Below are 70,744 nucleotides of genomic sequence, written 5' to 3'. Positions count from 1 at the left end.
ATCTTGACTCAAACTTAAACATGGAGCTGCTACCAACATACATGCAGCCACAGAGCTATTAATTTCCATGCACAGAAACTTTTGAAGGCACAACAGCAGCTGCTTAAATATGTCTATAATTATTCACGCATTAACACCTACTGGATTAGCAGCATTAGCACCTACTGAATCATCTTGTGCACGTTTAAATTCGGATTCAGTCTCTCTCGCCCCGCAGAACGTTTTTCCTGTGGTTACGGATGCAGAGCTGCTTGACCCTAACGCTACTGAGCGAGCTGCCAGGCCTGGAAAGCGGGTGAAAGACATTACAAATGCCTTTTTTTAAAAGCGCGCCCTCTAATCCGAGGCGATGGTGTAACCCATCAGAGGACAGCAGCTGCCGCTAGAACTTACTCCCTCCGATCGCTTTTGTTCTAACTGAGGCAGATTCTTGCTGCCTTCTTTTTTTTCCTGCTTTCTTTTTAGCAGGCCCCATTAAGAAACTCACATTTCTCCATCTGTCTCAAAGCTTATTTTATGTGGAAATATTTCAAAACTCATGCAGCTCTTGTTCAGCCCCATGCAATTGAAAGGAGAAGTTCAAAGTTGGGCAGGGCACCAAGTCAGCAGACATTAATAATGTTACCTTGTAACCATTCAAGACCTGTCATTTGTTAAGTCTGCCCCTCTCTCATTCCAGTAGGCATAAATCATGTGTATAAATGAGCTCCTACCCACAAAGGAGAGTTGATTTTAACATCTAAGGCTCAGTTGTCACCATGAGGAATTCTTGGTTTTTTCACTGTTTTTATTTTCGAGCCCCAAACCAGAAGGGAGGCGACTCCAATTGAATATGCCCCAGGAACATTCTGGGAGAAGGAGGAAAGCAGCTTTTGCATCAAAACCTCTGTCCCTCCAGTTTTTGACACAAATCTCCCCGCCACGTCCAGCACAGCAGACGCTTCCTCAGCATCCTGCCATATGCTCTGGTTTTTCCCGGAGATGTTAGCTAGCGACTCTCCAGTGGTCTCCAAGGAGCTGAGGACTGCAGCAGAGTCCTGCTGTGGGCAAGGCAGGTTGTTCCTTCCTCCGGAGAAGGTGCTGCCCAAAGGAGGCCAGCGCATGCAAATGCTGTTGAAGGGACAACGTACCTGTGGACCGACCTTCCCCCCAGGGGCCTTTTCTTCTCTTGGCTCATGCACCAGTCATCAGGGAACGCCGTTTGGACAGTGACTGGTTTTTTATAACCAAAATGTATGCGTCTGTCACTGATGTCTGCAAAAAAAAGACTTGAGAAATCAGAGGAGAAAAAAAATATCACACTACACTGGGCTGAGTACTGGGGATGTTGAGAGAGGCTCGCTTCAGCCTTCCTCTCCCACCTGTGAGGCAACCCCTCAGCCTTTCCATGTTGGTCAGACATCTGTGCCCTTGCACTTCCCCAGCTGGCACCAGCCCACTGCTCCTCAGGAGATGAACTCCCAAGTGCTGTGGAGTGACTCCCGGAGACTCTCGGACACCCTATTCCCTACTCCGTGCTCCCTCCTCAAATGCAACATTTCTTGTCTGGTCCAAACGTTCTCACTGTGGCCAGAAAATGGACTTTATAGTCTTGGGAGGGGGTATGCCACCATGTCAGGAGCACCTGCAAAACTGCAGATCATGGGAAGAGAGGAGACATCCTTTCCTTCCCAAGCGTTTGCATATACAGCCAATTCCTAGCTCACTTCTGGTGCTTGCAATGAGAGCCTGGACAAGGCATGGGAAGGACCTTGTGCCAAGGGCTGCGCACAGCCACAAATCTACAGCCACCGTTTCTCCCACAGCCTCCAAGCAGTGCATGTGATTCCAGACGATCACGGCAAGGGCTGTCCTATCCACGGACTTCCAGCCAAAGAAATGGTGAAAATACTTAATGGGACAAACCATTGCAAAGCATTTCTTTAGGGCCCACTCCAGTTTAGTCTTTAATATGTGGGTAGGTCTGAATCACTCTGGCTGTCTTGCTGCTTGAAAGCCACTTCAAAATACCTTTTTTGTTCATACTCTCAGCCACAAATTTGGGAAGCTGAATTTGAACTAATCTGAATAAATATCTGAGGATGACTTTTCCTTTGGCATATTTTTTATGCCACTGGAGCTAGGCAAACTGACTCTTCAGAGCTCTAGATAATGAGCAAGTTAAGAAAATGCTAAAAAAATCTTTTATTTTATCTCAGTAAAATCCAGGTACTATTTGACCACCATGACTTCCAGTGTCCTTCTCAGAGGACCTTGCACCTTTTAGAGTCCTCACTCCAATTCGTCTCTGCTGACAGGTTCCAAACGAGTTACAACTGTCTTGGTCTCCTTCAATACAGTGGAAAATTACCTGTGGACTATGATAATCAGGTTACCAAGAACCTGAGCAAAGCCTTTGCAGACTAAAAAATGATGCAGTTGGGTAGCTTCCCAAAGGGGGCAAACACTTTGTAGATGCTCCCCTTAACAATGATTTCCTCTTTATCTAAGGCTCCTCCCTTAGCCTTTTTGAGAAACTTCCAGATGTTTCTCTCATTTTCTGCAAAGCCTCCAGCACTTGCTTTATGTCCTGTTTTAATTGCTTTTCTGAAATCTGCAGCTGCTTGAAGTCTTAATTCCCACTGCAAAGTCTGCAGATCTTGTTTTAGGTCTTGCTATAATTTCTTTAGGTCTTATTCTAATTCCACTCAGACCATTTTGATTTCTCCCTTATTTGGTTCTTCTTGGTTCGACAAGACCATCAGCTCATGATCCCTCTTCTAGGATCACTTTTGTGCCTGACTCCAGGATTTGACCCAAGCAGAACAGGAACTTCTCTTTTTTTTTTCTGTTAAGAAAAGTAAATGGCAGAGTCAGGGATTTCTTTGATGTGATAACATTTAGTTACCAAAAAAAAAAAAAAAAAAAAAAAAAAAAAAAAAAAAGGGAGAAATGTGTTCTACAAACACCTTTGGAATCAAAGTAGCAAGATATGATTTCTTAACTATTTCTGGCCTCCATTTCCAGAGAGTAGCCCACTCAGACCTCTTTCTCAGGATCACATTACAAATGCTTCCCTCTGGCTGTCTTTAGCCTTATGCTGCCTTTTTTCTCTACTTCTCCAGTGATCTGGCTTCATTTTTCATGTCATGGTTCTGCCATAGGTAGCACCTGCAGCTTGTTAGCTGCCCCCGGTGAGACCTCTCTACCTGCACAGCTTCCCTCCTGCCAGTCCTGCCTGTTGTCCTTGATCTCATCAATGGATATTCTTATTTTGTTTGTCCTATACCTTAGACAAGCTTCACTGTTCCTCAGAATTAATCTACAGGATAATTTGTGTTGTCTTGTGTTATGGGTAAGCCTGGAGGTTTTGCACTCCTAGGAAATGCCACTGTGTAAACAGTACCTTTGCCAACATAGAGCTGTACCCAACTGTCCCCCTTTCCCATCACATCCAAAATGGAGTACGGGGAAATTTTTCTTATACTAGCTGGGGGAAAAGCTGTCGCTCTGGGTTTTCCTGCAGCTATATCATGAATGAAAAGGATGGGCATATGGATACACATTTCCACAATGGAATATGGTTTCTGCAGTCTGAAAACTGAGGTCAGTGGTGCCTGCTACTCTGAAGGTTTAACATGCACCAGGCTTGAGAGGCTCTGGGCTAGACTTCTGGCCAGCAAAAGGTCCAACAGTCCCCTTCTTACTTTAAATGTAATATTGGTCTATGTGGAGATGAATCAGGGCATAAAACCTTACCATGGAGTATTAACAAACATCTGTCCCCTGAGTGTCCGCTTACTCTCAGTTATCTTTGGCTAGGTTATTCAGGATCCTCTAATTACAAGATATTTGTAAAAATATTTGGAGCTCACAGTTGGATGGACACAGAAGTCTTGGGGTTTCCCTTAATTTAAAAAATGTGTCCCAAGTCTCATTGTCTTTTCTCAGCTATCCTGTCTAAGTTTCCACCCTCTTCTTTTCTGAAGCTCTCAGGTCCAAGAAACTAAAATAATCTGTGACAATAAGCAACTGGGAAGAGGGATGGAGATACAGAAGAGGGGAGGGATAAGGATGAATTCACCATTCTTTGTTTGCGATGTCCATGCTAGCTTTCAAGGAAATCTTATATCCTGGCCTTTGCACCCACCGGCTGTGTTTGGACAGTCTGGATCTAGCCAGCCATGAGGAACGGCCAGGTCAGGAAGTGCAATGGAGGTGGCTCTCAGTTACCGGTGGGCAGATTATCAGGTTACCGTGGCCTGCTTCCATGATAAACCACTTATGCTAAGCCACTCTGTGCCCACCCCCATCAAGGGCTGCCTGTTGTGGCTCCTCCCCGCGACCTGCGGCAGAGGTTTGGTTTGCTGGGCTCTGCCGCAGGTGGGCAGCGCCGGTGCCTAGCTCCCCGTGTCGTCTGCGTGCACCTCCCACCTTCTCAAACCAGGCACCTTCCTCCCCATCCTCTGACTGCCTCCCCCCACAGTAGGATCCCAAATCCACGTTCTACACTTTTGCCATCCTCTCCCCCTCACCACCACCCCTCAAAGGTGGGAACCCATCTTCTCAAACCACCTGCACCGCTCACCGCCTGACTGCTGCTCTTCTTCCTTCAGCTCCTGAACTCAGCCCGTCCTTCTCAGGCTGATGCACACACACTTGCAAAGGTTCAGGCAGCAGCCCCAGCTCTGGACTCTGCTAAGACACCGGCTTTCACTGAAGACCAAAGACGCCTCCCCACAGTGTCTGTATAGCCAATATAGAGCTGGGAGCATCCACTGCCACTAGCTGTAGATATGCTGCTTTGAAGTGTTTTGGGGCCAGTTAGAGACCAGTTTGGGACCCTCTGCTTTTCTGTTGTAAACTTATTTGCAAGTTTTTCAAAGATAAATTTATTCCCATAGGCAAATGTATGTAACTTTTACAATGGCTGCATTTTTGCTTTACACTACTTCCTCCTCCTACAGTCCCAGAAAATTAGAAGTTGCCTGCTACTGTCCTGGAAAATTAAAATCTGACTGCAGACCAGTTAGAACCTAAATTTTGTTTTCTTCCAAGCCATTAATAACAACACAATGGGTTTTGCATGGATACATGAATACCAGAAAAGCAGTCTTGGATGCATCTAGGTCTTAAACGCCCCTCTTCCACCTACCCCCTGCCTGTCCCCTCTCTCTCCCCCCTGCACAGAGCAAACAGCAAGTGGAACAATAAAAAATGTTGTAGGAATATTTATTTTAAAATAGAAGCTATAGGTCAGCCCCACACGTACTTATGGGACAGTCACCTGTGGCGCTTCTCTGCAGGGGCCTGTGAAACATTGCCTGCAGCCGCCGAGCAGACTGATAAAATCCTGGCTGTTTCTGCAGGTTTGGAAGGACTCAACACCGCACTTGCAGCCAGCCAGCATCACTGCTCCGTATTGACATTGGCAGCACTGTGCGGGTCCGTCAGAGGGAAACTGATGACATCATGCAGCCTTCATCCTTCCATGGTGACCCACATCAAAGGTAATTTAATCACTGCCCAGAGGAATGGACATTCTGTAACACACAATGAATCACATTTTGAAGTCCTTGGAGGTCAGACGCAGCTCCTGGCAAACCCAGAGGAGGAAGATGATGTGAATGACAACTCTTTATGACTGACCCAGAGAGACTGTAACTCTGATGGTTCCTATGAACTAGCACCCTCAGAGGGGTAGCCATCATAGCCTGTAATGACTGGCTAATGTGATGGTATCGGTAGCTCTGCAGGGACACTGATACACGCATCACAGTTACCCCTACTGTTAACATAGCTCAAAAAAGAAAATCCTGCTGCAAAAAATTCTAGGTCATGAATGATTAGGATAGTTAAATCAGTCGAAGATCCCAGTTACTTGGTTCAGCTGAGCACAGCTTGGTACCAAAAGAGTATGGGGCAGATGGTGCCCTGGGCTACCTTTCCAGCCCTATGAATCTAGGGCTGCTGGGCAAAAGGCTGGTCCTTTAGCCTCACTTTTGACTGACAGGCAGCTCCCCCTGCTCTCAGTGCTTCAACGGTGCTTCTGCACTGGCAAGGGAGTGATGGAGGACCACCACCTCCCTGCTCCCATCCCACTGCACGGACGAGACCTGGCATGCTCTATGCTGCAGTGACTGCATAGGCACACTTGTATCAGTCTCTTGCTGCAAGCACACTGGGCAAGGCCAGAAGATTTGGCCTAACAGCTTTAGAACAGAAGTGAGGAAACTGAAGACTATCAACCAGATACATCCACAAAAGCTCATCATTTTTTCATATATTTTTTAATAAAGAACATGTGTCTGAAAGGCTAGCACTCATCAAGTTAAAGGTTCCTCTACCCCTGCTCTAGAAGAACTGTATAATGTCTCACTGTATTTCAAGGCTAACTCTTGAAGTTAGAAATGGTCATTTGAATACTGTTAGTTTTTGATCACTTTTACATATACTATTTTTATTTTTTACTTATATACTTAGGCACACTTACACACACTCACGTACACACATACATCAAAATAATGTATTCTTTAAGGCTGGATATCACAAAACTACAAAATAACATGTTGTGAGAGTGCCTTGTATTTCTAGATAATCAATAAATTAATAAAAAAATTCATAAAATATGATGTTCAAAATATACAGCACTGGCAAAAGATGTGTAGTACCCCTGGAGTTCAGTCTTACCATGCACTGCTAGTTAGGCCTGTCAAGAAAACCAGAACTCCATTTCATAAGAAACATGAAGGTTATCATATTTCATTTCTCTGTAGAATGAAATCAAAATACGACCTCCTTCATGGAAATTTTCATGGAAAAACAGAGTCACAAAACAGCTGGTGGCCCAGTGGGGTGACCAGTCTCTCTAGTATGACTGAGGAATTTGAATCTTGGTCTCTGATGTCCTAGGCTTTCTCCAAGGAAAAGGAGAATACCCCCTTCCTTGTTTTGACCAGGAATTCTTTTGGATCTGAGAAACTTACTCAACAGCTTCATCTAGGTACTGCTGTGTTTCAGAAAAATGTTCCACGGTGATATTTTCTACTTCTGTGATGCATTTCACATTAAAAGTCTTGTTTAGATGGATAGCAAATGCTTTGTTCAGTTCTTTAGATGAACTCCTGGGAGACAAGCCTTTTTCATCCATGGGTACCACCTCCACCTCCACCTTAGTATGTCTCTGGAAAGGAATGTCATAAACACAGGAGAGAGACAGTGGGAATTTCTGGACATCTGAAACCAATCGAACTTGATGGAGATCTGCTGAGAATCCAAGTGGATCTGCCCACCGGAGCAACTCCCCATTCAGTTCGACGGTCTGCAAGGCTGTGTAGATGTGTCATTTGCCATATACCTCCACTGTGGGCCTCCGTGCTCCACAAGCTGGAGGCTGTCTGGATTCTCAACAGCTGACAAAACATTACTTGCAGGTACTTTAACATATTAAACATGGAAAAGAGCAGGAGATTTGTGAACAGCTGTTTGGGGAACAGAGGTGAGTGGAGACCTTTGCTTTTTTTATGGTTGTATTGCAGCTGCTGGCAGGTCTCTGTTCATAGTTGACAAAGGAGCAGAGGAAAACAGAGGTTGTTGCTTACAGAGGGAGGAGGTCTGTGTCTGCATCTGCAGGGGATTGGGAACCAACGATTATTCACTGCAGCTGCAAGCTTCATCATGGGCAACCTCAGCAGAAAGAGTTTTCTTACTTGCCAAAAAGATCATCTCAGAGTGTTTAGTTGTCCCTAGCTGTCCTGAATGAAGCAGAAATGTCATGATTTCTTTGATCGTCAGTTCAAAGGAGCTCTCAAAGTGCTGAGGTTGTTTGCACACTCATTTTCAGCTGAATCTAAAAAAGGTAAGCACAGCACTTGTTCAGAACCGATAGAGTTACCCTGTGGCGATCTGCTCTCCTAACAAGTTTCCAGACAGAAATGTGAGGATTTCCTCTAAGAACCTGCCAAGTGACAGCTCCCCTGAGTCAAGTGAGAGAGTTGCCGTTTGTATAAACCTTTTTGGAAGGTCTTCTATGTGTGAAAAGATGTTTTTTCTGTCTGAATCTGACCAAATCAGAATTTGCAATTGCTTAGCAGACTCCCACAAATTCCTCTGGCCACCTCAACAGCAAAGCTGTTGGTTTGGGAGGAGCTAGGGACAGATTTCCCATCAACATCACCTTCCCAGCTGTGACAGGAAACCAGGATGTCTTTATTGTTCAGGTGCTTTCTGCAGTCAGAGCAGTCAGTAATAAAAAGTCATGACTCTGTGTACACATCTCAAAACAAAATCCAGTGATACGCAATTCTGTGCAGTCCTCAGGCTCTGTCCATGTGCTGCTGTCAAAACTGCGCAGGTGCAACTGTTGCGCAATTCTAAAATGTATCTTTTTTCTGTGGAATATAATTGCCAGAGGCTTTTCCTGAAACTGGCAAGATTTCTCCTATTTACTGTAGGGTTGGCCTATCCAAACACTTCCATAGCAAGTGAGGATTACTAAACAAGAATCCAGGATTTCATTTATTATGCTGCCTCCCAGGGACTCTAAATTGCACCTACCTGTGGTACATTGCTGCCGTCGCTGAAATAGCTTGTCAGAGCTCATGTCTTTCATTACCACTTCCAGTGGAAATCCTCCCAGCCTTTCTTCTTTGCTATGTGTTTCAGCTAGCTTTTCTAAAAAGACAGGGTTTGCAAGAAGTTGCGCTTCTGAGGGCATATTCACACTCCTGGTTAGATCTAGACCCAGGCCTAAGGCCTGCAGAGAGTTATGTCCGTATTGCAAAGTTAACTTGGGTCTGGTCTGAGGGCGTAAACAACCAGCCCCACCACACATCTATCACTAATCCCCTTGGTGAAGCCTTAGGCAGCAATTATCACTGCACTAGGAAGCCCTCTCCAGCCCTGGAAAATAGCCTGAGCTGTTTTTGAGAGCTGTTGGAGGACACAGTCTCCCATAAACCCTGTCTTATAACCACCAGCCAGTCTTGGTATCTCGGGACATCTCAAATGTCACTAGACACCTATGGCTGGGCAATTGCATTGAGCTGGTTGGTGGCTTCAAGAGGAAGCTCCCAGGGGAAATTAGACCACACAGCTAAATGCCTAGGTAGAGACTTGCAACTTAATGCTTGGTCACACATTTTCTAAAATGATTTGGAAGGGATTTGGTTGTCTGACAGTTTCTAAACACAGACAGCAGCAAGCACATCTACTTACATATGTAAATGTTTGAATTTTTCTGTGTGTGTGTGTCTGGCAGTGAATGTGTGCATATCAGATCTAACACATAGGCAACATTCAACAAGCAGCAAAAAGAGGTGGAGATAGTACAGGTCCAGGCTTGGACCTACATCTAAATCTTAACTCCTGCGGAGAGAGGAGGTGTTGGGATCTGAGGTTTTGTGGAGACAGAGGCCTTCAGACCTCTGTCTCACCTGCTCCCTTCTCCTGCCTCCCACCATGGTGCAGCAGAGGAAAGCAGGGAAAAGTGACTTTGCCAATTGGGCGCAACCATATGCTAAGGGAAAAATTCCATCCTGATCCCTGCAGGGGACCTGGCGTGTCCTCTGGCGCAAGAGGTCTACTTACCTCGATCTTTGCTTGCCCAGTTCCAAGGGTAATTAGCTGACATAAAATTACCAGCCATTTTTCAAATCCTGACCCATTATTTGAGCCAGTGACCTCCTGTAGTACCAAATTCCACAGGTTGACTACATACTGTGTGAAGTAATATTTCTATCCATTTACTAGTCATTAATTTCTGGCCTTTGGGAAATCTGAAATATGTATGATCATGTGAAGGATCTCGAGCCATTCATAGCTGTGTGTTGTGTGAAACACATTTGCTCATTTAACTAACTCCCAAGCTCGAAGGCCCTGACGTGAGCACCAGGCAAGACAAATCAGTCCAGAAAGCAAGAGGAACAGCAAGAAGCAAGCTGCCAGCTGTTAGATGAGCAAACAGGGAGCTACAGAGATTCCCAGAGCCAAATTCTCATCTTATTTATGCTAGCATAAATCTGAAGTAACTGCACTGAATTATCCCGGATTTACTCTTCTGTAAAAGAAATCAGAATCTGACGCTCACTTTGGAAACCTTCTCCCTCTGATTTCCATTTTTGCTAGAAAGAGAATCAGACACTGTTGTTCCACAGCTTTTTCAAATGTTTCTTTATAGGAAAGACTCAAATACCCAGCAGTTCTGGGTGGAAAAAAAAAATCCCAAGCTAAACATTGACAAATCAATGAAAATCTCACAACATTACAAATCCAGAGTTTGCAAGGCAATAAGAACTAGTCAGAGTTAACTTCTTTAGGTGTCCAGTGTCTCTCTGTCTGGCTCATGCAAATATCTTCCATAAAGTCCAGTTGTGAGTCTCAGCCTATCCTAGCAGTAGAGATGGATTTGAGGAGTGGGAAATGCAAAGTAGAAAAGGAGATGTCACAAATGAAAGGAAGTTGCAAGCTGGTTTTAGGGTACACTACAAATGCAAATGCTTACTAGTTCTTTGCTTTATCTTTTTTCTTTTCTAATCAATCCTGTATCATCAGGTTGCTGTGAGAGAAAAGAGAAACACAAATGATGCAAAAGAAATATATAGCAGGCTGTAACTGCTGAGTTATGTAATAATGTGTTGTTACAAACCAGACTGTCCTGAAAAGAGTATTACTGCTTCCCTCATTTCTAATAAAGTCCCCAGCTCCATTTTTCTAGCACATACTATTTTATTGCCAGTGAGTTTTATGCAAGACGTGCCTGATTTGCAAAAGTAGTTCTGAAAAGTTTCTTAAACAATTACCTTGGAAAACATTCTGGGACATTTAATTGAAATGGCATCACCCTGTTTTAAAACATTGTAGTGTTAAACAAACTTGACCTGTTGCACCAAAGCGCTCATTTTTCTCCAGCTACGTCACACCATTGAAATGCATATGTACGTATATAACACCCTGACTTCTCTAGCTGAAAGACAAATGCAAGCCCCCATTTAAAAATAATGAGGCTCCCACCTTTCCCCTTGTCATGGAGACTAATGGACGAAGAGGCTCTAAGAAAGAAGTTGCTCAGTCTTAATTACTGATGGAAAATGAGATTGAATGAGACAGATATTTTGAGCATATGCTCACCCTGCAAATCCAGCTCCCAGTGCTGCAGCTCCAGTGCTGTGCTCGGCGGCAGCAGCCTGGGCACAATTCAGCTCTGGGTTTTCATGTGCGTTTTGGGGGGAGGATGGGCAGGAGCAGGGCTGAGGGCCAGGCCTGGGGAGTTCTGGGCATCCCTGCGTAACACAGACTGGCCCGAGGCGGGGGCCGGGACAGCATGGGGCAAGGGCCCTTGCATCTGTCCCTCCCTCAGTGCACTTCTCTTGGTCAGAAATAAAATAAAATTATGAAAAAAAAAAAAAAAAGAGGAAGACCCAGCTTGGCAAAGCTACCAAAATCACAGAGCCATGCTGTGAGGACCAATAAAACTATTAGCTGCTGGCATCGAGCCAAGAATCCATTAATGACAGACTGGTATCTCTCCAGGAATGTAAAATGTTTTGCTAAATAAACATTAAAGCAGGAAGCATTCAACTTCTGTCACTGGGTAGAGCTCCAGTGTGATTCTATCCTAAAGAGGAATAGCCAGGAGGTGAGTAAGAAAACTGCATTTCACTGATAAAAAAACTATTTAGTACCAGGAGGAGCCAGTGAGAGATATTTTATAGTGCCTTACAAAGCGTGATGTATGTGGCTCAATATTTTCATGGGATCAAGTCACTGACGATACAGAAGGGAAAGGAAGACGGCAGTCTGTACAGCGGGCAGAGCTCCATCAGGCGGGATGATACTTGGAAATTAACTTGCAGTATTTTCCCCCCTTTTTCTGGCCACAAAAGCAGAAACTGAGCACAGAAGTAGAAAGTTTAACAGTTTTTTCTTCTCTCTTTTTTTTGGGGGGGTCACAGTAGTGTGCTTGAACTATTACACATGGGAAATTTTATGGAAAAAATGTACAAGTTAACATTCCCTTCCCTCAGCACATGAAATGTTCAGTATTGGATGGTCTGTATCAAGGTCCTCCTAGTTCGAATGTGCTAGATCTCCATGGTGTGTGTGTGGGAGGGTGGGGAGTAGCTCTCCGCTTTGGGCCCCAGAGAGGGTCCATGCCAAAGGCAGGGCACTGTGGCTTCACTGCACTCTTATTTGAGGTTTTCCAGTGAAAAAGACCTGAAAGTTGGAAGTAAGGACATTTAAATTCCTATAATCTGCAAGGAGGCAACTTTCACATAGCTGAGTCACAAAAGAAATGTCTCTCTCAGTGAGGAGTCAGGAGGAAAAGAGAAAATGTGGCTAAATAGCTAGTTCCTAAAGGTTATGCTGTGGAAATGATTATGGTCGGCAGCAGGCAGAAAGCACAATGGATTAAGAAGGCTGAGGGGAGACTTGGATGGCAGGCAGCCGAAGAGAAAAACGTGCAACAGGCGATTTTGAGGACTATCAGAGACACTTGCAAGAAAACCTGTGGCTCCTCCAAACTCACACAGAACAAAAAGAACATTTAAAAGCCAAGGTTGTCACAGGGAAGTTGAAAATATGTATATGCTGCCAGCCTGTTGCACAGAGGTAAATAAGAGAGCTGAACCAAGCCTAGACACCTGAAGTGTGGTCACTGTGGCACCCAGGATGAGCTAATATCTTCCTTCTTGGAAACAGCATCAGATTCCCCACAGAAACTTTCTGCAGTGGCTAAACAGAGCCCAGCCCCAGAGCCAGTGGAGAGCTAGCTCTGATGTTCCCACACTGCTTTCCCTAAGCAACTCTGTCTCCAGAGAGCTCACAGAGCAGATTTGCTCTTGTCCTGACAGCCTGGGAGACCACCTGGCCACTAGACAACTGGTGCCCAAATGTGCACAGCCTTGGGAACACATCGCTGCGATGAACTCAGGGTTTGGAGCCCCAAACTCCTAGATTCTCAGCCCAGAGCTGAAACCATTCCTGTGGCCTTGACACTTCTTCCCGTGTCTCTGGTTCCTGTCCTCTGCAGAAGAAAACTTTTCTAAATCAGCTTTTTCAAAGCCAAAATGAGAGGCAGCAGGTTGTGTGTGACAGCTCCCTGCGGGACACTTCCACTCAGCCCCGGAGCCACATCGAGGGGCTGCTTGAGCAGCAGACAGGCACACAGAGCTGGCCCTGGGGGAGAAACCCAGGCCCAGAGGTTGCTGCTAGAGAGGAGCTGCCATTTGCGGGGGGTGAGAGGTAGCGGCTTGTAGGGCTCATAGGGCTCTTTGCAAGCAGAGGAGAGGAAAAGGACTCAGGGGGAAGCAGCACACAGAATCTAGATCAAGCCCGTGGCTGTTGAGATTGGACCTTCTGAGCTATTAGGTGCAGAGCACTTTGGTGCAGTGGGCTAGAGGAAGTGACTAGCTGAATGATTATATTCATCGCTTTAAATTTTACTACCCCATTTCCTATCTGTTAGATTTTACATAGGATGCCCATCCATGGCAGCACAAATGTACCAATGGGCTTGACTACGGCTACGTCTATCCAAGAAAACAGTTGGAGACAGATCCTCAGCTGCAGTAAATCAGGCAGCTGTGGACCCAGGCCAACAGAGACCATGCATGAGATCTCCCAGTTTCTCCTCTCAAACTGTTTTATTAAACTAAACATAAGATTCAGTAGCTCCCTATCTTGCCTTGTTTTTGCACTCTGACATTTTGTCGGAATTCACGTGCCAGGATAAATACAAGAAAGATGATCACACCATTTTTGCATTCAATTGTCAGTGACTCACCCGCTTAGAAACTCGCTTTGTAAGAAAGTATAGTTTTTATGGGTATAGTTTTCACCTCTCACTGATTTAGGAAAGCAGAGGCATAATCCATGCAGCCTTGCACATATACCCTCCCTGGAAGAACATCGCTGTAACTCTAGAGAGCAAAAGAAAGCAAGCTGGGTTATGGAGGGAAAAATTCTTGGTCCACGATGCAGTGTATTGTTTTTCTGTTGCATACGCAGCATAAAACAGAACACAAAACCGCACTGTGTTAGACTCGAGCGTGGTGGGTCTAAGAGCTGATCCTTCAGCAATAACGGGCTCTGGGCAGATGTGCCCTGCCCAGGAGCCATCTGCGTTGAATCCCAGCAGCGAGGAGTTGGCGCTGTCCCTTAGGATGCTGCCTGCAGTGGGACCGGCTCACAGCAGGAGTGGGAAAGCCGCAGTACAGCATCCCCCACTCGCTGGGGCTGCTGCGGGACAGGTCAGCTCTCCACGTAATCCAGAGCCATCTGAAGGCTGCTGTAACTTAGGCTGTCACTTTTCCAGAGCTGCAAGGGACCGGCAGGAGGGAGCCTTGCCTCTGCCCTTCTTTGCATGTTTGTAGGCTCTGTGAGGAGCTGTTACACAGATCGTTTCAGCAACACAAAAGGATTCCCTTGCACTGAGGGCATCTTCCAGTGGTCAGGTAAGCCAAATTTAAAGCTGCCTTGTGTAAGCAGACATAAGGATAAACTAGCCTTAACAGGTCTCATAGCTGGGAATCAGAGAGGAGCCATGAGCTAAGGAAACCTGTTTCCCTTCAAATTTCTCTTTATCCCTTGCTCTTTATCCCTCACCTCCCTTGAGTTCCTCACCATGATCCTCCTGACCTCTTCTCACATTGCCAGCGTTGCCATTTCCAGGTGCTCGAGCCGCTCCTTCCTTCTCTTACCTGTTGGGCCGGGCAAGCGTCAGTATGTTCAGGTGGCAGAGCGACAGCGAGATCTGGGGCAGGCCACAGCCGGCCCCACAGTGACACCCAAGAGGAGGAAACACTACAGGCCCCCGTCGTGCGCTGTGCCCAGGAGGGCACCTGCACCCAAGCCGGCACCTGAGAGCGCGCGCAGCAGCAGAGCGATTGCCAGGTCCCTCTCCCACATATCCCAGCGCGTGCCCCACATGCAGCGTCCCTGCTCTTTGATGCAGAAACTGGGCTGGGGGCTTCACACCAGTGGCATCCTCTGCATCCTGCACGTTCCTCCGGACCTCATTAAATGGGCTTTTATGCCCTTTTTTTGCAAGCTCTGAAGTGTATTGCATTATAAAGACTGCAACCAAGACAAAATCCAAGCCTTGCAATTTTAACTGGGGTAATACCTTCCTCCCCACTGTTTTCTAATGCTCAGAGCCAGAATGAGGCTTTTTGTCTCACATTCCTTCTGGACCCCTCTTTCAATGAAGAAGGGTTTAGAGATGAAGAAGAAAAGGATCCTGGTTTTGTTCCTCAGACAGTTTACAGATGATACAGAAGCATGTATTGGCCTGGACTTAGTAATTGCATAGAAATAATTACTAGATGTAGCCGATCTAACAAACAAATGAATAATAGCTTTAAAATCTAAAGGTGACCTAGTGGCTTGCTACTCCACAGCACTAATAAAGTCTCTTTGGTTTTCACATCTGGGCCAAGCTGTTACATTTGTGTGACCTTTCAAAATCAGTGGAACTTTTTGTGAAATACACAGGCAGCCAAATATTTAGGTCTGCAGAGTTACTGTGGGCCATTAAGTATTATTTACTTATCACAAACACATGGCCCAAGAGAGGCAGAGCTGTCCAAAGTTTGGATTGCATGTCAGCTTTTCACATTAATGTACTTTGTCTATCATTGAAGACGAATACTATTTTTCTCCAAGAGCTTAGACAGAGCCCGTTTCTGGTGGGAATAAATCCTCAGCTCTGTGAGTCCCAGGTATTGATCAGGGTTCTCCTGCATTCCCCAGGACAGCAATATCTACATGCTCTAATTTCAGATTCACTTTAAAAAGCGTGTCTTCCCCCCTCTCACAATATCGCTATGCAATATTCCTCTGTAAGGGTTAGGAAACCTAAAGCTTACACTGCTTTTCCAGATTAATAGTAGTGCATTTCATCCACTCGCTGCAATCACTGCCCCAGCAGCGCAGGTGACATTAACCCCTCCTGCACCATGAAGACTAGGCCACATGAAGGCTGGTCACCAACCGAACCTCGCGAAAATCCCCAAAACAAGCCTTGCCTGCTGGCCCTCAGCAAAACCATGTGTCTCACCTCCTGGGAACCTCCTCTGGACCGACTCTTTCACATGTGGGGCTTTAAGATTAAAATTTTTTAAGATGTCTTAGTTTTGTTAACTCCCATGAACCACTCTAACACCAGGTGTTGCTGGTTGATATTTGGGAAGCCTAATTTGGGAGATGGTAAGGGAGCTTGACACACAAAATGTTCTGAGCATCAAAGCTGCTAAAAATCAAGATTTTTTTAAGTCTATTTCAGGCTGAGAACACAGAAGCTGGAGACCCTAAAATCCCTTTTGCGTCTCAGCTGTTCTGGGCTGTGCACAGCTGCGAGCGTTGGGAGTTAACTCCTTCCTTTGGACGTCCTTCAGCAGCCGCTGTATGCCCAGGGTCACTCCACTGCCATGCCAGGATAATCCGTACATCACGCTTTCTGACGGAGGCACTGCTCTTCCTCTTTGGTTGCTGTCCTCACATCGAAGCAGAAGCTATTCAGTGAGCTTGTCCTTTGCTCCTGTGGTGCATGGAGCCACCACCTTCGTGGGGAACATTTGCCATTCTCCGAGCACTGACACTTTGGATGTGGCAGCATCCTTCTAATGGATGGGGAAACCCAGGCAGAAATGTTATCCAGGATACTACCAGGTGTTAAAGACTAGGCATTTGGCTTCCAGTTGGAGAAGGGCTCTTTGGACAAGAGCTGATGCCACGGCTGAAACGCCATTTGATGTGAAGCTGAGACTCTTCTGGCCACAGGCAGCAGCTGAGAGCAAGCTGTCCCTGAAGGATCAAGGGACCAGAGAGGTCTGGGGAAAGGGATGTAGCAAGGGCTCCATCAGCCTGGGCAAGAGCAGCTCATGGAGATCAGACATGCAGCATCTGGAAACCGCAGAGCTATGGCCACCTCCGCTGCTGGCCCCAGCACCTCTGCTGAGACAGCGCAAGCATTGTCCAGGTGCACGTTGAATCAAGACCTACAGATTGCTCATCACCTTTAATTGACAAATATTGTGCCTATCTTTTTCACTTAGTGTTTATGAGCAGCTGTTTACTCCCTCACACACATTTGACCAGCAGCACTGCCTTTGCGCTTTGAGTTCATCACAAGCATTCAGAACGGCACTGTGCTGCTGGGTTACTGTGCTCAGACGAGTGACATGACAGTATTTCTCCTTCCTGATTCATGGAAAACACAATTGCTCTCTGCACAACAGTCAGGAAATCCAAAGCAGAAGAACCCTGGAATCCGCTTTCTACGTGGTTTTGATATTTTTTTAATTTTGCATTTAATGTTGTTTAAAACAATGAAAATTTTAAAATTTAATGTTGCTGTTGCCTGTTGAACCCAAACTTTGCAGTACTTGCACACAAAGGGAAGAGGAGTGTAACAACATCGAATTTGTTACAAATTTCAACATCTAATGACAGAAAATGTGTTGCAATTTCCATATGCTCCATGGTGGGTAAGGTTTGTCTTTGTGCAACTATTTTCATTCTTTACTGTAGCATGTAAAAAACATTTTAGAAATACTGTGCGTAATTATAGTATTTGCTGCATCAACCTGCATCGCAGGCTATCTGCAACAGAGAAATACCAAGCTACTTCAGAGATCTCTGACGACGGAGCCACCTATACCTGCCCTCAGGTCACACACATATTTCTCCACTTTCTGCGAGGAATCTCTTTGAATTTGGGAAAACAAGGGATCAGTTGCACTGTGCAAGTTGTGTCAGGTTAGGTCAAGTAGGAGCCAATGCAGCATTCAGGACAAGACTGTGTGGCCAAGTGCTGCCCTTGGGTTTATCCGTTCCGACGTGCCCAGAAGGGGTGCTCGGTGCGAGGAACGGGCCCAGGGGCCCAGGTCAGCAGCTTGTCCCAGCAAGTGGCCCATGGAGTCACTGGGAGTGCTGGGGACACGCACGTCTGCCAGCGCCTGTTCTCTGCCGTGCTCATAGCACCAGGTCTCAGCTTCTCCCAGCTGTAGCTCCTGCTGCACATTGGGGCGGTCTCTTATTTTTCAAAAAATAAAAACTTACTGGGCTGAGAAAGTCTTCTAACTGGTTGCTTTTTAAACAGAATAAAAATGCTCATTATGTTTGTAAAAAAGTAACTTCAAATGTTTAGATTTTAGTCTTTTCTCATTTTGGCTGGCCCTTGGCTTTGAGAAAGTGCAGAAGGCAGAGACAAAAAGTGACAGAAAAATGGTTTTTTACTTCAATCCTTGAAAAATCTTTTTTTTAATACCAACAGTGAAAATTTTCCAATGATACTTTTCCCACAAAAAGATCCCTTTTGCTCTTGTTAGAAATCCCAGTTTTCCAGGGGCAAAAGAGAGCTACTCATCATAAAAAAGTAGCCATTTTTATACAAAAATGAAAAAACATAACATGCACTAGGGAAAACAGATTTTTAACATGCGGAGTCCCCCCTACCTTTGCTATCGCTTTCCCAGGTTAGTGCTGTGGGGGAGGAATCGGACTAGCTGGGTTTCAAGGGCACAGTGCTCCTGAACAAAACACACCTTTAGGAGCTATGAGACTGAGAGATTTGGGATCTGGTGTGGTAGGAAGGGGTGGCTAACATGGAAATAGCCACAGCTGGGAGCAGGAGAGAAAGAGGAACTAGAAAAGGGCATCATGTCCAAGAGGGCTGAGGGAGGGTGCCCTAAGAAACCACACGATACTGACTGGAAAGGAACAGCAGAAAATCTTGAAAACATTTTAATCTTAAGTGTGCTTAATTAAGTGCAATAGTAACAGCGTCCACACAAGAAAAAACACGGGGCAGGTTGTGCAAGGGGAGGGTGGCTAGCCTGAGTGAAGGATGGGGCTGGTTATCTCCTTGTGTGCCTGGCTGGGACGGAGAGGAACAGCGGGAGAGTCCAGCAGGGCACGAGGAGGGAGAGCGGGCGATCAGCAGGCAGGGAACGACAGTGCTGAAAAGGATGGATCACTCCAGGGCAATGGTTTATACTTGCTCCATTATTTAAAAGTAGGCTGAGGCAGGTAATTACTCATAAGTCTGACCACGAGGTATTTAGCAGTTGAACCACAGAAGAAACTGCACGCACAGCCTACCTTGCCTGGCAGGAGGCATAAATTGATGATTAATACAGCTTAAGTCACTTGACAGTTCACCTCTCCGAGGGCCTGATTTCCTTGAGGAATAGGCCTGCCGCGTACAGACTGGCTCCTGCCGGCCTCACATCACCAGCTGGAAAGGAGCCAGCAGACCTGCAGCCCCTCCGCCCAAAGAAACCCAGGGCTCCTGTCCCCACCACTCACTGCAGTGTCCTGGCCATGAGTGGGCTTAGGGTGGTGGGTGCCGCGCTGCTGAAAAGAGTGGGGTGATTTGGGGTGATTTCGGGGATCCCCTGAGCCGGGAGTCAGGGGCTGTGCCTGCAAGAAGCACTGCGCCTGGAGGCAGCGTGTGCTTCGCTCCCCGTGGCGAGAGGGAGGAGGAGACCTGGGGATGCCAGCCCGGCGTCACCACACATGCAGAGCCGTCCAGCCTGTTTGCACGTGTCAGCCTCCCAGTGTGCACGCGGGGGTGAAAGGCTCGGGAAAAGCTTTTTAGGTTGTGCTTTGCCTGTTGCGACAGCAGGAGCAAATGAAGCAATTCTGAACAGCCCTACGAAACCAGTGAGGTAGATGTAAATATTAGCTGGTACTCCATACCAGAAATGACCTGTCTTTTACGTCCTCTCACTGTTCTGGTAGAAGCCTACTAGAATGCAGAACACATGTTTTCCAACTCAATAGCAGGTATCCAACTGGAGAAATGTGTTTCCTTGAATTATGGCCATATGCTATATATCCCACTTCAACATATCATATCATGTTCCATCTCCATGGAATCTGATACTGCATAAAACAATCTGCTCTGAATTTGCCTGCATATAGTTCCTCACACAACCCCCCCCCCCTTTCTAGAATAGAGATGGATCTACGTGCCCTGGAGTTTCTGCTGAAACTTATGCCACAAGCAGAAAAGACCAGAACCAAAGGAGAAAGGAAGCAAAGGCATCATTCAGGTATACCAACTAAAACAAGTTCCACCGTCGCCCTGATGAATCTGGTGGTTGCCAAGAGCGGGCAGAGCAGACCCCAGAACTAGTGATGCAAGCAGACACGTTAGAAATATCAAGCTATAAGAAGCATGATATGTAAGAGTATATTTGTTTAGGCCTTCTCTGAGCTACTTTAGCTCTTTCAAATCTTGTAACAATGCAATACTTAAAAGACAGCTGGGGTAGATGTCCCCGCAAATTCTAGTACTCAGCAATATGGAAAAATTCAGAAATTTTTCATGTGTCGTGAAGACAGTCCATTACACAGACAACTCTTATGACTAGTCAACAGGGCCAAGAGAAAATTCCACAGGAAATATAGAAAGAATTTTGTTTTTTTTCAAGAAAAGGTCAACATTTTCAAATTGTTTGGTACACTTCTAATGGCCGCAGGGTGATCCCATCTGGTTTAGCCCTTCTCAGAGCATTCTCCACCTCCCAAAGATGTCCATTCCTCCTTAGGAAGAAATTTAAAGTCAGAAATACTCGAGAAGTCCTTAAATGATGAACAATTCTTCTTTATTTCCTCTATCTCTCCCCAAACCTTTCAGCCAGACTTGCTGTAGCTGTTTTATGTTTGACGGCTCTGCTGCCTGGTTTGTCAGTGATGAATTTGTTTGCACTGTCTCCCAGCAGAGCCGTCTTTGGCAGAGGTACATCCCAGGTTAAATAGGTTTGTGGAACTCTGGTCTACAAGAACAAAAAGAAAGATCAGTTGAATGATAGATAGTAGGAGCAGTATAACATCAGCACTGTGAATGAAAATAGTCTGCTTACAGGGCTTGGTGTTAGATATTGGCAAAGAGGAACAGGAGGATGTTTTATAGAGTTCCAGTTCCGGGTGACAGCAGTAATTTATTTCACTCCAAAATAACAGAACAAAGCAACGAACATTTGGGAGCCTGTGACATACTCAATGCTGATCTTACTCAGTAGTGAAACAGATATATGAATAGGCTGACTAGGAAGATTCAGTTCACTGCTGTTCAGAGGTCCTGACACAAACACATTCAAGACCTGATTTCTCTCAAGTTTGCAGGACTTCTGGCACATGATGGACCAGAGCTTTCTGTGTGCTTTTACCTGGCCAGTAATATGATCCAGATCTGTGGCTTTTACCTGGTCACAATAAGATCCAAATCTCCTCTGCAGAGTTCATCACACGAACCAATATGAATAGTAAATGACAAACAGAACAACAGAAATTCCAGACTGACATGTTTGAGGACAGAGAACAGTCTCTGAAAAGTATTTGCAAGTCCACTGTAGTACACGAGCAGGGTCGGGTGCACAATATGCACTGGAAAGTTGAGACAACGGGGGGGGGGGGGGTGAGGAAGTTGGGGTTTGGGGTTTTTTTGGTCTCATTGGAACACATCAAGCATCAAAAACAGCTTGAGTCTGGTAAATTCACAGAAGCCCATCAAAATAGCACATTGCTGTCATGCCATAAACCATTGTTTGTTTTATGATAGCAACAAGAGGCTCTAACCAAGTACAGGACTCTGCTGGAGTAGGACTGAACAAAAGGTCTTATTCTCAAGCATTCAGCTGGCTGTATTAAAAAGAAAGCCTTATATAAAGCTATGGGAGACCTTTATTCCACTCTGCTCAGTACTAATGACATCTCCGCAGGAGTACTGTCCAGTTTAGGTGCCACAATAGGCATTGCAATAAATCCCCTTATTCCCACTTTAAGAGGAAAATTTAGGCCTGTATTTCTCAAGGGAGTTAATTGAAGAAGAGTACATAAGGGAATTTTTAGGAGTGCCATGGTATCCAAATCTCCTTGTTCTCAGGCAGTTAACGACGAAAAGACCTTATGAGCTGCAATGCTGTGGAGAGTGCTCTGTGCACGGAGGGCCTGGGAGCCACACTGCTCCCTCTTCCGATGAACCGAGCAAGGCCCATCCTGGCAGTCATTTCTCAAAATACCTCTCAGAGCACAGAAAGAGAGAAGCCAAAGCACGCCCGGTTTGTGGACTCTAGCACAACCCAGGCATGAACTGCCCAGTCTTACATATGTACCTGTCATGCCTGATACACTTAATCACCAGGCAGTGTTACTCAGTCTGTGATCGGCAGACCACCAATGGTCCAGAAGACATCAGAAAATGATCTTCATACGTCCTGGAACAGGGCAACAGCATTGTTTTGTTAACTCATATGCAGATTTTTATTCCACTATAAAGACCAGATTCTTTCCTGCAGAAGCATTATTTAGCCAAATTCTCCATTGTGCATCTCATGCATAAGATTATCCCTCCTTAAGTGTAACATTTTGCACTTGTTACTATTACATTTCATTGTACATATCCCAAACCACTTCTTTAATGTAGCAAGCTAATTTGGAACTCCCTCTTCTTAAGTGCTTGAGTTTCACTTCACCTTTATCAAAGAAGAAAATGAGACTAGCTGGATATGATTTGTTCTGTACAAATTCATGTTGGATGTCTTTATCATGTTATTATTCTGCGATTGCTATTTTATCGAGCATTTAATTTTTTTCAGTATTTTTCAAAGTATTTGAGGCAAGTTGGCTAATGTGTAACTTCTGGGTACTTCATCATTCTTCTGTGTGTTCTTAAAGATAATTCTTAGTATTTCAGAAGTGGCTGTGCTTATTTCTTTGCTTATGCCAGAGTAAATGTCATTGGGGCATCCTGCTTTGAATGTTTTATTCAGATATTCTTTCACCTTTCTTTCCCTGATCTGGCCTGGCTTTCAATTCTCTTGCTAGCCCTAATTGTGTTAGACCTCTGGTACCAGGTATGCCTTATGTCCAAAGAATAAGGTGCTCCACACTTTGCTGTCTGTCATTTGTCCTTTGTTCACCATTCCAGTGAAGTGATAATCCTTTTCTTTCTTTTCTTCTTATTCCTATTTCTAGTGCCTTTAACATTCTTTAGATTTTAGCCTTCCTCTTATCCTAGTGCAGCATCTTCTTTCACTTTTTGTGAGTTGCCTCCTTGTTTTCAGATGACCAGGCAGCTCTTGACTCAGTCTCCCTGACGTCTTACTATGCTGCCCCAGAAGGACGGCTTCTTATGGAGCCTTTAATACAGGGCCTTTTTCCAGCTTGCCTTTCAACTCCTTTCTCCTTCCAGTTCCTCCCTGCAGAACCTTCTCTATCAGTTCCCTGAAATTATGGAAATCTGCTTTATAGGAATCACTTAGTGTTGCTCTCCTCCTCTCAATCCTTTTCCACAGACACATGAGCTCCAATCACCTTCTAGCAAGTTGCTCTTTATTAGTCATATCTATCATAGCCTTATCTGGCCATGTCTCCTGTAACTGCCTCCGCTGTTTGAAACAAAAAGTTGTCCCAACACATTCCAAAAACTTGAGAAACTGTCTGTGTTCTGCTGGGTTTTTTTCTTCCAGAAAATATCTGGCTAGATAAAGTCCTTGATTACCACTACCTCGTATCCTCTGGACACTCCCAGTAGTTGCTCGAAAAATGTTACATTGACCTCCTCCTCCTCCTCATTAAGTAATCGTTAGGAGAGCTTTACAGTTCCTCTCCATTTTATCTTCAACAAGTCTGTCCCTCCCCTCTTTCTGGCCTTACACACATTCCTAATATACCAGATAATATGCTTCCCTTTTTTTCTGCCTGTCCTTCCTACACAAATTATACTCTCTGCTAATATTCAAGTGCAGCAATTTATTCCGCTGAGTCTGTGTGATGCTGATTAAACTGTAGCCTTTGTTGTGTCCCAAGACTTCTAGTTCTTCCTGTTTATTCTCCATACTCTTAGCATTAGTGTAAAGACATCTCAGATGTTTGGCAGTTTGCCCTTATGTTATCCCTTTTGTTCTTCTACGGCCCTCCTGCAATTTCCCACTTCCACCCTAGAAATGAATTGTCAGCTAAACCACCAATTTTCTTCTTCACCTGAGCTCCTTCTCAGCCACCCAGTTCAAAGCTCTCGTTGTTAGATTGGCATGTTGGTACCCTGGGATTCTTCTCACTTATTCTACCCTAGTACTCTCCTAAGTATTAAGTGTACTAAAATCCTTACATTCAGAAAAATAACCATCTTCCACAGATTAAACAATGGTCTGCAGGATGAAACTTCTCCAAAAAGTCTTTGAAAAAAAAAATGGGGCAGAAAGCTATTAGCAGGAAAAGTGGCCTTATGGGATAAAAGTCCCCACCCTGATTTTAGACTTCTCAGTTCCAGGAAAAGGGTTGTCTGCTCACCTAGTTAAAACCAATTCTAGTTCTGTGACAGACTGAGGTGGCCAAAATGACAACACATGGTTGAATATAGCATCCCATACACTGCTCCAGGCTGATGCAGTGCAAAATTAGCTCAGGTTAAATCACTGGGAGAACCCGTTTTAATTCTCAGCAATATAATGTGCTAAATAATAATGCATGTTAACTAATATTGCTTGGACAAGTGTTACTTTTCAGGGCTGTAGTCGTGAAGAAATAGGCAGACGATGAGCACAGTAGTGGTACTATGTTGACTCTCCTCTCTCACAATAATGAACAGCTGGAACATCCACAGTTTACAACCAGTCTGACATTGTAAAGAAACAAGAGCAAATATTTGGAAATCTAATCGTATAATAGAGCTGAATGCTGACAAGAGAACCCCATTCTAAAGTAGTGTACTCCTTTACAGTACATGGGCCTCTGTATAGCTGAACAAACTATATGCTATTGAAACCCACTGTTTTGCTGCCTAGACTCTGGATGATTGACAAGTATAAATTTCAGTCATTTGACTTCCTCAAGGCTTCAGATGGGCTTTTGAAGCAAAGATTAAGAGATTATAAAGAAACATGTTCTACACAATATGATCAACTCTGTCCCCCAACTAACATTTGAGGTACTTCTGGTCTCACATCTGTGTAAAAACAAGCATGCTTATTTTACACATTTCAGTAAACTGACCTCTCACCAACATGGAGCTAGTGAGGAAGAAGATTGGTCAAGGAGGGCATTCCACTATTTTCCCACACATATCATTTGCAAAATTATGAGAGCCCCCATAAGTCAATGTAAGAGGGAGTTTGGGGTCTAAAAAGGAGGAGCAGCACTTACAAAGGAAGGGCTTAAGCCCTATTCTATTTTTTTCATGCAAATACTCTCTATTTAGTTGTTCTGTTCCATACCTATATTTCAAGGAAGTGTCAGTGGTTTTCTTGTGTTTGAGCAACACAGTCAATGAGATCAATGAATTGCAAAACGTCTGCTGATACACATCACACAATCAAACGGACTCACTTCAGCTGTCTTTTATTTGCTGCTATCTATTCCCATTACATAATAGATTCTGCTCCCTCTTCTGGCCGGCAACATAATAAAAGAAATTATTTCCCCTTTTTGAATATGATTTTGAGCATGGGGAGTTGAGAAATGGAAAAGAAAATTCGTATTACTTTGGCAGGACAGAGAGATCTGAGCTACACTTCCGCCAAATTAACGTATTTGGATTGCTCTGTAACAAAAGCTTTCAGTATTTGTGGTAAAAGCTGAAAAAATAATCACCGGTATTTTTTGTTCAGTTCACTGATGAGCACTTGGGGGGTGGGCAGGAGAGAGGGAGAGAGAAAGGGAGGTGCAAGGAAGGAAAGACAATCAATCAGCTTTGCTATATCTTTACATATCTCCTTTTCAAAATCATACTGCTCCTTCTCAGTTTTGTACAAAAGAATATTGCAGAACTAAAAAAGGAAATGAACAGAGATCCCATCTTTAGGAACAGCAGACTTGCCAAAATAGGCTTAGCTAACGTTATATTAACTATAGCATCCAAAAGACATGCTCAAAAAGGCCAGCGTTTCCTCTCTTCTAATAGTAAAATCCAAAAGGTTTGTCTCCAAAATAGATGCTCCAGATTCTGACCATATTTGTGCCTTTTCAGGTCCTCTTACTTGCCTGGAGGTCAACAAGCACAGCCACTTGGGAAGAAGTGGGACACACGTGGGCTTTCAAACCTTTTCTGGCCATCAAAGATGTTCCCCAAAAATCAGCTAACGTAGGAGATGGTACAAATAGCTCTGCAATGTACATCCAAGACAGCAAAATCTTCCATGCTGCTGCTTTGAAGAGCTCCTCTAAGGAGAGATTTCTCAGGCCTCTCAGAGGTGTATTTTGTCTGACGAAGCTCCCCAGTACAACTTCTGAGGTGTATCAGGAAAGACAGCTCAGTGATAACACAGCTTGCTAGTAAGCCTGTGATGGAAGAGCTAGTAATAGAAACAATAGTGTTTTTATACTAAAAGGGACTTGCATTGAAAAACACAGTGTATTATTTTAGCTGAAGCAATGTCTATACATCTGATGCTTCACTTGCTCACTGGACAGTGAAATCAAGCAACACTTCATTCAGCCTTTAAATGCTTTGCTATCTGTGAATTTTGTAAAATTTCAGATTTTTACATCATGGTCATTTCCAGTTTATGGCGTCTTACCTGTCTTGATTGCCTTTCTTTCTAGAGTGTATTCCAGCTTGCTGGGACGCAGATTTTCTTTGTGCCATTTTTCCATTGCCTTCGGTTACAATGAGAGCGGACGCTCGCTCCACAGTACAACCCTGCGCAGAAAACCAGTCAGGTCGGAGCAGCAATGAACGTTCGCAACAGCCAGTGTGCCGCTAGCTGCAAACACACAGGGAACTGGGCTTTAAAACTACAGCTCTTTTTAAAGCGGCTATTTCCAAACTTACTTTTAGTCACAAACTTGAAACGGTATTAAATACTGGGCAGAAGTATTCCTCTGGAAGTTGCACGCAGACTAAGGCTGGACCCTCGCAGTGGTCCCTCAGCTGCCGGTATTCAAAATCCCGGGTGCGATTCCGGAATCCTTTGTTCAAGTCCGAGTCCGAGGGAGGGAGCGTTTGCCAGAGAAAAACGTGTGAGATCAGATCTTGTGATCTGGTAAAAATTCCACTTGCCATGAAAAGAACCTTGTTTTCAAACACATTCCACAGCTCCTACCAGGTGAGCGGTTCTTTCAGCCCTCGTGCATTTGAGATGAACCTTTCTCCTAAGAGACTCCAGCTACGAGCCCCCTCACCGCCTGCGCTCGCAGAGCACCGGGGCCTCTGCACACACTGCTACGAGAGAGGACTGCAATTCTTCTCTTAGTGAAACAGCCACTCATTGAATAGTTCTTCATTAGCTAAGAGATAACCAGGAAATATTTAATAAATATATTACCCATTGCATCAAAAATAAATATCATTTATAAAACATTCATTATCTTTCGCTTGTCATCATAATACAGTGTATATAAATGTGCCCGGTACAGATGATATTTACAAATGTTTGCCTGAAATTTTTCCACGTAATGCATTCCCCCAATTACATTAACAAAAATCACCACATAAAATGCATAAAATCATAATGCAATGTCTTGCATATTTATGCCACCAGCATATACTAAAGAGGAAACTAAAGATGTTATGAGCGTACAAAAAGTCTTCAGAAAGGAAGAATGGCTTTAGGTAAGTCTTAAAGTGGCACTTACTCCAACTTAACTCGACAGCATTTGACAACTGGAGGCAATGTTTACTTGAGAACTCATAATTACTTAATCAAATAATAGAACGTATAAAAGCAAGTTGACTTTTTGAAAAAAAAAAGTTTAATAATACAGTAATAGTTGTAGTATCGTCCAGTAAAGGTGTATTGTAAAAATGTTCTGAATATTAATTTACCTCAGATAACTTTAGAGTTGTAAATACTTGCATTATAGTGAGGTAGACAGTAAAAAAACTTCTTTTTTCTCCATTATTAGCACAGAATTTAAATCTTGCAATAATATCTTAAGGAAATGATAATGTTAAGTAAGAATGAAATATTTGATTAATGCTTAATTCTGTACAACTCAAATATAAACTTTTAAAAATATTAGAAATTATAACATTTTGAGTGCATATAATGTTTTGTACATTAAAAAAAGAAATGCATGTTGTTCATCTCCATTTTGCACTTTTCAGTCTGTTTAAATAAACAAATATTTACAACTTTTATATGAACAACAGTGCATCCAAAGCAAAATGTGCATTTTAAATTATTGCTCCTGGTCGAGTCTTTTTATTATCATTTTATATTATTATTCTCTTCTCTCTTTTTTTTTTTCCACCAGTTTGTAGCTCTGCAAAACCAGATAAGCTAACAACTCTAGACATCAGTGGGGGAAAGCCTGAAACTACAAACAACATAGTTACACTAAGAAAGGGCTAGGCATGCTTCGAAGTGCGCCTTCCCCAGGTGAAGCCGTAGCTGAGACCGCAGGTGGGACAGGAACAGAAGCTTTACAGAAATGCCCTTCCCGGCCCCACGCTGGCACGTAACGCTGCTGCGCCCCTCCGGGCTCCGCGGAGCCTCCGTTCCCACCGCCCCCGGCCGCGCTTTCTGCCACACTTCGCTCTTTTAACAGTTTTTCATTACTGTCTTAAAACATAACCTAACCGGTAATTACAATCTCGAACAACTCTTTTTTTTTTTTTCCTTTTGTCTTTTTCTCTCCTCGGAGGGAGGGGGTGGCCGTAGGCTATTTCTGGCCGGTAATCTTGCAGGAATGTGAGAGAGAGAGGGCAGAAATGAAGCAGCCCTTTTCGGAGGAACTTCAGAGCCGGGGTCCGGCCGCTGCCGCTCCCCCCGGCCGCTCCCGCGGCCCGGGGCATTGCCGCCCCCTCGGCCCGGGGCATTGCCGCCCCCTCGGCGGGAGGGACGCGCCGCCCGACACACGCGGCCCAGGCGCCGCGGGGCCCCCCCGCCCCGCTCGCTCCGCCCGGGAGGCCCCGCGGCCGCAGGTGCCCGCCTCGGCCCCGCGCCCGCCCCTCACCGCGGCGCCGCGGCCGCTCGCTCCCCGCCGCCGCCGCCGCTGCCGGCCCGGCCCGGCTCGGCCCGGCCCGGAGGGCGGGCGGGGGGAGGCGGCCGCCGCCGCCGCCGCGGCCCCGCGCTGCCGCCCGCCCCGTCGCGGGGCGCCGGGCCGCGGGCGCCGCTCGCCTCGGCGCGACGGCGCTGCCGGCGGGCGGCCCTCGCCCGCCGCCGCTCGGCCGCAGGGAGCCCGGCTCCCGCCGGGGCCGCCGGCTACCTGCAGCCGCAGGACTCCACCACCATGTCCTCGTACTGCTTGTACACCACGTTGTTGCCGGCGTCGATGTAGAGGATGCTGATGGGCGTCAGCTTGGTGGGCACGCAGCAGCTGGGCGGCGTGGCGCCGGGGTCCATGGAGTTCATGAGCGTCTGGATGATGGCGTGGTTGGTGGGCTCCAGGTGGGAGCGCAGCGGGAAGTCGCAGACGCCCTCGCAGTGGTAGGCCTCGTACTCGAGCGGCGCGATGATCCAGTCGTCCCAGCCCAGCTCCTTGAAGTTGACGTGCAGCGGCTTCCTGCCGCAGCGCAGCCGCGCCTTCTTGCCGTGCCGCTTGCCGTGGCGGCTGGCGAAGGCGGCGCGGCGCTGGCGGCGCGCCGAGAGGCGCAGGGCGGCGGGCGGCGGGCGCGGCGCGGCGCGCAGCTCCGCGGGCAGGGCGCCGCGCCGCGAGCGCGTGAACACCACGAGCAGCGCCCGCTCCTGCGGCGCCCGCGGCCGCGGCGCGAAGCCCAGGCCGCGCAGGTCCAGCCAGCGCCGCGCCGGCGCCGCGCCGCCCGCCGAGGCGCGCAGCTCCAGGCACAGCTGCGGCCCGCGCCGCGGCCCGCGCAGGCCCTGCCGCACGTCGAAGACCTCCCAGGCGGCGGCGGGCGCCGCCCGCAGGTCCAGGGGGCGGGAGGCGAGCGGCCGCGGCGAGAGGCAGGGGAAGAGCTGCACGTGCGGGAGGGCGGCGGGCGGCGGGCGGCCGCCGGGGGCGCGGCGGAAGAGCCGCAGCTCGGCCCCCACCAGCTCCTCCGTGTCTGAGAGAGTCGATACATCAAACAGATACTTCTGTCGCCTTAAAGGAGTGGGCGAGAGATCGTCTGCGGGATAAAAAATAATTACAGTCAGTTGCGCTCGAGGGGATCTGCCGAGCGCTCCCGCGGGGGGAGGCGGCGGGGCCGCGGGTGCCGGCCGGGGCGGCCCCGACCTCCGCCCGGCCCGGCCGCGGCTCCCTCCGGGCCGGCGGCGCGGGGAGGAGGGGAGAGGGAGCGAGGGAGGCTTGGAAAGACCCGCGGCCGCCCCGGCGGAGCCCCCGCTGCGCGCACGGCCGCGGGGCGGGGCGGCCATGCCCCGCGGCCCGCCGTGCGCACGCTGCTGCGGGAGGGAGACCTGGACTTCTTTTTTGACACATTCGTGCACCAAGTGCAGCGCAGAAAGCAAACCAGAATCCCCTGAGCTGCTTTCCAATAAAAAGTTTACAACCCAGCAAATACAAAAATTCCCAAAGCCCCTGGGTTTCCCCAGAAGCTAGTAAAGCTTGCGTATATTTCGATAGTAAAAGTGTCACTGAAGCCTCTGTTCAGCAGCCCCTCGCCGCTTTTCCGAGCTCAGCCTACTCCAGAGGTAGAAACGGAGACTAAAGAAATGCACAGCTCCCTGTTATTTATTGATTTCAAAGGTCACTGCTATTTCTAATCAGTGTATTTCACAACTTCAGGTCTCCCTGACGGCTCTGGGGGAGCCTGCTCAGGGGCAGAAGGGGCAGCTGGATGATTTATGCAAACCGAGACCTTCAGACATGCCAAAGCAATGTACAAATCAGCGCGGATTAACATACAGTTAATCAATGCGGATTAACGTGCTCGAAAGCCGCCCTGCGCCACTGCCTGCTCCCGCAGGCGCGACCGCGGCGTGGGGTTCAGCGGGAGCCGCCGGGGAGGAAACGCGCCGCCGCCGCGGGGCCGGGAGGGACGGCAGCGGTGCCCGGGGCCGGGCGCAGCGCTTCCCTCCTCCTCCTCCTCCTCCTCGGCCGAGCCGCCTGGGGGCCCCGCTCCCGGCCCTTTCGGCGTCCCCCGGCTGCGGGGCTCGGCGCTTCGGCCCGGCAGGCGCTGGCACCTCCCCTGCTGGGACCCCCCCGCCCCGTCCCCAGCCTGCAGCGGGTCGCAGGGCGGTTTGGGGCGCTTTTGCCCCTGCACACGGGTCGGCTCCTCCCGCGGGCGGGGGCGGGGGGCGCCCTGCCGCTCCCCCGGGCCGCAGCGGGGCGGCTCCGCCGTCGGGGCGCCGGTCCGGCCCGGCCCGGCCCGGGCCCTGCGCAGGGCGCTGCCGCGGGCCGGCGGCCGCGGGACGAGGGGGCCGGCAGCTCTGGGGCGCCCCGGGGCCACCTCCCCTCTCCGAGGGGTCCCGGGCTGGGCGGGGAGTTTCGGCCAGAAGGGGATGTGCATTCCTCGAGCAAGAATGTGCAGGGCTCGAGCAGTGCCCTGCCTCCCTCCCCCTCCTCCTCCTCGCATTTCACTTTCACTGCGCCCAGCGCTGCCTTCAGCCGCAGAGGAGGGGGCACCTGAGACGGCGGGGGCAGACCTGCCCCGGCGGAGCTTTAGCAGTGCTCTCCGCCCCCGCCTTTCCCCACTCCAGGGACCCTCGAGGGAGCCAGAAGAGCCCCTTTCCCAGCTCGCCCGGCTTTCGGGGGTGGGCAGAGCCGGGCTTGGGCACAGCTCCGCTGTCGAGGCATCTTTCTGCCGGGGGGGGGGGGGGGCAGCCCCTCTGCGGGGGGGCGCGCAGGTGGGAGCGCGGCCCCGGGCGCCTCCGCGCAGGCGGGCGGCACCGTCGGGGCGGCCTCCAGGCTCGGGGTTAGGCGGGGGGGAGCGGGCGAGGGCGGGTTTCCCCGCGGTCCCTGTCGCTGGAGGCGGCACGTCCGGGGTTGTACAGGCTCCGCAGACTCTCGCTTGGCGGGGCAGGGGACAAGCCAGCCCCGATGCTGCGATCATCGGGGGCTTTTTGGAGGGCGCATGTAAAACCTACTTTCAAACAGCAGTTTCTTGTAGCGATGCGGTGCTTGAACGATTTTCGTTCCCGCTCGGCATCGTTTGGCACGGCACGGCACGGCACGCTGCGGGCACGGCGGGAAGCGAGGGAAATGTGCCCCGGGGCAGGCAGCTCGCAAAGCCAGGTTTAGGTAACACCGACCCTTCGGTCAGAAACTCCCAGCAATTCCTACAGTTCCCGTCACTCGCTCCTTTATCAAAAAGGGGCAGGAATCTCGATTATTTCCAATAAGCAGCTTTGAATCCGATCAGATAAACACTATTTATTCCCTCTTGTAACCTAATAATTGCAGATGAATACATAATCCTAAACTATTACTGGCTCGTTCCCAGCGCGGTCCAGAGGGTGGGAAAAGCGGAGGGGGAGGGCAGAGAAAGCAGCACCCCGGAGCGCGGCGGGACGCGGTTCTCGGCAGCTTCGCGGCGGGGCTGCTGCCGGCCGGCGCCCCAGGGGAGCAGCTCCCTCCCTTTGCGCGGGGTCACACGTGTATTGGGGCGTCCCGATTTTTTTCCTTCAAACCGAAGAAGTGGCCGGAGTGAAATGCGTGCTTTCAAACAGCCAGTTCCAGACCTGCCTTTTTCTCCGGCCGGCTGAGGTTGTTATTATCGTTATTGCTGTTACTGAAATATTTGGGGAGAACAGCAAAGGCATCTCTCATCCAGCCAGGCAGGGGAGAAATTGCAGAATATGCACTGAAGGGATGTGTTGATATTTGTAAAGTTAATTTAGACGAATGTTAGTTACGTAATAAGTATTATTATTATTTCGACTCTCCACTGTTTATTTTTTCGGGCGAAGATAAAATATTGGGGGCGGGGATGGGGTAGGAGAAGGGGCTAGATCTAGCTGGAATTAAAGCGTGTGTCACTGGTGGGGGAAGAAAGCAGCCCCACGACGATCCGCCCTCCCCAGGCGCCCCGGAGCAGGCACGCCGCGGTGCATGGGGGCGGGCAGGGGAAGGGCCGCGCCGCCGGGGGCCGCGCCGGCCCCCGCCCGCCTCTCCCGCGGGTTTCCTCGCTTCGCGGTGGCGGCGGTTTTGTCGTCTCCAAGGTTAAATTCATTATTGGGCTGAGACGTTTCCTTTAACTCCGTGTGCGAACTGTGTCCGGCTTCCCAGCTTCGCTTTCTAGCAGACAGCCGGGACTTCGAGGCAAGCCGGGGGTTAACGAAGGCTACACAAAGTTTCCCTTTTCATGGCAGATCAGGTACTGGGCTCCCAGCCAATTCATCAGGGCTCAGATCTTAACTTTACATCACTGCAAATTATACCCAAACCACATTCAAGAAGAATTTTCCCATTCCCAAATTCTCTTTCAAGCCATATTTAAACTCGCAAACCAAAAGCACATTTGCAGTTTAAAGACCCTTCGCAGACGCGCACTCAACGATAATCTGGAAATTAAAACCTATCTCCCCGTAATTGTGACGGGCTGCCGGCACCTCGCCTGCAGAGCCACAGCGCGGACAGGTATTGCTCCCGGAGCATTGCCCTGGCTGCGGACACAGGAGGCTGCCTCTCCCTGTGTGGTATTTCGCCGAGTCTGAATCCCACGTCTCGCAGCGCCTGCCTCGCCGCGGTTTTTTATTACATCGGGTGATTAGATTTAAACGTTTCGTTCGCCTCGCTATCAAGTAACCGGGAGAGACCACACCTTCCTAGAACGAGTGCCTAATCCTGCCAAAATCTGAGCGAACGAACGCAGGGCCGTTCCCATTTTTTCCCCGAGCGGGGCGGCACAGGGCTGCAATGTACCTTTGGTCACCGCTTTGCTCCGGCTGCCCCGGCAGCGCTGCCTTCGTTCTCCGGCGGCGTCCTCGGCCACCCGCTCCCCTCCACAGCCGCCTCCTATCTCGTTTCGAAATCCCACCAGCAAACTCGAGCCTCCAGCTGCAGCCGCCCCGCGGCCACGGACCGGCCGTGGCCCTGCACCCGCGGGGCCGGGCACCCCCGCGCCGGCGGCCCCTCTCCGCCGGCTGCCGCCCCGCTCCGCGGAGGCGGAGAGCGGCGCCCCGGGAGGGTTTCTGCCCGCCGCGACAGGCGTTAACCGACCCCCCGTCCCCACCCCCGTTTGCGACCACTGCGCTACCCGAAATACTTCCAGCGACGAGAAATCGTGTTCTCCTGCACCCCCCTCGGCCGCCCCCCAAATTATTCGCGCTGCAAAAATCGGACTGAATGTTTCCGGCTCTCAGAGCTAAGGGAAGGAGAAAGCGGACGCTTTGGGGGATATTTCTGAGCGATAAATCCGGAAGCGCCGCGAAGCATCAACACAACACACAGATCTGGCCACAGCCAGCGAGGACCGAAACGTCCCCCCCCGCTCAGAGACCGGGTTTCAGGCGCGCGAGGACTCCCACCCGCCCCGCTCCGCCGCGCAACCGGCAGCGCGGCGAGCGCAGAGAAACGAGCGTTTCCCCGGTCAGCTTATTTCCTCCTAAAGGACCGCGAAGGGAGGAGGAAGATGAGGGAAGCGAGGCGCCCGGCCGCCCTGCCCAGCCCCGGGCCGCCCCGGTCCCCCCGGCTCCCCGCGCCGGCAGCGCCCCGCGGGCGGCGGGAGAGAAACCCGCGCGGAGCCAGGCGCTCCAGCCTCCCGGCCCCCCAGATAAATGCGGCCTCCCGGCACGCCCCGCCGAGGGTTTTCCTAGGTAACAAATAAATAAATGATATCGTAGGATCGAGTCCGAAACCAGCCATCGGAACTGCGCGACCCGTGTCCAGTGCCCCCCTCCGGTCCGTGCCACGGTCCCGCCCGCCCCGCGGAGCTACCTGCGCCCCGGCGCGGCCGCGGCAGCTGCGTGTCCCCCCGCGGAGGACGGGGCTGGCGCCGCCGGGCCGCGGCGGGCTCTGCTTTCGCGCAGACCGCCCTCCCCGGCCCTTTCGCTTCTCTGCCCAAGTCCCCGCGCCTCCGCTCGCGGAGGCTTCGCGGAAGAAACCGAATCGAACCGAAGCGAAGCGAAGCAAAGCAAAGCAAACCAGGAGGCTCCTACAGGACAAAAGGGAGGGAAGAGCCGCCCGGCAATTGCTTTGGAAGCGGCAGCGCCGAGCCCTGGGCACCCTCCGTCTCCCTCCCTCGCCCCCCAAAACCCAAAACCCCGCAGGCGAAGCCCCGCGGGCAGGGCGGCCGGGGCCGCTGCGCGGCTCGGGGGCTCCGCGGGCGCGGAGGAGCGGCAGCGCCGCACGCTCGCTCCTTCCCCGGGCGCAGGCGGCTGCTCGGCCGCGCTCCGGCCGTCTGGTCCGCATTAGTGTTTTTATAAGGGGCTCAAACAAATCGAATACAAGGTCACCAAATAATTAACAGTTGCGAATTCCCTCCTTCCCCATTAAAATACTTCCCTGCTTATATTTCATTTTCCTTCTGCCAACGACAACACTGCCTGGGCAAAGGCGCTGCGCGGATTACACTATATTGCAGCTTTCGGTCCACCCAGAAACCCGCTGTTTTGCATAAACATGTTGCATTAGATGAACTTCAAGTGGGATTTACGCTCTTTTCTTCTGCCACATGAACAGCTGGGCCATTTCCAGCTTCTGCACGTGGGATCTCCCCTTCCTCCTCCTCCTGCTCCCTCTCCTCGCCCCCTTCGTGCCCTAACGGCAACAGCGAAATAACGATCGTCGGACCCCTGCCCATCTGAATAAACTGCCTCTCAAGAGGAACACGAAACTGCAGAAAGAGAAGCCTGTGTGGGGAGAAAGGAGACGGTCTCGACCAATCTCGGTTTCCGCCGCTTACACGCAGAGCTCGGCTTTTCGTGTGCGAAGCAACCCCCGCGGCGGCGCGGCGTCGGGAAAGTTCGCAGGCACGGAAGGGGAACGCGGGCCGAGCCGCGGCCGCCTGCCCCCGCCGGCCTTGCCTGCCCCCGCGGGCCTTGCCTGTCCCCGCCGGCCTTGCCTGCCCCCGCGGGCCTTGCCTGCCCCGGGAGAGCCCCCCGCAACCCGCGCTCCCCCGCGCCGCCGTCGCCTGTGTTTTGTTTGCGCTTCGCGCCGAGCCGCGCCGCGCTCCGCGCCGCTCGCGGGCTCCTTGTTTACAGCTCCCTTCCGCGGCTCGCTCCCGCTCCCCTTTCTCCTGCCTGGCGGAGCCCTTGCGGCTCCTAATTGTCCTGCCTCTCTGCGAGCGCCAGTGCTGGGGGTCCCGAGGCCAGCGAGAGCACCATCTGCGTTTTAATGAGTTACTTCATGTGCCAACAGTAATTTTCCTACATTCAGCTAGGTCCTGTCTGATCTTGCGACCGTAACAAGGGGGAGCGAGTGGGGGGCGGGAGGGGGTGGAGAAGGGGGACTCGCAAACCCTCTCCCCCCTTTCTGCACTCTTTTTCTAGCGCTCAAAAAACGAGTAATGCCGCAGTGTGGCTTTCCTCGCTCTCTGACTAGCCTGAAAGTGATCTTATTGGCTTTCGGAGGAAAGAAAGAAACAGCACGCGAAGAGGAGCAGTTGCTGGTGCCTGCACCGAGCTGCTCCTCCCGTCTCACCCGGGGACGGAGGAGCCGGCGGAGGCTCTGGGCGGCCCCGCGGCCCCTCCTGCGGCTCCGCTCCGCCGCTAACCCGCCGGCGCCCCGCAGTCACTGCCCAGCTCCGTCTCTAACAGCCGCTTTCCTCCGGCTAGCTGCACCCCGACCCCCCCAGGCACACGCCCGCACACAGGCGCAGACCGCTCCGAAGTGCCTTTCTCGGCACGACCGAAAGCCGCTTTCGTGCTCTCGCTCGGCTGCTGTCCCCGAAACCCTGCGGCGAAGGGTGCCGGGCGAGCAGGCAAGGTACGGCCGCGGCCGGCTCCCCCAGGACTCCTGCTTAGGTAAAAAGCAGCCCCTCTAATTGGGTCAATTTGGGCGGCTATATTGTCTGAGAATGAATTGACAGAAAATCCCCCCCCCCCCTCCCGCTTTCCCTGAGCAAAGACTGTTCATCATCAGCGCAGCTCCAGCTCGCCAATTAACCGGGCTAGGAGCCCACAGGGAGGTGGGCAGTAAAATAGCTACCACTTCAGAGGAACGGAAGCTCTCTTGAAGTTTTTGGTGATGTGCCATTGGCTGGTCCGCTTCATTATGGAAGACTAGACAATATTTGATATGTTATGACATGAACACTCAATTAGATCACTGAGTTGAAATACTCCAATCAGTGGCTTGATGCTAAGCAACCCTCAGAAGGTCCAGCAGAAGGTCACAGCCTGTGACACATCAAATCAAAATCAGTGGGGAAAAGTGAGGCTTTTCCTTAATCAAACCGGGACTTCTGTTCGCAAATCACTTCCCCCGGAGTAGAATCTCCCATGCAGCAAGATGAGCTAAATTTGTTAAATTAACTGTCTTTCTTCTGGTTATCAAGAATAAGATGATCTCGAGGGCGGCTTTTTTTCCCCGCGGCTTGCAGAATTAGCACCCCGTTTCCTCTCTTACGAGGAGAGCGGGTGAGGTCCGTTTTATGGCTGAACTTTCGAAACCGTATTTCTAGAAAGCGAGTCCGTCTCCCCCCCACCTTCAACAACGATGAAGAAAACAAACCCCAAAGGGCGAAGGCGGAAAGCAAACCGTGTGCCCTCTCCCTCGCAAACGGCTGGCCGCTTCCGACCGGGGGGCACAACGCTGCGCGCTGCCCCGCACCGCCCGCGCCGGCGGCCCCGACGGCCGCGCCGCGCCGCGGAGCAGCCCCAGCCCGAGCAGGCGCCGCGGCGGGGAAGGGGCTGAGCTCGGCCCCGCGCCGGGTTTGCGGGGGCCGGGGCGAGGAGAGGGCCGCCCGCTCGGGGGCTGGTTCCGTGCCGTGAGCAAGCAGCAGGGGAGCTTTCTCGGCGCTGCCTTTTGCCCAGAAACGGCGCAAACCCGAGGAAGCGACAGGGCTGCTCGGGCTCGCAGCAGCTGCCGGGAGCGCGGCGGCGGCGGCGCGCTGTGCCGCGACCGAGAGGGGGGTCCTGAAACTAGGAAGGGGGGAGGAAAGAAAGTACAGCCCTCATTAAGACCCAGTTAATTAGTCTGTCGCGAATGGCTCGCGAGCCAGGATAACGTAAAAAAAGCGGGGGTCGGGGGGAGGGAAGGGGAGCGCTGCTCGGATCCCCAGTAGCCCTCCGTCCGCTGGAGACACAGCGAGGGAAAGGCAGGGCGAGGGCCGGGCCGGGCTGCACGTCGCGGAGGTGCCCCTGGGGCGGCCCGCCCCGTCCTACCTGCGCCCCTGCCTGCTCCGGGCTCGTCGCTGCCCCGCGGCCCCGGGCAGCGCAGAGCCGAGGGCCCGGAGGTGCGGACCTGCCGCCGCTGCCCGCCGCCTGGGCACGGATGGGGGCTACCCGCCCCCCCGCCCCCCCCGCAATGCTTTAATGGGCGCAGGATCCGGCCTCGAAGCAGAGGGCGAGCGGAAGGCGCCGAGGCAGCCGCAGCGGAGCCCGGCTGCGAGCCGCGCTCTGCCCGCCCCGTCGGGGGAGCCCGGGGCCGGGAGTTACCTGCGCGGCCCCTCGGCAAGCTGCGCGGGGGCGTCCGGAGAGCGCCCGAGCAAGGCTGCTTCCCAGCCCGAGCGCCTTCAGTCGCGACCGGTGCTCCCCCGGGTAATCCCGACAGAGCAGCCCTGCGGGAGAGCAGCTTCAGGCAGCGAATGCTTCCCCTCGGTCAGTCTGAACTTTATATTTGCCTCACAGCTGAAGCGATAAGAGAGATCCTTTCTTTGGCGGACGGAAATAAACCAGCAGAGCGATTTTTCCAGGTTGCATTTACACCCAAACTGCGCCCGCAGGTCTGGGGGGTGTTTTTCGCTCTCCCTTGCGGATTCACAAACAAACACGCGTGTTTCTCGCACGCAGCATTTACGACCGCTGCAATCCGGGTTTACCGCTGCCGGCCAGCTTGCTTTAAAACAAAACAAAGCGATCCTCCATTTACCAAAAGATCCACCTTTCTGCAACACCAGCAGAAAGAGAAATCGCTGCAGCAGCACGCTGCCCGCCTCGGCAGCGCCCGGCTCCGCGGGAAGGCGGCCTCGCAGCGCGCTGCCCTGCGGCAGCGGAGCGCGGGGCCGCCCGTCGGGGGTGGGGGCAGCCGCCGCCCGCCGAACTTACCTCGTCCCCGGTCCACGAAGCTAGTGATGGTGTTGGCGGACTTGGAGGACTGAAAAAAGCTGGCGTTGATGCCCAGTTTCTCCGCGATGGAGTAGGTCCTGAACAGAGACAGCATGTACTCGTGGGGCTCCGCCCGCGGGGGCGCCCGGCCCCCGGCGTGTCCCCCCTGCCGCGGGCGGCTCTCCCGGGGGGACCGCGGCACCCTGCGGCCCCGCCCGCCCTTGGAGGGGGCGGCGAGCTCCGCGGCCGCGGGGAGGGACGCCGGGCGGCAGCACGGTAAATCCCAGAGGAGGCTGGCGAGCAAGGCGGCGGAGAGCAGGGCCCGGCGCGCATTCATAGCGAGCGGCGGCGGGACGGCGGCGGCCCGACGTGCGGCTCCGGCGGCCCTCGGCGCGGCGGGGACTGCGCGGCGGCGCGGCGCGGCGCGGGGACTGCACCCGGGCGGGCCCGGCCCGGCGCGGCCCGCCCCGCCCCGCCGCGGCCCGGCCCGCCCCACCGCGGCCCGCCCCGCGGGGCGGGCTGGGTGCCCCGCGCCGGCGGCGGCTGCGCGGCCGGGGGCGGTGGGCGCGGGGACCCCCGGGGGGGCGCGCTGGGTGCCGGCGGTGGCGGCGCTGCCGAGGGAGGTGGGCGCGGGGACCCCCGGGGGGGCGCGCTGGGTGCCGGCGGTGGCGGCGCTGCCGAGGGAGGTGGGCGCGGGGACCCCCGGGGGGGCGCGCTGGGTGCCGGCGGTGGCGGCGCTGCCGAGGGAGGTGGGCGCGGGGACCCCCGGGGGGGCGCGCTGGGTGCCGGCGGTGGCGGCGCTGCCGGGGGAGGTGGGCACGGAGACCCCCGGGGGGGCGCGCTGGGTGCCGGCGGCGGCACGGCTGGGGGAGGTGGGCTCGAGGGCCGAGGGGCGCGGGGACCCCCGTGGGGGCGGGCTGGGTGCCGGCGGCGGCAGCGCTGCCGAGGGAGATGGGCACGGAGACCCCCGGGGGGGCGCGCTGGGTGCCAGCGGTGGTGGCGCTGCCGGGGGAGGTGGGCGCGAGGTGCCGAGGGGAGTGGGTACCCCCATGGGGGCGGGCTGGGTGCCCCGTGCCGGTGGCGGCGGCACTGCCAGGGGAAGTGGGCGCGAGGTGCCGAGGGGAGCGGGGACCTCCGTGGGGGCGGGCTGGGGCAGACGGGGTGCCCTGCGCTGGCGGCAGTGGGTGTGGGGAACCAAGGGGAGTGGGGAGCCTCTTGGGGGTGGGCTGGGCACCCTGCGCTGGGGGTGGCGGGTGTGGGAGGCTGAAAGGAGTAGGGTTCCCCGTGGGGGGGAAAGGGGGACCTCAGCGCGGGCCCAGGAGCTGCCCGGGAAGGGCTTGCTGTGCCGTGAGAAGCCCCACCACGGTTGTGGGGCCTCCTCCACAGAGAGGTAGGTCTCCTCTCATGCTCTTCCCTGCAGGCTCCACAGGTGGGGAGGATGCGAGTGGCAGATGCTGCCATGAGAGCCGGGGCAGGATGTCACACGTCTCTGCAGCAGCTCTCGTGGTCATCCTTTCACGCTGCTTCTCCTCGGCTACAACATGGCTAGCACTTTGGTCCTTCCAGGTGAAGTTTATGCCTCTTGAGAGCTATGGTTTCAGGTGTCCATGAACTCAGGCATCGTGAATGATCTTGCTTAGGGCTCTTCATATTTGCATGGCTACATGCTGGAGAACTTGGCATGAAGTAGGATGATCACAGCCCTGAGACCTTGGCCCTAAGTGGAGGTCTCCTAACAAGACGCACTAGGGCCCAACGAGCAGCAGCCTTGAGGCAGTCCCCTGCGACCTGGGAGAGCGGGAAGGGAAAGCGCAGGAATGAAGTCCCAGAGACTGTCCTCAGTCTCTTAACATCTGCATGGCCACAAAGAAGGCCCCACCCTGAAGGGAGCATGGTGCCAGGCAGGAGCCTGGGGCAGAGCAGCACTGCACAGGAATGAGCAGACAGCCTCAGGAAGAGAGAAGTGGGTCAGCCTGGGGTGAGCAAGAAAACCTTTTCCAAGCAGGGCACCAGCTCCTGCTCTGCTGGTCATGGTGGGAGAGAGACACATAGCAGAAGTAGGATTCACCCTGCCCTTCTCGGCTTTTTAGAGAGGTGCAGCCTCCAACCCTCGAGGGTTCGCAGCCTTGGACAAAGTGTGGCAATGAGCTTGCATTATCCCATGTGTCCTGCTCCCTCCTCACTTTTTCTTGACCTCTTTCTAGCCCTCCTGCCTGAACCATGTCACTGTTTCTGTTTGGTGCCCCTTTCTCACTGTACACCATTCTCCTCTGCTTCCCCACACTGCTCTCCTCTGCCCTGCACTGAGCTTCCTCACTCTCTTCTCCTGATCTTTCCCTGCTTTCCTCCATTCTCCACTCCTTTCTATCTCTCCTATCTGCCCCTGCTCTGTCACCAGTGGATTTTCCTCTCATTGCAGTGAGAGGTGCCACAGCCTGAGGTGTGTATGCACTTAACAGTTAAAGCTCAGTCTATAGTGAATAAAGGGAATTTGGCTTTCTCCCCAGGTTGAATCTAACATCTCTGACCAAGCTCTTCCATCAGCAGCTGTTTTTCATGGGCCATGCAGTCATACACTGGACTTTCTTGTCTTTTTCTTTCTGCTTCTCATTTTCCACCAAGAGAGGGCAACTCATGCCTGGGCTTTTGGCACTACTCCCAGTGCAACACATGCATCAGTGAGATAAGGCAGACTGAGCCAGGGCATATGGAGCCGACGTCTATCCCAGCAGGTCCCCATTTGCATGTGGGGAGCTCAGTCCTGTCTTGCTCCTGGAGAGAGATGCCAGGAGAGACAACCGGGAGGGAGACACTCAAAGCAAATATGTGGTCCAGGCTCCAAGTCACAGAGACTAGCTCTCCCTTGGGGAACAAAATAAGGCCAGGGCAGGGGCTCAAGTACTGTCCTGGGACCCTCTACACATTTCTCAGCATGTTCCTTGGTGAAGTTTTGGCCCAGGCCAACTTTCCCAGACACTGCTCAGTCCTATTTCAACTCATAGCTTGTGCTAGGGGCTGTTCCCAGCCAGAAGTTTGGATATGACTGTGTGGATGTGAGACACATCATGTCACTTGGCCTAGAGAACAGGACCAGCCATTGGCTCGGCTGTTTTTCAGTAGACTAGATGTAGAGAGAGGTGCTGGTGGGTGAATTAGGAAGAAAGAGGGCTACAAAAGCATATCACTGACAGTGCAGGAATGAAGCAAGCGTTCTGCAAAATCAGTTCCAATGCTACCCTGTCCTGTCTCCCCCGCCCTTTTATTTATTACACTTTCACCCCTCATGCCTATCCCCTGGCTCCATGTCCTCCCTCTTGACCATTCCCCTTCTTATCAGGTTCTTTCTGCTGTGGGACCTTCACCCCTCCTCCTTTCCCTTCAGCCTCATTTTTCTGGTCCCTCATTTTTGTTACTTCTCCTCCCCTTTGCTGTTCCCATCCTTTCTGTGCTGTACTTAGCATTGTGGCTATTTTTTCTTGCCATGACCCAGTTCCTTCTGGAGCCTTATCATTACTTTTTTTGTTTCCTTCTGCCCCTTCTGTGCCCTCTTCACTCTTTCCACGCTCCTGTCTGCTATCTCCAATCAGCTGTCCAGCTCCAGTTTCTTCTCTGCCAAGTTCTGCCCAACCCTAGTTCCCCAGGCTCTTTCTTTTCTATCGTGCTGCATTTCATTGTCCTATTTTCCTTCTCTGATATTGTTCCACTTTCCACATCCCCTCCTTGTGGTCCCCAGTGCTGCTGCTGCATCGCTGCCCTTCCCCACTCCCGCCCCGCTGCTCCCCTCGCTGTTCCTCGCTGTTTGATCTCTCCTCCCTTTGTCTCCCAGTCTCTCTCTCCACTCCTCTCTTTGTTCTCAGCTTTTTCCTCCACTGGCCTCCTCTTCTCCCAAGGGAAGGTGGTTTCATACTAAAGCAGAGCTGCAAGGGTCGAGTGGTCTCAAGAGCAAACTCCATCACTGTGATTTCATTTCTACCTGCTGCTTTTGCACTTTTTACACGTTCTCTAAAATTGATTTGGGCGGCTGCTTTCTGCCTTCATTTATGCATTGTGGGCCTGATTCGAAGCCCTCTGCAGTCAATAGGAGTCTTTCCATTGACTCCCGTGACCTTTCAGACAGTGCTTAAGCTGCCTGATGCGCACACCCAAATGTTATTACCCACTGTTTTATCCCAGGATAGAAATGCACATCAGCATACACTGGTAGTAGTAGTAATAAAGTAGCCAGTGCTGCTATTTTATCTATTTATCCTGGCATTAGGGTCCATTGCTCAGGGTGCTCTATTGACATTTGGGAGGACAAAGCCATTGTCCAGGAGCATGCAGTTAATTGTCATGCCGGTGAGATAAGCGGATGACAGCACACAAGGAACTGAGGAGATGCAGCAGGCATAGAGTGTCATGCAGCTATGCAGTCAGATTAGCGTGTGTGACCTGAAAATATCAAACCATCTTCAGAAGTTTTGGGTTGGATTGGGATCGAGAAAACTGTGTGGAACTGGACCCGTGAAGTGCAGGCAGAAGTAGTCACCTCGCAGGCGAATGTGAGAAGTAATCAAGACATGTGAAACACTTGGGAACTGGGGGGCAGAACTCTGCAAAAGGCAAAAGAGTGGCAGCAGCAGCAATAGGAACAGTAAAATAATAGCAGCAACCAGAAAAAAATAATATCAGGGTTTTTAAAATGATTTTCTTACTGTTTTCTCACCAATAAAATTGGTCAGGTTTCACTTTATAATTGCATTATAAATATTTTGGAATAATTTTTTATTTCCTATACATTTCTCCAAACTAATGCGATTTGGAGAAGCTTTCTAAACTGCAGTTTAAAGAGTTTCATGAATTTCCCTATGTTAGAACACACAGTTTTCACGTTTTAAAATTTCTTTCTTCATGTGTATTTGCTATTTTAGAAAAAAAAAAATCACCAAAAGCAAAATTTGAAACCCAGGAGATGGCTAAAAGCAAATGCCTTTTTTTCCCCGAAGTCTAATGGAAGTTTCTCTTGTCATAAGCCTGCAGTGAGCAGTATTATTGAGGGCTAGTGTTAAAATTCATCCCTATGCAAGTGGCCGGGCCACGGCCCAAGCAGCACTCGTTTTAGCTCTATTTTGTGGGTTTGTATAGGATTTCTTGTGGTATGTAAGTGGCCTTTATATAGAGTAACAGTTTGTAGACAGTTCCTCTTACTCTCTTTTCCTTACAGCTAGGCTGTGGTTTATTTTAACATGCATGATCCATTGTATGTTTTTATTTCCGCGAACCAAAATCATTCTCTATTAGGAAGACTGGAAAACATATGCAGTCGAAATACGGGCTTCTTCCCTCTTTACCACAAAAAGCTCCTAAAACACTGTGTTTGGATCGCATAGTCGGGGGTAGGGAGTCCTACTGGCAGAGCAGTTAGCATAGTGTTTTCTGAAATGTCTGCTGAGTCTGTATGTGCCGATTTTCAGTAAACCACCAGCCCCTACAAGCCTCGGTTTTGAAAATGGGACTTGACTTGTCTTTCAGAGCTCCACATCTGAGGCAGTAAACTCTCATTGCTTTCGATGTAAATGTTTTTAGCATCTCTGCTTCCCTACCGCAGTGCTCCCGCAAATGTTGTTTCTCAGTGCTCCGTTCTAGAAAGAATTTTCATTTTCAGAAGGTTGATTTTGATTGCAAGCTGCTTCCCTTTCGTGGATGCGCTTTCCTTGGTCTTCTCCCTGCCCGGCTGCCCCTGCCCCCGGCCATGGCACGGGCACCCTTGGAGGAGCAGTCGGCACACCGGCACCCTTCTCTGCCATCTGCCTCTGGACCACCACATTAGTTGAATATGATTTTTTGCCTAATACAGGAAATCATCAGTTTCTTCTCAGTGTATTCATTTCAGCCTGTCTAGTCTCAGGACTAGGATGCAGACCTCAAAAGTTAACCTAAGCAAGCATTTTAACTGTGAATCCTGTGCTGTAGCAGGAGGCTGAAGTACTCAGAGTGCCCACATAAATAGGGTTGCTCTGGGAAGATCTGAATCAGCTCTCCTACTGCGGCCCTCCAGGAAAAGCCTGGTTTCACTTTCTGCCTGTGCCGCAACCAGCGTGCGTGTCTCCCAGCGCGGCATGGCTGGAGGGCTGCGCCGGCAAGTCCCAAGCGCTTTGTCCCTGTGGACATTTCTGCAGCTCCGCACTACAGTGAAGGACTTTCACGTGTCTGTTCATTTTGCTTCCGTCTTTGTTTCCTAGTCTTTTCACAAGAAAAGTTGGGAAAAGTAACAGGGCTAACCCGATGCGACACTGTTGTTCTTCACAGTGTTTTATTTTGCCATGAATCAGTGGTAACGCTGCTTCTCTGCAAGCAAGTTGCATTTTTGTCACTGTCTCAGATTGGAACCATATTGTCTCTCGCTCACAGTTATAGACTCAGTATATGGGCGCAAAGCGTGGTGCCATTCGTGCATTCGCTGAGCCTCAAAACGCGCCCGATCGTCGGGGAAACAAACTGTGGCATATAAAGCACGAGAAAGTGAGGATGTTTATAATATGAGAATGGTTCTTATTTTGTTCATTCTGGCATAGAAAATTAAAATTATATAGGAAATTGTCTTTCCTGTTTAGGATCAGAATTGCTTTTGAAAAATTACTGCTAACTTTGTAAACATTAACATAGAAGCAATAAAGATGTGAAATTTCACACAGGGGATCTACAATGTTTGTGTAATTATAAGCATATGGTTACTTTACATGAGGTCTCTGTTCTACTTTTATTTACTGGTGCTTTGGGAAAATAGAGGTTCTCAAATTCAGTGTTTATTTACATGTATAGGGAATGTCACAGTCCCCATTAACCTGTCATAATCTGTATTTCTGTTTCAGAGCACCAGCTATATAAACTGAACCACCAGTTTTACTATCATTTATAATTTGCTCAGCTATGCTGCTAACTCAGACAATTCCTGTTGTTTCTGAATAACGCATACCCTGCTGCCAGTTGCAGAACGGCACCGATTTATCTCCTCAGCGCTTGAAGAGCTCTGCAGAACTAATTTCAGCTGTTGGGGGGCTAAAAGCAAAAGGCTATTGCTTTGATTCATCTTTCTCCATTCTGAAGAGTTTGGTGGCACTTTAATTTATTGTCTTCTTTTTAATACGCCTTGCTATAAGCAGTGAATCCAGCCCCAGAGGGTACTTGGCATTTTTTTCTTCAGTGGTGAGTATCCACAATTCCTGTTTTTTGGACACAAAAGGACCTCAGCCTCGGTGGGATCCAGCCCTCCATTCATGGACTGAATTATGCTGGTTTTTGTCTTTAATACTTAGTGACCAGACGTCTGGGACAGTTCCTTGTTTCAGTGCAATGAGTGCAGGAACCAATATATGAGTAGTAACTTCTCATTTTAGAAAAAATGTGAAATAATTTCCAGACATTTCTTGCATTTTTCCATTTTACATAGGGCTACTTACACTTCTGATAAGTTATGTTTAACTGTGGAGCTTTTTGTTTTGCTTTGTGAAGATCTCAGGCAAGGCTTCCAGCTTTGGCTTTGCTCAGGCGAGAGCGATGGAATGATGTTCGCTGTCACGCATGATCCCAACCACACATTGTGCCTACAGAGTAACAGGGACATACAACACATTCCTTTTTAAAAAAGATGAGAGAGTCCTTCCAAAGAACTGCATCATCACAGTGTGGTCTAGCAGCACAGAGGAATTTATCTGCATTCTTTGATTTTTTTTACTATTCTTTTCTTGCTCCACCAATCTGCGCTGCTTCTCTCTCATCTCTTCAGCACTGCAGAGGCATTTTGAACCCGGCAGCTGAGTTTTCTCGCAGGCCCTGCCTATGCTGAGACTTCAAGGCATCTCACTATTGCCCTGGGACCAGAGAGCAGCAGTCGGCATGCAGGAGAAGAGCTTGCCTGGGAGCCGAAGATGTGGGTACCAATCTCATTGGTGAGCATGCTACCTCCGCAGTTTCACTCCATCCCTCTGTGCCACTACTTCCACTTCATTCCTTGTTTCAGTTTCCAGCTCTTCAGGACAGGGGCTGGTTCCCACCATACCATTGTTATTTAATTTTGCCCTGGTAGGGAAAATTTAATTTTTCCTTATGTTCACTCAGCTGGAAGCAGTCCACCAGCACCTGCTCTGCTGCTGTTCCTGGGCAGGAACCTCAGCGGTGGTCGGCAGCAGTTTCCCCGAGGACCAGAAGCGTGGTGAGAAGTACCGTTTGCAGCCATGCAGGGGACAGCACAAGTCTGGCGGTACGCAGACCCAGAGCAGAGCATGCCAACCAAGCACCTCCGCAAAGCTCTCAAAGGAGACCTGCTCTTGGCAGGTGCCTGGCTCAAGTGCAAAACTCACGTTGACCCTTGTTGAGCTTCTAGCATCAGAAGGAGCCGTGCTGCGGCAGACACTGTGCGGTCCCTCAGCAGAGGCCGTGCCTGCTCTGCAGGGCTTGCACCCATCCTAGGAGGGGAAGGGAAGGCGCAGACTGAACCGTGTGGCGGTGGCAGCTCTCCTGTTAATTCCACTTTTTTTCCTATTTTGTATTTTGGTGGGTTTAGGCTGAAGGGAGTGAACTGCCAAGGGGAAGAGAACTGGGATCGAGGAAGGAGAGGAAAAGACAGAGTGCACAGGGCTTGGCTGGCAGCATTTTTAGGTCAAAAGGTTAGCCATCAGCTGGATTATCCCTGCCGTTGAGAAGATCAATAAACAGAGGGATGCCCTGCGTGAAATCAGCTCCATCTCAGAAAACATCCCCACCAGCTAAAAGCGCTCCTTTCCCTTCACCTTCCTCTGTTTTTGCAAGTACTGTTTTCAAACACCAAGCCATTTTTCCCCTCCGCGATGCAGCGCGAGAGCCTGGTGCAGCGCGGGGAGCCGCTGCCGCTGCCCGGGGAAGGGGCCAGCCCGCCTGTGGGAGGGGGCAGCGCGGCCCCGCGGCACCCTGCGCGGCGCAGAGAGCCTTCCTCGCGCCGAGGCGAGGGGTGCCCGTCCTGCGCCAGGCGGGGCGTCCGCCTTCTGCCTCCATCCCAAAGCAAGTGGGTTATTTTGCTGAATTAAAGATGATTAAACAAGTAGTAAGATGTTATCTTCAGAGGCTTCCTATTAAACCGTCACTATAAATACTGGCACGGGGAGGATACTGCTTCCTCGAGCTAAGCATGTTAACAGCTAATGTTTCCTTAAACATTGTCCGCAAAATGCACTGGCTGACCAAAATGTTTACCAGTGCTCCCTCTTACGAAACCAGACCAGTTTATTTTAAGTCACTCTGAGCGCTTTATATTTAGTGCAGTAATGTGGTTACCCTTTACGTAAAACTGTAACATTAAATAGATTCCCCAAACGAATTTCAACACCCCAAAGGCAATTTTAATACAAAAGACTGCCGAGGCTCAAAGGGAAGCATTCACGAGCCGGAGAACAGAAAAATTTCTATCCGATAACATATTTTGATTTCTTTGCAGTTTAATCTCAATACCGGATTCCCTTGCTTGCCATGCCTGCTCTGGGATTAATTATATCAGCCAGTCTGATCCGTGAGCTACTGATATGTACTCTCAGCCTTAGTTCTTTCTTAATGTAGGATTTTTTCTATGCATAGGAGCACTGGGAGCAAGCCAGAAAAGCGCCAGCGTGCCGTAGCACAGTTTGGAGCCAGCGCAAGAACAAAGAGCTGGAAACCAGGACTGCGTGGTGGGGCCGCCGCTCCTCCTCGCCACGCCAGCGCCGCGCGGGTACCGGCCCTCGCGCTCCTGCTCCTCCTTCCACCGCACGTGCGGCTGCTGCCGTGGCCAAACGCCAGCACGGGAGGAGGGGAAGGTGAATGGCAGTGAAGTGAAAATATTAGTCTCTTCGAAAACAGAAAATGAGGGCACTGCTTTTGCCCTGGGCATTTTATCAGTGCCAGTCAAACAGCGTGAGTCCTCTAGAAAAGCCAGATTGAAACCGGACAGTGCAGATAACAGCGCATGTACTCACAGCAGAGGAAGTAAAGAACATATGTGCTATACTTCAGGAGGTGCCGGTTTGCTTCTGAACTTCCAAAGTCCAGCAAGATTTATTCATTTTGGGCCTGAGCCCAAAGCCATCTGAAGTCAAGGGGAGTCTTCGATGGGGCTGAGGTTAGACCTTTTTATGGCAGTGCTGTTCCACAGTTGTTAGAAAAGAGCTGCTTCTGTTCAGCCCACGTCTCCTTCACATGTGGAAACGCACAAACGTTGCTCTCGCTAACGTTAATGGGAATTATGGTTGCAGTTTAACTTCCTCACATGCCAATGTATCCCACAGGTAATGGCCCATGTGTGCGCATAAGAATTAGTTCTGAAAGCTGCACACGTTTCTCCTCTTTATAAAAGAAGACCAGGCACTCCATAACTACTAAGCACAGGCTGTCTGAAAGGTGTTTTATTAACTAAAGTTTGGGAAGAAAATGAAACTGAAAAGAATACGACTGCATATTAAACTACACGAAGTGGTCATGACAACTGGGGATCTCTGTATCATAAAATTTTAACAGCTGGATGCAATCAATGGGGATTTTCTATTTTTCTTTTTTGTTAAGCTTAAGAAAGAAAGAAGAAAAAAGAAAAGCTTCATTTTATTCAAGCAAGCTCTTTATCCAGCTCAGCTGTCTTTGCTGAGTATCAGAAGTTGTCTTTACTTCTCCATAAATCTAAATATTGCCTGTGTTCTTACAGCACAGTCCGGTTTCGGGGACGGGGTTCTACAGCAGTAGGTGTTCAATATCCACAGTAGCTGCATTAGAAGAAATGGAAACCAGAGAAATGTGCATTACAGCGGCACTTTTCCAGCATGAATACAAATTTCAGATCTTACTGTTTAATTACTTGACACAGAATTTTGCTCCAACTTTTTGCAAAGTTTAATTTGTGCCTGAAATCCCACAGCATTTCTGCAGCAAAAGGATTAGGTTCCAAGGCAGGTCAATAGAAACACATTACTGTTTGGCAGAACAGCTTCTATTTCATCACATGTAATCACAGCCTGGACTTTCCCTTATTATATATATTTTGCTCTAGTACTGCTTCCTTTTTGTTGATGTCAACACTCTCTTTTGAGATAGTTCAAAAAACCTGAGCATTATCAGAGCTACAGAAAAGGAGAGCATTGGCAAAAAATGTAATGGGCCTCTTACCAAAAAAATAAATGCATATGTTTAGAAAACAAGGCCAGAATTGTATATAACTTACTGGAATCTTACTCCTTGATAGCTCTATGGAGGGAGGACTACTTATTCATTCAGGGAGTAACAAAACATTATTCAGCATAGTTAAATTTGATGGCTCTCAATCTGATTTGTACGGATTTGCTAAGGCAGCCTTACAAACTGGCATCTTTCCTCATTTTGTGGCGATTCCCATGTCTCTTAAAATGTGAACTAACTTGAAAATTTTAAGTCAATGTTCCACTGGTTACATTTTAATGTTTGTTTATTAAAATAATTTCACTTTTCATTTACCAATTCCTCGTGAATCCTCCAAAAGAAGCAACATATCTGAAGAAAATCAGCTGTTCTTGCTGTGTTTTCAGCCCCTCCAGAACCCACTTGTCTCGGAAGAAGGGAAAGGTTTTCCAGAGAAAAGGCTCAATTCTGGACAAACTCCTAAGCTCCAGTGTTGAGACCTGTGGGAGCCCCTTCGCCTCGGCCAGAGGACTCAGCGCTGTGTGCTCGCGCCGAGGCTCAGAGTAACGCAGGACGGAGTGCCAAGCGGCTGCTCAGGCACCACTTTATGGTACCCTGCAAAAAGACCAAAAGTCAGCATGGCAAGTTTTCACCTTCAATTTCCTAATTCCTTTTACAGGCTGCCCTAAATCTTGTTTTCTCTGTTTCTCCCATGAAAGTCACTTGGAAGCAGCTGTAGCAGGGTTCAAAGACAAAGGGCCAAAATAAACATCAGCAGCTGGTGGCTGGAAAATGTCACGGACTATCCTTTGTCCAGGTGCTGAGGAAGGGAGAGGGGTGGCTTCAGATGGAGACCGCCATATCCATACCTCTGCTCTGCAGAGGAAAAGCCTGGCCAGACCACAAAATGCTGGCTGGACTCTGCAACTACTGAGAGCTGGGACAGGGATCTGGTCTCTGAATTTGGGGGAATATATCTGACCTGAGACAGACATTGGAACCATGCACTAATCTGTGCTTGTTTCAGTATTAAACATCTCTGAACACCAGTGAGCTGGTGTTGAATGATACTCTGAAGATGCAGCCTGCATCGTGGACAGAGATGGGATTTCAGACTCACCAGCAATAAAATTATCATCAGGAAGACCCAAGAGACATATGCAGCCTTGTCTGTGGAAAAACAGCTCAAAGTAGGATCAAACCACTGTGGCTGAATCAGGGTGATGTATTTTAGAGGTTAGTGCAAAGGACTAGGGAGTGAGAAGGCTTTTTCTTCTGCTCCAAGACAAATTATGACCTCAGCGGGTGACTTAGGAAAATCACTTAGCCTTTCCGTGCATCTCTCAGAAATAATTAGCAGCACCTAAGTGAAAAACCCAGGCAGCCTGTAAATAAACTGTCCTGGAATATATATATTCGATTGAAAATAAGGATCATATTCTCATCTGATGTAAATCATTGGCGTCTCATGGACACTAGTGGGATAACACCAAATGCGCTATGGAGGAACTGGCCCATACAATGTTGCAGTCAGAAATGCAAGGCCCATCCAGGCCAATGTTTTTTTCTTAAGGGCAAGATAGTCCCATACGCTGATGGGTCAACAGGTTGGCGGAGACAGGGCAGTGGCTCTTCTCCCCTCGTGTTTCTCCAGGAGTTTCCGCCAGGAATCTCGAGGGACGACATCCCGCCTGCGAGAGTCCCGGCCAGCCCCGTCTCCTCCACCCGGCCAGCAGCTGGGCTCAGGAGGCACGGCAGCGAGGGGCACGGCCACGCTCCCCTCGGCCTTGGGCAGCACTTGGGCTGAGCCAGGGACTGGTGGGGCAGCCAGGCTGGGCGGAAGCACCGTGCCCCCTCGGGGGGGGGGGGGCAGCACAGGGGACAACTTCACCGTCTGGCCCCAAGACGCCAGGATGCTCATTTAAAGTCCTTGTGGTTGCTCGAAGCACGGGCTTCACGGGGGGAAAAAAAAATTATTTTAATTTACTGAAAATTTCAACCGCGGCCCCTGCTGACGCCGGGATACTCGCTCGCCGCAGCATCTCTGAGCGGGGAGAAGTTCACCCCGGGCCCGGGGCGCAGCGCGGGGCCAAGGCCGCTGCAGCCGCCGGGACCGGGCACCGCCGGCGGCGGAGCGGGGCGGGGGCCGTAGCCGGGCTCACAGCGCCACCGCGCGGCCGCCGCCGCCGCCGCCGCTGCCGCCGCCGCCGGGGCGGGGGCTGCAGCCGGGGCCGCGAGGGCGCAGCGCGGGGAGCGGCGGGGCCGGGAGGAAGCAGCCTTGCGCTCCCGGCACAGCTCGCTTCAGGCGTTTCGCCCCGGAGGCGCCGCTCAGGAAGCGCCACGGAGCTGACGAAGAGGCTGGAGCATCTCTCACAGGAGGAGAGGCTGGGACTGTGCAGCCTGGGGAAGGGACGGCTCAGGGGCACCTGGTGCACGTGTGTAATGCTGTGATGGGAGTGCGTCAAAGGATGGAGCCAGACTCTTCTCCGTGGTGCCCACTGACAGCACGAGAGGCAACGGGCACAACTGAAACCCAGGAATCTCCTCCTGAACATCAGAAAACCCTTCTTTGCGGTGAGGGTGACTAACCGCTGGCACAGGCTGCCCAGAAACGTTGTGGCATCTCCATCCTTGGAGATATTCAAACCCAACTGGACACAGTCCCGGGCCACCTGCTCTAGGTGACCTGTCCCAGCGGGGGTTTGGGCCAGACGACCCCAGAGGCCCCTCCCGGCCTCATCAGCTGTGTGACTATGGACCAACCCGCAGCCACGCTGTGTTTGCACGTCCACCACCCTGCAGAGCACTGGCGCAGTGGAGACCTGCAGGGCCACCTGCCTCCGGCACACCTGGGCAGCCCCCATCTGCTGTCCCCGCCGCGAGCTCCCCAAGCTACGCCCGCAGCCTCCTCACCTCTGCCCTGCACGGCGACGTGGGTCCGGGGAAGGCGGCTTCCGGCTCCTGGGAGGCTTAGACCTTTCTCCGTATGAGTGCTCAGTCAGTGGTTAAGCTCAAGCGATGTTACTAGCAGTAGCTAGGTTTGAGTGTTTAGAGGAGAGAGAGAGATCTGCTTTGGCAGGCCTCGGTGTTAAAGTCCGCTTGCCCCTTTGAGCAGCTGACCCTGGGACTATGGAGGCAGCTCAGATAATAGTAGGATGTGAACCCAGTAAAACAAGTCCTTTTTTTCCCCTGGCAAAACTGTTTTCCCATAGTTGCCTAACTGTACTCATTTGTTAAAGTGATTGTTTTTCGTGTTAGAAGTCCACTTCTGACATAGAAATATCCTAACACGCAAAAATTGAATTAGTTTGCTGAAATGCCTTTGTGACATTCACATGGGCCCTTTTAAGGACAGTTCACTCAAAGTTTTTATATTTCCTGGAGTGGAGCTGAATGAGCAAAGCCTTGAAGTGTCCAGAGACCACAAAAATCTCTTTGACCTGAGGTATGCTCCTCTCTGCATTCAAAGGAACAGCCTGCAGACTGATTTCTGCGTATGATGCATGCCTTTTGCACTTCAAGGATAAAGCAGAGATGACACAAGAGATATGAGGCAGGTACAAAGAGGCGTCCGAGGTGAGGGAAGGAGAAGGTGGAATGTGGAAATGCCGGGCTGTCCCACCTGGACACCACAAAAGCTGTCTCGCAGCGCAGGGGAGTGAGGAGATAAGGGCTTTTCCCAAAATAATGAAGAGGAGAAATGCAAAGCTATGAAAAATGGAATGTTACTTTCCTACACAAAACATAAGTCCTGAATTTATGAAAAGTTTGGGCAAAAACAATTCCATGTGTTGGTCCATGGGCATTGTAGTCCTGATGGGAGTGACAGCTACTCAAAGGACTCTCGTGGCCTTCATTGGAGGTACCCTGACAGAGATTATAAGCTCTCCAAAGATTTGTGCTTTTCCTTGAAGCTCAAAGGACAGCTTGTAAACACTGCAAGAACTCTGCCTGGGATGACTGGCTCAGTTGTACCCTGTGAAATTATAAAGCCAGCCTGAGCTTCAGCAGTGGTTCTGTAATGTTTACAGTATTGTTCCTGAACCCACGAGTGCATGTTGCATGAGGCTGTGCTGGATTCAAAACCATCCCATATGTGTCACTTACTCAGCAGTGTCAGAAACACCACTCACACCTTTCCAGATTACCCTTTGTCGATGGTGTAAAGTGCTAAACTCCAAATAGTAGCAGATGCAGTCATGCTACATTCATTCTTGTCACCCGTGCTAGGTAGAAATAACTTCCAGCAAGCCACTGAAAAGCTAACATCTTAGACAGGCACTGTTAAGTCTAACAGAACCTATCTGTCTGCAAGAACCAGGTGATAAATAGGCTTGGTATCCCAACAGGCTGTGAGACCATGTGCATCTGCTTTGCACCTATGCTTGCTCGGTGAGGACACAGGCACAGCAGTGAGGTTCATTAGTGGCAGCTGAACCCTGCTGTTCTCTATTTTCCAATCCTGGGAAAGATTTCTTCTTGATACAGAGCATCCTTTTAATTATTTTTCTTTTCTAACATTCATGTATGTTTTTTCCTTTTAACTTACTGGTAAATGTTGCAGTCTGCTTTCCATTTTCACAGTGTGTTTTGCCCATGAACTTAATCTTCTCATCAGATGTTCAGAGCTGCAGACACACTTGGAAAGCTTTCAGCTCACATGCGCTACCCCAGACCACACCTTTTCCTTGAGGAATTCCCAGGCTTTCAGCTTGAGACTGTGATCTCGGTAAACCCTTGTCTGTGATGCCTGAATATTTGTAATGCTTCTCATATTGCTCAGGATTTAGCAATGTCCAACCGCATGGGGCAGCTTGCTGTTCACAAGGAGAACATGCTGTGCTTCCTTCAGCAAATCTTTGCTATCTCTCTGGGCCCTGTTCTGCCTCTTCCTTCTGGGACCTCTCCTACTCACACAGGCAGTCTGTGAATGAGGATTAGCGGTAGAAAATTATGGCCCCATCAGAAGTCAATAGAAAATCTTCCATTGGCTTTTGCTGAGTCTAGAATACATCTTCCACATGCACATCCTATCCTGCTGCCCCCCAGCAGCATCTGGACATCGCAGCTTCACCCCCACTGAGGGTTTCTGCTTCTGCCTGTTATAACTTACAGCCCTGCACCCCAGATGCCACCTCCTGTCCTGCTGTAGCCAGGCGGACAAGGCAAAGCCTCGTTCGGCCGCCCGTGCTAGTGTCCCACTGCATGCGCCACAAGTGACTTTTGTTAGATGCAAGGAGTCGTGCTGCTGCTGACCTAGAAGGAATTTCTGTGTAGGAGCAGAAAAGCAATTCTCTTAAATGTACTCGCTCTGGGGATGAGAAAGAGAGATCTTGAAAATTGTGCCTGGACTACTCAAGGCTTCTTAAGCTTTGGCGCAAGAAGAGGGAAAGCCTGGGAGTTCCAGTGAAAGAAAAAACTCATGCCACATAAATAAGATTTAAGACTAATGCAGCTGTAAGAACAATAATTGCAGAACTACATGCTGGTAAATTTTTATCACACAATAATACATATGGCACCAGCAAAGAGAGTCTCTGATTTCTTTGCTTAAGCATATAAAGTACCACACATTTATAAAAGCACCATTCCTATTCTGTTATGCTGTTCGGAATGTGTTTGAAAAGCACATTAAAGTGTGGGGGAATGTCCAAAAAAGTTGGATTGGTCTGTTTTATGACTGACAGGAAAGGCCAAGCAATTATCTGAACTCCTGATGGGACAATTTTGTTCAGATGTATTTTGGGGTCAGGAGGCAAGGATTTCATCAGAAAGAGTTCTTCAGATTATGAAACATACAGTGTGTCCAAAACAAGGTCTGAAGTTGATTAGACATAAGTATTCAAAAGGAAATGATTTACATGACAGCACTGAATGTATTGTCCTCTCAGTAAGATCTGACCCAGCAACACTGAGATAACTTATTTCTGAAACAGGACTTGTGGACCCAGCTAGAAGACTCTTTTTCTCATTTTAATGTTATGCAGGGAATTAGTGTATAAATCTTCATGAACCAGGTGAAAATGTAGGACCAGTTCCTCAGCTGGTGTAAATCAGCAGAACTCCACCACCTATGCTGATTTACATCAGCAGAAAACTGGGGACAGTTTCTAGATGGCTAAAAGGCTTTCACGTGCTTTGAAAGAACTATGGCCTGGTTTCATGATTTCATTCTTCTTTACTCAATTTCTAGGTAACCTCAATGGACAAGTGCCGTGTCCACGGATTTCGGCGGAGCTCCTGCAAAATTACAGCAGTGTCTTTGCTTTGAGCACCCGTGTCACCTGCGGAAGGTAGGCTGCCCTGGCGGTGCCGGGTATTTCCCTGTGCTGCAGCACAGGGCACACGCAGGCACAGCTTTGTCACGACCACTGGGCTGCCGCAGCAGAGTCCACTCAGAAACTGGCACAAAAGCTAAAAGGGGCGGCTGCGCTGCCGGGGGGGGGTTACACCATGGGCACCTTGTGAACACCTGGGTTCGCACCAGCAGTCAGCAGGAGGACACCGGGTTGTGCCTGGCGCAGCATTTCCCACTGCGATCCTGCCACTCGCTCGTGCTGCCTCTTCTTTATCACCCAGAACAGAGATTGTCTGTCTTCTTTGGTAAAGACTGCTTAGAAAATATTTTTTTAAATCACTTCTTTTCCTGCATTTTCTCCTCTTCCTTCTTTTTCCTATTCATTTTTTTTATGCCAGGGGACAAAGCAATCTATTTGCAAGTGTTTTGTTCATGGTGTGTTTAAAAGCTATTATTTATTTCAATGTCTTTTGCACTTTTGTCTTCAAATTCTGGCATGCACGCATATTTCACTGTGAAATATTTGGAATGGATATTTTAAAATTCAGACAGGTTTACTTTTGCAAGCTTGCTTCTTACAGGTGAGATCCTTTTCTCACACATTCTTAGCGGGCTTTGTAAAGGTTTCTCATGCTTTTAGCAAGACAGGCTTGATTTCTCTGGAAGATTTATTATGAGCTAAAACTTAATCAAGGAACCAAGAAAGATTCATTTTTCATGTAACTTCTACAGCATCATCACCTGAGAGACTCAGCAGTACTAAATCTTGTTGGCATACCGTGAAGGGCAATCCCAAATTTTCAGAGACTCCTCAAATGCAAACTGAAGGGATACACTGCTTTATGTCTCCTTCCAAGCCAAAAGGAAATGTGTTTGTGAAATAAGCCCTTTATATGGTAATTTAATTTGTGGCAGATGTGCCCAACAGCTATGACATCCTCTCAGAGCAGGTCTTTTCTCCTTTTCAACTCCTCCCCCCCAGCTTTACAGGAAAGATACAGAGCATAGAAGGATTTATCAGGTGTCTTATCATAAATGTGCTTTATATCCTGAAGAGCCTCTGTGAACTGGTTCTCATAGGTAAAAATAGCTGTTAGCTCAGAATCAGGACAAATAAACAGAAAAAAGATTGTGCACAAGAAAGAAAGAATTGCCAGTAATCATGTATGCTGCGGAAAAGTGGAATAAAATCAAATATACATCTCATTTGTCTTTAAACATGTGATTTCTTCTGCTGTCAGAACTGTAGGTGAATTCACTTTCATCTGAAAGTTAATTCAGCTCTAGATTTACTGGCAAGCAGTACTGCTTGCAGTAAATCTGGAGAAACCATGTTTGGGAGATAAATCAAGCTCTAAACATTTAATCCTTGGCAGTTCTGCTGAGACGGCCAACACAGTTGTAAAGTAATGTCGCTTGTCATGGTGGTTTAGGTTCTCTGAACACCCCTCCTCAAAATCTCTACCTGCCACCAAATTTATTTAATGCAAGCCATACAATGGTCATCGGTCAGTAAAAGCATCAGTCCACTGCAAAGAAGCTGCCCAGAGTGTGCGTAGGTGCCAGAAGCGAAGCACTTTGGGAACTTGAGTGTGCCTAATGACCACAGGGACCTTTTGGGATGAAATAACCCCAGGAAGCAGGTAGACGATATCGCAGTCTAGGATCTAGGTGGATCGTAGAGTCCAAAGTCCCAATTCAGTTGGGTTTTAGGTGGTCTAAAGCTGACCCTATTTCATAACTGAAAAAAAAAAATAGAAGAAAGGAACGCAGGGCTTTGGGATGTGCAATGTGTAAAGACAAGAGAGGTCTGGATAATTTTCATCAGACCGTTGTACGCTATCAGGAAGCCCAGCACACTGGAAATCCCTTAACCTTTTCTGCTGTGGTCCCAGTGAACACAGAAGATTTTTTGCTTTGTGTGTGGTTTTTCTTTCTTTCTTTCTTTCTTTCTTTTTTTTTTTTTTTTTTTGTGCTAAGGTCTTTAGGTTTGCACAGACCAGTGATGCCTAGCCTTTTGGCTAAAGCAGACAGCCTATTTCTTGCAGGAGCCTGTTCTCCAGCCAGAATTATGCCTGTTGTGAGACCAAAATCCGGGGATCCCTCGGTGTGCAGCAGCTTTCTTGCCTGGTTGTATGAGGGGATGGTGAGATGCTCCCGTCCCCTCAGCCAACATCCGTGTGTACACCCATCTCTCCCAACATGCTCCCACCACATGATGGGAAATGCCTGTGTTTTCACACCCCAAAAACTCACACTTGGTTGAGTGAGGGGGGACCAAGGTAGCGACGAGTATCACTCCTTTCCTTGGGGGGCTTCTGGGGAGAAGAAGGTGGTACACGCTCATGCTAGGAAGGTGAGGCAAAACTCTTCATGTCCATAAAAATGGAAAATCTGCTTAAATGACCAAAGGGGATGGAAAAAAAATGCTAACTGAAAAAAAATGTTAACTGCAGCACTCACTCTTTTTTGCTCTTTAAACATCTGTAGCCAGCAATGAACACAGTGAATGCCAGAAATATGAAAAGGTTGATAAAGGGCGAGTGCCAGCAATATCAACCTTTTCACACTTGTTGCTGCTGAATCATACATAACTCCACATAACCCTGTTTGTGGGTGTGCAAGTCATTGCCAAGATACTGGAGTCTGCAGGCCAGCTCTGGCTTTCAGAGCGCAGAGAGCTGCATTGACACACTGAGGGAACAGAGGGGCAGAATTTATCCAAACATGACCGGAATAAGTGTATTTTGGGAAAAAAAGGAAAAAAAGAGATCAGGATAAAATTAATTTTTACTGTAGCCATTGAGGTCCTGGCTTTGTGAAAACTGTTTCAAGCCATTGCCTTTCCTTAGGCAGGTCAGTGGGCCAAATCCAATGATAAATACAAAACTCTGAGATCATTATTTCCTTCTTGGACTTTAACTGATGAAAAGCCCCATTCTGTTTGGCTGGGCTGCGGTCCAAAGCCCAGTGACCACCCTGCTGCAGCAAAATGCTGAAAAAGGGTATACTTGAAAACCTAAAACATCATTCAAGCTTTTACTGATAGGAAAGAGATAAAGGCCGCTGTGTCTCTCTCTTTAATTGCTTATGCCCTAGCATCACCTTCGTCTAGGCTTGAAAAGCCCCTTGCTGTTTCATAGTGCGGCCATTTGGGATGCTCAGTCACACAGCAGATTTTTGCAGTAGGATTCACTTTGGGAGCCGGGGTGGCGGTGCGGCTGCCCGCAGGCAGAGGGTAGGCAGAGCTGTGCAAGGTGCTCCCGCCCTCCCGCCCCTGCGCCGCCAGCCTGCGGCAGGCTGGGAGTCTGGGCCTGGCTGAAAGTCGGCGAGGCCACATGCTTCTGCACTTTTCCAAAGTGTCCACCGAAGTCCAGGTTGAGAACATCATCTGCACTGCTGGTAGCGACGTGAGTTGGAGTGGATCTTAGCAAAACTAGTGTTATGCTTCCATGAGTTTTAATCTGGGGCATAAATTCAGTGTATTTTCTGAGCGATCTTAAACACTGATTTCCAGTGGCTCTTCATTTGCAAGCTTGAGTATTTTAACATTAAACTCCACCTTACTTCTGATTTTAAGTTTGAGCATTTCAGGACGAAAAGCATCTCATGTCGCTTCAGTTTATCCCCCTCCACTGCAGTAGGTGAAGCTTGCTTTTCACAAGAATTCCCAAGCACGTTATGGCAAATTTCCCCAAACTTTCTGCAGCTGCGCTGGCAAGGGGCCAGCAAGCTGAAGGCAGTATCAAATTGAATCTAAAGGTGCAAGATACATAGCCCAGAGCTACCAGCATGAAAGGCTCTGCCCCGGACGCCGCAGCGGCTGAGCCCGCCAGGGCACGCGGCATGTGCCCGGCCCCACAGGCACCAGCCGCTCGCCCCACTTTCACACCCCCAAGGAGTCTCCGGAGGACGAGGCCCGGTGGCCCTCGCAGGGGATAACACTGACCCCCAGGTTGCTTTGCACCGCCGTGAGGCCAGCGTGGAGAATAGTTCATCGGACTGGGAGAAAGAAATCCTCGCGCCGCTGGTCTGTGAAGTGCTGCCAGGATTATTTGGGCAGCCTCTCTGCTTCTGTTGCCCTCATCTTCTGCCCAAGGCGAGATGTGCCCAGAGCCACTGCTCCACATTTGCAGACGGCCCTTCCTTCGTTTTGGCTCTCTCTCGCCAGGGAGCAGCCGCTGAACAAGGACACTGGTGGTTCGTACCCACTCCGTGCATGAACATCCCCGTGGTTTCAGTCATTCGCAGCACTTGCTTGCATAGCTCCTGTCTGAACCACAGACAGCATGGCAAGAAGAGATGTTAGACCTACGTAACACTCCCAAGTCAGAGGGGATGGGTCAGTACTGTGGATATTGAGGTAGGGAGAAACAGGCAGAAATAATTATGATGCCCAGCTGCCTGGTGGCACTGAGCACTTGCCAAGAAATCCCACAGAAGGGCTGGTTTTATTGGAAGCCAATAGCTTCTTCCAGTCTCTGGAATCACTTAGGAAAAATTAAAAAATCAAAATGGGGATCAAAAATTGGTTTCTGTCGTGGAGAGTAACAAAATCTTGCCACTCCTGGAAAGGCTTCTTGAAGCTTTCCTTTGAGGAGCACAGCCAAGCTTCTGCCATGCTCTCCCGGGAATGATTTCCTTTTGCCTCTTGGATTCTCCACCAAAGGAGGGTTTCTGTGGCTTTTGCTTGCCTGAAGCAGCAACCATTCTTGGTCCAGGTAAAAGGATGCCTCCCCATTCTCCGAATTCCCTGCAAAGGCAGGGTGGAAATCCTAATCAGGACTCTGGTCAAGGAGAAAGATTTTTACCTTGAAATGGAAATAATATTACATTCTTCAGCCTTTCCAGGGCTGTAGGTGCTACTGCTGTCATTTCCTACTGTCAGAGGTGTTGTTTTTCAGTTCAGAGTGAGCGGTGGATTCACCTAGATGCTGATACAAGGTAAGGGCAGGAGCCTTGGGACTTGTCGCTGGCTGTGAGGGACACTAATTTGTTCTCCTCCTTTCTTTAGCTGTTTACTTGGATATTTGGTAGCAATATTAGACTCATGATTGTTACAAACTCCAGCATAAGACTTCTCATTTATCAGCAGTAAAAGCCTGTACTTATGATGCATTTTTTTAATGCAGTTTTACAACAGCAGTCACCAAAGACTTCCCTGCCCCAAATTTATGCCTTGTTACTATTTGGGCAGCTTTTTCTTTATTGTCTAGAGAGCAGGAATCCTCCCCCTCACAGTCTGGCACTGCATGGTCAAGGCAAATCCGTTACAGAAGGACAAGGATGTTTCCTTTCTCTTGGTGATAAGCAGGAAACAGCAACTCATATCTTGACTACAGTAAGGCTTTTGAATCTGTTCCCCATGACATTCTCATAAGCCCAGCTAGGGAAATACAGGCCATATGAAATCATTAGTCAGAGGATGCACAAGTGGTTGAAAAACATACTGAACTTATCATGGTTTACCATCAGGCTGAAAATTCTTTTTTAATGGGGTCACCCAGGGTCCGTTCAGGGTCTGTTTCTATTTGATATTTTCATTAATAACTTGGATAATGGAATAAAGTATGCTTATATAATCTGCCCATCACACTAAGCCAGGCAGATTGTAAGCCTATTGGGGCCCAAGATTAAAATTCAAAATAGCTACGAAAAATTGGAGAGCTTTTCCAGAATCAACAAATGGAAGCAAATAAAGACACGTGCAGAGTGTCAGCAGGTCAAAAGGACTTCTATCAGAATGGGGAGTGAGTGACCAGACAGCAGAAAGGACCTGGCAGCTAATGAGGAATAACCACAGAGTGGGGGAGCACCATGGAAGGTCCCTGCTGTGCCCATGGGGACAGGCAAGGCAGGCTTGGGAGGAGATGGCTCTGCTCCACATGGCATTGCGAAAGTCTCAGCTGGAGCACTGTGTCCTATGCCGGGCATCACCGTTTAAGAAAAATGTAAACAAAATAGAGAGCCCCAAGAGACCAACAAGAGTGACAAGAGGGCTATAAAACCTGACCTGTGAGGAGAGGTTGAAAGAACTTGGGGTTGTTTAGTCTACAGAAGAGAAGATGGATGGGACTAGAGGGAGCAGGGTAATGCCCTTCAAAGATTTTTGTAGAGAGGATGAAAATCAGTTGTCTTCAGGTCCACTAAGAGTGGGACAAGGAATGATAGGTTTAATTTGAAGCCAGGCAGATTTAGACTAGATGTTAGGACAAACATTCTAACTATAAGCAAAGATAAGCTCAGGAGCAGGCTACCTATGCAGGCTGGGGAAGCACAGTCATTAGGGGTTTTTAAGAACAGATTAGAGAAACATCTGTCAGGGATGGTCTGTTATAGCTAGTCTCACCTCAGCAGCAGGGAATAAACCATACCACCCTATACTGCTGGGATTTCCTTTGCTTTATTTCCCCCTGCAGTAGCCTCTTGGAGCTCCCCAGAAGCTGAGGGAGCCATGTCGATAGCTGTTGGTCTGGTACTCAGGAGGCAGAGCAACTCTGGCGGGAGGAAAACGCAAACATCTACCTGGGACATGAGTAACATGGCCCCACTATAGGGCTGGTACTTAGACGGCATTATCAACAGCTGAGTTACTCTGTTTCCAGAGTGGCAGAGCATCACTTAACTTCAAGTGGTACTTTAGCTTCCTCGCTCACTGGGATCCTTCCTTAAAAGACCTCCCAAGATACTTGAAGGCAGTGACGAAGTTCTCGTCTCAAGCCTCCTTACTGAAGTTGAAGCAGATTCAGTGCTTGCAGGCTGCTCTCACAGGAACAATCGGACTGTAGGACTGAGGTTATAAACTAAGTCAATCTCCACAACACCGTTCCAAAGTTAAGTGCTAAAAAGTAAAATATCAAACCAGCAAGTGGTAAAGGCAACCATACTGCTTTGTAAATCAAAATAATTGTACATTGGTAACTCATTGTATTTCTATCACCCTACTCATTTCAGTGTGATACAGTCTGTGATAAAACATGATTTAAAAAGCAACATGGTTAAACAAGACATGCAGTCTGCTTATTATTTTACAGTCTGCCCTCAGCTGTGAATCGGTGCCTCTTAACTGTGACGGTCCTGGATTATTTAAGCATATAGGTCTGTGTTCTAGGAAATAGTAAAAATTGTCTACTCAATGATAAGTAATTATTTCTTCTTTAGAAGCACTTGTTATCACCTCCTAGTACTGCATATTTTTAGTACTAGCAAAGTATCTTCTTTTCAGCTCCCTCGAGACATCTGCTCTCCATATGGTGGACTAGCCTCTGCTTGCTCAGGCTGTTTCTGGGAAGGAGCACTCCCCATATGACAAATTGGAATTGTTTCCAGGTCTTCAAACACTTCACTAGTTCCCGACTCATGTAATTGAGCTTAACAAATTTTGCACAATTGTACATTTTTTAATCCCTCTTGCCTATCAAGTTTTTGTCATATTGCTTTCGCTGTCAACCAGCTGCCCTCCTGGTATCGACGCAAGGTTGTCCGCAGCAGAGAGCCACTTACGAGACACCGCTGGTGCTGAGCCCACCTAAGGTATATTCACTTTATACAGCTTTGGGCTCTACTGCAGCCCCTACAGATACCTAAAACAAAACTGCCCCTGATCCCAAGGAGATGGGACAGCCTTTATTATGTAGCTGTGGGACGAAAAGCTTTCCAGAGTCGTCCCCTGATAAGTGAGGGGCTCCAGAGGGAGCTGTAGGTGTGAATGGACCAGAATGATAAAACCGAGTTGTTCCAGCTGGCAGAAGAGACGGCTTTCGCGCGGAGCACGGGACAGCGAGGAATTTCGTGTCAGCAGCGCGCTAAGAGGCAGGAGGGAGAAAGCCCTGGCGGCGCGGGGGAGCAGCCCAGGCTGGGCTGCGAAGGAGGGGCCGGATCTGGCCCCATGGCTCCTTACCCCCAGAGTAATTTTTCCACTCTGCTTTGCAGACCCACTGAGCGCCTCCGCTCCTGTCCGTGGGAAGCAGCAGGTCACACCGTGCTGGTCGTGGCTCGGGGGGGAGCACAGCCCCCGCCAAACACAGCCGGGCCCGTCCTCAGCACCGACACTCAGGTGGGAAAAACGGGGCCACCACATCGCTATGGGGCACACTGGCCGCTTTCTGGGGTTTCCAAACCTCGTTCCTTGGACTGAAGACTCATTCTGCAACCGCACGGACGGAGAGGCAGCTATGTTTTTTGGCTGGGTGGTGAACGCCAGAGCATGGATCAAGAGATACAAAACAACCACTCTTGTCTGTGTGTGTGCATATACCTATAGTTCCCCTCTTATTCCCTATTGTACTCTATGATGCATGTGTGCTCCGATCTCACACCATAAAACACATGCACTATTCAAATATATTTCCTCATGCCTTACTACAGGAACTGTCAGTTTGAATCTTGATAGAAGCTGTTACACTAAAAAGAGACACAAAGCGCTGTCGAGTAATTCATTCAGCAGAGCAAAATGATACTGCAAATAACAGTGGAGGAAATCCACAACATTGATATTTTAAGGGCAAGTCCTCCATAGAGGATTAGGATAGTGTTGAATATTAATGCTTTTGACTCTTACTATTTGCATATTTTAATAACAGTCAAAGCACTCGTTCTCCTTCCATGCTTACAGAAATCAAGGAACTGCCATACACACCACTTGCATCAAAACACAGGCAAAAACTGTGTGAGGAGAGCAGGACCAAAGCCCTGCCAAGCTGCAGAGAAGCGGGTAGCATTCCTCATCAGCGTTATGGTGTGCTGACCCCCCCAGGGCACTGCCAATCTTACATTATACTTAATCAGTTGTGATTTTGTCTTGAAAATCTAACGCTTTAAACTCTCCGCACAGTGTTGTTTCCAAGATCTCCAAGGATATAATATGTGGCCATGAGAAAGGCATCTAGCCACACTCTCCCTTTTATAGCGCATTTTAATTCCTTCTTAATTAGAAATAATAGACGAGAAGTTGATTATTTTAGCAGCTGAGTGCATGTATGAAGTACTTGGAAGGGAGAAAAAAAAAAAGTACTCTAGATCCTACTGAAAATACTGTGGACAAAGTAAAAGCAGAGGAACCGGGGTAAAAAATAAAACTTGGGGAGAAAACAATGTTTTTAAATTTTTGGTTAGTAAGAAACTGACATACCTGTCTTTTTATCCCTGAAGTAATATATATACAATAAAGAATTCATTTCTTGCAAATTAAAATAATATGTGGGCTTACTCTTTTGAGACATTTCAGAGATCTATGTTTTATGGATATGCAAATAAATTCTACTTACGAATTAGTGAATAGAGCACATTTAGAAAGGATGTTATTGCTTAGTTTCTGCACGTAAGACAGTTTCTGTAGCTAAATAACATTATATGTATTAGCAATTCATTGCATCATTAAGGACTTAAAGGGCAAAGATGTGTCAAATTCAGTACACTGCTTTGTCTCAACTTTTCCTACATGCAAGGTTACAGCAGGACAGTTTGGTGGCAAGTTCTCAATTACTGAGGCACTGCCAACATTTTCTTAATGGGATTAAATTGTGCCTTGTTACTATACAAAGACATATTTTAAGTATGCTTGGCCATTCATTTAAAGTATAATTCTCTTTAACTGAATTATTATCCTGGGTTTGTGAATAGTAAAGTCTTTATTTCATACTTGCTTCAATTCTTCTACTAGAACTTATCCAATTATTGACAGAGGTATAAATAGAATGGAGAAATAGAACGGATCTTTTAAAAGTTTTCCCTTACTGTTAGTATCTCTATCAATAATTGAATAAATTCTGGGAGAAGAATTACAGCATCTTGACGTATGAACAATTCAAAAAAATATGACACTGATAAGCAAGTGCACAGAGGAACTATTCTGCGATAGACATTGTGCCTTGCAGAACTACAGGATGAAGTTTATGGACAGCAGCAATACTAACCACATCTGAAACAAGGCCATCACATCTGGCCAGGGATGCTGCAATGTCCAAGTGCGATGGGAAGGGATGGGAAGGGAAGAGGGGAGGCAGAGGACCTCTGCCAGAGGAGGCCACTGGCATTTTTCTGAGCAGACAATAGAACAGCAGGGATCATGGCAAACGAAGTCATCCTTGATCATGATACAGGGGGTAGCCACATCCTCAACACACCAAACATGCTGGAAATATTTCTTTTTGCTGCAAATTCTAAATCTAATTGCAGCTAAATGGTGTTTTTTTCCCTCACTTGAAGCAGGTTGGACAAGCACCTACAGCAAGCTCAGTTTCAGCTGGCTCCTTTCTTCCCTGCTCACCCCTGTCCCCATGAACGCAGCAGCTCGGTCCCTCAGCACAGCACTGCATAGCCCATTTTTTGTTGCGCTGCCGAGCAGCTCAAGCTCAGCATCAGGGCTCCAGGTCTTGCATGAACCCTGCAGATACAGCAACTTGGCTGCAAAGACTGTCTTTAAGGTCTCATATAAAGCAGCTTGTTCACTGTTCCCCTTAAGCCCATGTAAAAAGTTTGCTGACTGAGAGGGCCACCGCCTTGTTCCTCCACCCCAGGCTCTGCAGTCGCCCTTCCTCCTGGCGCTCAGATGATCATCTGGCCTGGATGGAAATACATAGCCCAAAGCAGGGGAGACCAAGCCTCAGTTATGGAAGCAGCAAAGACTTTAGTTGGGCTAAGCAAACTGAGCAACACAGCCCGGTTCAGAAGCAGGGGGAAATCCAAGTGTTTTAATTAGAGGTGCCCAGGGACCTCCCAGATGGCTGGTGCCCATGCAGGCCCCAGCCAGCAGCACTGCAGACCCCCGTGTGCCCAGAGCATGTGGCACGCTAGGAACTGGCAGCGCACCAAAGCTTTATGATACCTGTCATCTTTATAAATACCATGCGGTAGGGCGATATCTGTAACAACACACCGAAAAGTTCTTATTACAGAGTTATTAACCATTATAAATGTACTTTAGAATGTTTTCTGAAAATTCAGCACTCAGGATGGACATGTTGAGAATGGGAATCTACACCATTTTGTTCTTGTTATTGTTCAGTAAAGTCCTTCACTCGCTTAAACATTGATTTATTCAAGACTTTATTCTGACCTTATTTCACAGCTATATAATTCCACTCCTATGAATTTACCCTGAATGACTTTTAAATACAATGCATAAATGTGGAAAAATTAGAGGATCACCAAAACATGCATGGGAAGAACATTCATGTATTTGATTTTGATGTAGATGATAGAGCACAAAACCTGATTCTCCTCTTCAGAAGAGTGGTAGAACCCAGGAGCGAGTATATTGGCAGTTTTACTGGTAAAAATGAGAACATAATTAAGACTACAGCTTCTATTACAAATTGATATTTTCTGTTTTTCTTGTTTTATACACAGAAAAATAAAAGCTTTCAGTATTATCACCAAGCGCGAGCATAGGCGGCTGATTTCTAACAGATACAATTAAGCAGGGTCGTGCGGTTGCGTCCCATAAAGGATCCAAGACAATACTAACAAGGTCTGCGCTTCTAACAATGCCTGCACTCCCTCCAACGCAAAAGCCACTATTGGTCAAATTAAAACAAATTTATGGCAAAAATTAAAACATTTATATTTTAACATCTCCCGACTTTATTAGGTGTTCTTTATACAGTCATCTGGTATGTTTAAAAAGTGAGCAATCATATAAAAGGAAATATGGTCATAACTGATTGAAGTAATAAAACCCTGAAACTAAATAACATCTCATAACTCATTACACGGCATATATTAGATTTCATTACATCAGTATATGACTTAGTAGAAAATTCTCCTGATAGCCATAAACCTCTAAAGTGTTGTCATCCTGAAAAATGAAATTAAAAAAGAGAAGACGACAATGCCAGGATACTCTGGTAGCGCCTTGTAATGTTATAACATAGCCCCACCTGGCGTCGGGGTGAGCTGGCCTCGACGGGCCCACGGCAGCACCAGGTCCAGCAATGTTCCTCCCTGCTGCCGCCATCTAACCCAGGATGAACCTGCCTGTTTTTAAGCTGAAGTGCCAGAAAGAGGACTCCGCTACTAATGGCTCATTTATATTTAACCAACCTGCTTCATTGCCCGCCATGTGCCCCACCTGCATTTGACTCTGGTGGTGGGAAGGTCCCGAGAGGATGATGGGCAGAGTATCCATACAGACCTATGTGCCTGTATACCCATACGCACCCATATACACCAATACACCTCCCAGGCACAAACCCCACTCCACCATCGCCTCTCTTTAGTGGACGTAAGCAAGGCTGTTTAGGTGAGTCCCAATAATGGGGTGAAGTGGAATAAAATCCAGAGGCCTGGGCTAGGTGCCTGTATTTTACTCTCCAGCAGCCCCTGGTGAGAGTTAGTTACTTCGGGCTCTCACTCACAGTCTCTGACAGATTTAGCTGAGGTATCCGGGGAGGTCGCTGCCCCGGCCATCCTCCTTGCCCCTGCCAGAGGTTGTGTCACCCACGGCAGCACGGTGGCGTTTCCAATTTTCGCCTGCCACTGTTCACGGTACTCCTGGAAGCTGGCTGATGTAAGCCAGTAGCTCAGCCAGGTGCCCCGGGCTGCGGGGAGGCAGACGGCCACCCCAGCTGCCTTGCTGGCGAAGGAGGCTGAATGGCAAATGGCTCGGGGCAGTAATGCTGCTGCCAAACGCAGCCAGGACCGCTGGCCTTGGGCAGAGGATCGCAGACAGCCAGCACCCTAACCAGGGTTATGTGACAGGAAACGCCAGGCACAGGCGCTTTACAGAATCCTCCCTCGTTCTGGGGCTTGAGCAGCTCCCACCCCTCGCCTCAGGACCTGCCGCACTTCTGCGCCATGGGGCAGGCAGCACTTCCCTCTCCCCCAGCCAGGAGAGGCCGCCTTTCTGAGCAGCCCTACTCTCTCCGCACCAGGGATCGCCCCACAGTCAGTCCTCGAGCAGGGCATCATCTCAGCTGCAGAGAACAGCTGAGCTTAGGCATAAGGTAGGGTTGACCATGCCACTACCTTGGCAAAGCCAGGCATAAGCAGAGGTGGTCACGACTCTGGGTATCAGCTATAAAGAGGGGATCTTCTATTGCATACCCCAGAAGGCTTTTACATTTCTTTCTTCGAAAACAAACTTCCCCTCCTTCATTTAACAGTTTATAATTACACCGAGCAACAGATCCACAACCGTGCTGTTTGCAACATCTGGGAGATCTTAAGGCAGATCCCAATCCAAGTTGCACTGATGTAATTGTTTTGCTGGGTAAAGGATGATAACTCTCCCCACGTGTGTTTATACTCCTTCAGAATAATCCAAAAAAAATTTTTTTTGATGATCACTTATGTCAACACATGCTTTATTGTATCCTATGTGTTTTTAAAGTGCTGTATGGAAGCAGCTGGAAGAGAAGTTCCCTTTCAAAGCATACTTCCTCACGTTCCTTTTGAAATAGCCTGTTAAATCACTATAAAACTGCTTTTCTGAAGGTGTCCAGCCACAGAGCATATCCAATGAGTTAGAAATAGGTATTAAAAGCTAAGCATAAAAACGAAGCAAAGAAATCCCCCAAAGCTCTAGGGGTAGCCAGCTACACCCCTCCTTTCGATGAGAAATAGGCAGGCGCCTGCAATCACTTAAGAACAAGGCTGTGCAAAGCCAGGCACTCTATACCCCAAACTGTGTGCCAAAAGCCGGCACTGGGGAGGGGCTGCAAACAGATTGCTACCTACAAACAGTCCAGCAGAAGGCAACGGTCACAGCAGATGAAGTCCTCAAGTCCTGGGCAACAGATGGGCTAGATAACAATGGTCATTGGGGTAAGCCAGGTGACCCTGGGCCACCATAAACAAACACTAAAATACTAAGCATCTAATTTGTCATAATTATACCACCAGTCCTATAATCAGAATAACAGCAAGACAGTGGAACTTCTGAAAGTAGATATGCTTTGCTATACTTTCCCTGGAATACTTTTTATTCTGTATTTTGAGAAAAATAAAGCATCTCTATGTTGCCAGTACAGACTCAGGTTCTGATTTCGCCCTGCTACAGCGTAAGTATTCCTAGGCAGAGAGGATTGCTTCAATAAAGCTCTAAAATGCTGATCTCACCTTTCCCCGGGTAACTCAGCTTTTGCAATGCACAGAGCAGAGGCAAGCCAAACTTCACCTGGCAGCAGAATATATTTGCTTTTTATCAGTCACCTTCACACTAATGTGACAGTCTCATTAACTCTAAGGGCAGGCTGGGCTCTGAACATCGGTTGAGGCCTGCTTATACACTGATGGAAAATGAAAGGAGTTTTCTTCTGTCTTCTTCAGTATGACAAAGTACAGTTGAGAATCTTTAAGGATTTGGAGAATTCTTAGTTAATTGAAGTAAACCAAACATATCTTA

The 70,744-nt window shown here is 49.2% G+C and overlaps 1 protein-coding gene and 2 long non-coding RNA genes across 4 annotated transcripts; 1 reads left to right on the top strand and 2 right to left on the bottom strand.

The window, feature by feature from the left end:
- Positions 1–20,566: 20,566 nt before the first annotated feature.
- LOC135327624 (uncharacterized) lies at positions 20,567–28,805 on the bottom strand. The gene is made up of 2 exons (XR_010388026.1): positions 26,759–28,805; positions 20,567–26,626 (listed from the first exon to the last, which is right to left on the bottom strand). It is a non-coding gene; the product is annotated as an uncharacterized LOC135327624 (long non-coding RNA).
- Positions 28,806–29,076: 271 nt separating this feature from the next.
- On the bottom strand, positions 29,077–39,417 carry GDF6 (growth differentiation factor 6). The gene is made up of 2 exons (XM_064507704.1): positions 38,976–39,417; positions 29,077–29,995 (listed from the first exon to the last, which is right to left on the bottom strand). The coding sequence occupies exons 1-2, from the start codon at positions 39,310–39,312 to the stop codon at positions 29,133–29,135; spliced, it is 1,200 nt and encodes a 399-aa protein (XP_064363774.1). The 5' UTR covers positions 39,313–39,417; the 3' UTR covers positions 29,077–29,132.
- A 917-nt stretch (positions 39,418–40,334) lies between these two features.
- On the top strand, positions 40,335–50,895 carry LOC135327622 (uncharacterized). Of its 2 annotated transcripts, XR_010388025.1 has the most exons (4): positions 40,335–40,541; positions 46,741–46,903; positions 47,073–47,214; positions 48,561–50,895. It is a non-coding gene; the product is annotated as an uncharacterized LOC135327622 (long non-coding RNA). The 2 variants fall into 2 exon arrangements; XR_010388024.1 differs by lacking the exon at positions 40,335–40,541 and having other exon boundaries at positions 40,550–46,903.
- Positions 50,896–70,744: the final 19,849 nt, after the last annotated feature.

The sequence above is a fragment of the Dromaius novaehollandiae genome, chromosome 2 (assembly GCF_036370855.1).
Source record: "Dromaius novaehollandiae isolate bDroNov1 chromosome 2, bDroNov1.hap1, whole genome shotgun sequence".
Classification (NCBI taxonomy): domain Eukaryota; kingdom Metazoa; phylum Chordata; class Aves; order Casuariiformes; family Dromaiidae; genus Dromaius; species Dromaius novaehollandiae.
Note: the sequence above shows the minus strand (reverse complement) of the source record. Positions and strands in the feature narration are given on the sequence as shown.

What these genes read in the sequence shown, in the direction of transcription:
- GDF6 (XM_064507704.1), bottom strand. Translation starts at nt 39,312, where the DNA reads ATGAATGCGCGCCGGGCCCTGCTCTCCGCCGCCTTGCTCGCCAGCCTC. An exon ending in CTTCGTGGACCGGGGACGAG is followed by an intron (nt 29,996 to 38,975) that starts GTAAGTTCGGCG and finishes TTTATCCCGCAG; the next exon opens with ACGATCTCTCGCCCACTCCT.